The sequence below is a fragment of the Schistocerca serialis genome, chromosome 8 (genome assembly GCF_023864345.2).
Source record: "Schistocerca serialis cubense isolate TAMUIC-IGC-003099 chromosome 8, iqSchSeri2.2, whole genome shotgun sequence".
Classification (NCBI taxonomy): domain Eukaryota; kingdom Metazoa; phylum Arthropoda; class Insecta; order Orthoptera; family Acrididae; genus Schistocerca; species Schistocerca serialis.
The window spans coordinates 102,083,436-102,155,524 of record NC_064645.1 but is presented as its reverse complement, the minus strand read 5'-3'; the positions used below and the strand labels follow the sequence as shown (position 1 = coordinate 102,155,524).

General features: G+C 42.0%; 1 protein-coding gene across 1 annotated transcript; it reads left to right on the top strand.

Annotated features, from left to right (window-relative positions):
* Positions 1-24,479: 24,479 nt before the first annotated feature.
* LOC126416852 (uncharacterized) lies at positions 24,480-53,044 on the top strand. Its single transcript, XM_050084735.1, has 2 exons — positions 24,480-24,516; positions 52,542-53,044. Exons 1-2 carry the CDS (start codon positions 24,480-24,482, stop codon positions 53,042-53,044), a joined length of 540 nt encoding a protein of 179 aa, XP_049940692.1.
* Positions 53,045-72,089: the final 19,045 nt, after the last annotated feature.

The following is a 72,089-nucleotide window of genomic DNA, read 5'->3' as shown; positions in this document are numbered from 1 at the left end:
TTTGAAGTGAGTTAAACAGCGACAAAGATGTAGCAAAAACCTCTATTAGTTCTGGGAATCGGACCAAAAATGTCTACAGCGACCATGTGTCTCAATTTAACAGGTACAATGGGATGTAATGGAGGAATATGTGAAGTCGTATCTGACTTAGCTTTCTGGCAGATTTTACATGACGCAAAAACTCGTCGAATACGTTTCTCCATGTCGGTAAAATAACAGTTCTGTCTCAGTATAAGAAAACATTTTCTGGCTCCGTAATGTGCGTAACTTAAATGAGTATACCAATTAATTTGTTAACAAGTTTGTCAGGAATGCATAATAACCAACTGTTGCTGTCAGGATGAGAGCGGCGAAACAGAATGTCATTGCGTACAGTGTAATGGTTTCTAATGGTAACATTGTTCCTATCTTGCCAAAGGTGTTTAATTTCTTTCCATACGTTGTATTTACTCTGCTCTTGTGCTATGTCTTGTAATGACGACGAAATGAAATTTTCAAATGCAACTTGTTGAATGTACATGACGCTGAAATTTGCTTTGCAGAAGTTGGTTGCGATGTCTTGCTGATTGTTGCTGAGAGAACGGGATAGTGCGTCTGCTACAATATTTTGTGTACCGGGAATGTGAACAATTGTAAAATTAAATTCCTGTAAATAAAGTTTCCATCTGCTTAATCTGTCGTGTGTAAATTTAGCCGAAAGTAAAAACTGTATCGCTCTATGATCTGTGTAGACGGTAGTGTGTCTTCCATAAAGAAAATGCCGAAATCTCGTAAATGCCCAAACAACACTTAATGTTTCAAGTTCAGTAACAGAATAATTGCGTTCAGCAGGTGACAGAATGCGACTCGCAAAGGCTATATTTTTAATTGCTGTAGTGCCATCTTCTTCAATTTCTTAAAAAATGTGTACGCCTAATGCGGTGTTAGAACTGTCGGTGGCAATAGAAAAATTTCTAGTAAGATCTGGGTGTGATAAAAGTGGTGCATTCAACAAAGCTTCTTTCAGGTTCATAAATTCAGAATGTGCTTGCTTATCCCAGGACCAAATAGTGTTTTTACCTGTCAATTGACATAATCTAGGGGTGTCTAAAGCACAGTAATGAATAAATTTACGAAAAAAGTTAATTAAACCCAAAAAGCTACGTACTTGTTTCTTCGTCGTAGGAACAGTAATGTCACGTAAAGCTTGAAGTTTTTCGCGCCTGGATCAATGCCTTCTGTTGAAATTACATGTCCAAGAAATTTTATAGAAGTTTTACCAAAGTGCGATTTACTGAGATTAACTGTGAGTCCTTGTGCACGAAAAGTTCGTAACAGTTGTTCAAGAATTAGATTGTGTTCAGACCAGTTAGCTTCTGCAATAAGAATGTCGGCTACATACGTTGTGATTCTGTCTTTAAGTTCTGTCAGAAGTATTGTATTCAAACCGCGAATAAATGCTGCTGAAGAAATAGTTAATCCGAACGGTAATTTACAAAATTGATAACAGTCACCAAAACAGAGAAAATCCGTGTACTTTCTGCAGTCCGGATGGAGTTGAATTTGCCAAAATCCCGATTTCAAATCTAATGTGGAATAAATAGCAGTACCATGAAATTTCTGTAGAAGTTCTTCTAGTGTCTGTGGGCGATCTGTTTCATTAATAATAATGTCGTTGATGTGACGCGAATCAAGTACGAGGCGAAGTGAACCATCCTTTTTCTTAACAATATGGAGTGGATTTATGTACGGACTAACTGCCGGTTCAATAATTCTTTGGTCAAGCATAGCTTGCAATTCTTTCTTCACTTGTTCTCTATGAATATACGGAATGGGATAATGTTTGGCTTTAAATGTGTCGTGCTGTTTAACTTGAAATTCATACATAAAACCGGACATAGTCCCAGGAACGTTGTCAAAAACTGGAGTTTGCTGTAAAAGAATTTTGCGTAGTTGTGTGCGTTCTTCGTCTGTATTTGCACTGCTCTGTTCAACTTTATCAGAAATCATCTGTATAACGTCATAGTCGGCTTCGTTTGGAGTATTATGGTTGTGTACGTACGTATCTGTGAACAATGTGGAATGACAGTCTATGTTACGTGATGCGGAAATGACCTCTGTACGATTAATTGTTTGTTCTTCTGCAGATAAAGAGTGCTGAAATTCTAAAGCCAGTTGTACATTTTCATCGTTTAACATTAAATAGGAGTTTTGCAAATCAATAATTGCATCGTGTTGTACCAGAAAATTCGTACCTAAAATAACGTCTGTCGTCAATAAGGGAACAATCCAAAAATTTGAGTGAAATGTATGACATGCAATACAAAATGATAAATGTGTCTGTAATTTTATATCTACTCCTTTACCAGATACTGCTCCTTTTACTTTCGTTTTGCCTAATGGTAACGTAGGATAGCTATTCTCTTTGTTACATTCGTTGAAAGTTTCCTCATTTATAACTGACATCGGTGATCCAGAATCAATTACTGCTGAAAATTTGGATGATCCAATTTTTACTTCGATGACAGGGTGTGAAATGGTTTTTTGAATAACTGGTCTTTCCTGCAAAAGAGTGTCTCGGATGTCGTCAAAAGTAATAACATTTTCGTGAACATGATTCTCTGTGTCAAAAGTATTGCTTACGTTACTGGAAGATGCAACCTGTTCTTTATCTAGTCAAATTCTATCTGACGTGCTATTATTCTCAGGAGGATGCTGCGACATTTCAACTATTTGTACTGTTCTGTTATTTCTTCCTGACGTATTACGTTCGGGATGATACCTACTGTCTGGTTCATTCATGATAATATGATGTTGCGGATGATTTTGCTGTTGGTAAGACCGACTGTTATTAAACGTACGCTGAAAATTGTGCTCATTACTTTTACATCTGTCATGATAGTCATTTTTATACGGTGCATTGCGATAGGAATTGAAATAGTGTGTTTTCTGTACGTAGTTATTTCCTTGTTTCTGTGGATTACTATTTGTTGGAGCTGACCCTATACGTGTAGGTGGCGAGACATTAAAGCCTGGTTGACCTTTCAGGCTACATTGTTGGTTAGGTATGTTAACCGGCTGGTTTTGTTGCTGTTGCGGAGAAAAACCTCTATTGTTACCAAAATGTGGTTCCTGTTGCTGATAATTTTGACAATACTGACGATTAAAATTTTTTCTGTTGTTAAAGTTCTGGTGGTTGTCGTTCCTGAAGCGTCTATTACCTTTGCTATTGAAACTGCGTGGCTGATCGTAATTGCTGTGTGTTTGTTGACCTTGGTTATTATATGAAAAATTTCTGTTTATGAAGGAATAATCCGATTGCTGCACTTCCAAAAGCTGTAACAGATCTCCAAATGCCGAAATATTTTCTTTCTGCCGACCCGTTAAAAGTGACACTCTTAATGATCGTGGTAATTTAGAAATACATAATTGAATAAGTGCAGATTCACTATATGGTTCACTTAAGTACTGGTTTTGTTGGACCATGTGTTCAAAAAATTGCGTGACACTGGGAAAATTTGAGTTCTCACAATTCGGTAAACTAATTAGTTGATCCTTAATTCCGCGCTGTGTCGTCTTCGACCAATACGCTGACAGAAAAGCATTCTGAAATTCTTCTACAGAGTAGCATTGTCTTGCGATCGGTCTCATACGAGCTGCCGGTTCGCTTTCCAAAAAACTGCAAATAAATTCAAGTTTATGTGTTACGGGCCAAGTCAGTGGAAAAGCAAAGCTAAATTTTTGTATCCAATCCAAGGGGTGAATCTGTGTTCTGTCATTTTTAAATACTTTAAATTTTCTCACTGATAGAAAATGTTTGTAATCAAAATTATCGTCTCTGTACGTCGGAACAGGTTCAGGATTGTATGAGGATCTATTTGTCTGTGATTGTTTGGAATCTAAGTCACGTACTCTCTGTAAATTACCTAAATTATACTGGCTGTGTGAGTGTGACAAATGTTCGGAATGTGCCGTAAGCTGTGACGTGTTATTAACTGAAATATTTTTTATCTCTGTCACCTCTTGCTGTAAAGTCGACAATTTTCTACATAATGTATTATTAGACGAATCTATCTCACTGATCATCTGCTGTAAATTTTGGAATTCAGGTGTTTGATTAAACGAAATCGGTGAAGTATCGTCTGATTTGCTGTCATTATTACTTTCAATAACGTCAATACGACTGGCCAATTCATCATATTTTTCAGTCAGTATTTTTACCTGATCATCGTTTTTAGTGTCACAAGCATTAATTTGTTTTCGTATTTTACGTGTGGTTTCGCTCAATTTTTTAACGTCTGCTTTGATGACATCGGGATCCTGAATTAGTTCTAATTGTTCAAGTCTGTCTGTCACTGTCTGAAAGTCTACCGTGTGTGTGTCTGTTTTTGTTTTAAGATTGGCAATTTCATCACGCAATTCGGTGTTCAACTGTTTGATAGTATTAATTTCGTCTGATACTGTAGCAATATTGTTGTCTACGTATGTTTTTGCTTTCGTAAACAATTTACGTTTATCTTCCTGTCTCTGAGCAGTAATTGTTTCCATAACTTGTCATTTTACTTTATTTTGTTCCTGTATGAATTTACGGTAACGCGTTTCACTGTTTTGTAGGTGGTGATTAAAACGTTCGTCAATTTGACTGTTCTGTTGGTCGAATTTCGCGTCTACTTTTGCATCCAGTGTGCGCGAAAATTCTGCTGACATTGATTTAAACTCGTCGCATAACTGTGTTGCTTTTTCAGAGCATTGTTTACCGACTGCACTAATTTCGTCTCTAAGTGATTCTGTTGCAGCTGTTTGCATATCCCTTAATTCTTGAGCAACAGATCAAATTTCTTCACTACTTTTCCTAGCACAAGCCTTAATTTCCTCACGTAATTGTTCCTTAGTATCATGACACTGCGTGGCAACGGCTGTAATCTGTTCACTAAGCTGTCTGGAATTGTTGTCTAGTTTTTCATTAAGGTTGTCTTGCTTTTCATTAATTTCATTAATTTGTTGTTTGAGACTTTCACTAAGTTATTTGTGATTGTTGTCTTGTCTTTCATTCTGCTGTTTGGAATTATCAATAAGTTGTTGTTCAACATTTTCACCAAATTGTTGTTTGAGATTCTCGTTAAGTTGTATCATTAATGCTATGACTCGATCCATGCCAATATTAGCTACTCTATTCTCTGTGCTGTTTGATGGCATACCTGCAATTGTCACGTTTTCTGTAACCATTTGGTCATTCTGTAATTCTTCATAAGGTTTGCCAATCGAATGTGCACTATTGGTCGCTAAATCGGAATCAAATAAATCTGCCGTACTTTGAGTACACTGTTCATTTTCGTTAGAAAAATTTATCTGTTCACAATTCAAATTTTGCAAATCGGGCGTGTTAAACTGGGCAGCGTTCATTGTAACAGAACGTCCCACGTCATCAATTGTCGTTAAATTAACAGAGGACACAATTGAATTTGTTTGCTCATCACTAGGATCAAAATCGATATTAGTGGTCGGTACGCACTGATTGTCTGTAAATGGAGCATTGTCAACATTACACTGAGTGTCGCAAATATTATCGGTCAAATTATTAGAGTCGGTTATTTCGCTCATTACACATCGCGATGTACTGTTAACAGTTTTTCGCGGCATTTTTTACAAATCAAAATTATTCACAAATGAAACAAAGACAATGCAAAATGCAACGAACACGATTACAACAAAGAGCAACAAATTGCCGATGATCTGTGAAAGAAAGAGTGACAAATTAGTAAATGCGTTGCGCCAGATGCAAACTACATTTAAGTAAATAAGAGCAGATATATGACTACTTATCAGAAGATTCACAAAGAAATACGATCCTGGCCGGATGTCCCCACAGAAATATTAAAATAAAAAAATGAAAATATACCATATGTAACCTCCCAACAAAATTATTAATTAAATGAATTTTGTAACCTCTGAACAAAATTGGCTCCCATTTATAATCTGTGTGCATAAATGCATTCACATTTAATGGTCCCACAAAATTCTTTTCTCATTTAATGCTAAGTTCGAAACAGAAAAATTCCTAAACACCAAAAATAATAAAAAAAATTCAGTAACCTGGTAAATTTTATGACGACAACAACGCTGCGCCTCGGCCCTGTATTCTGAATAAAAAAACAAAAATTCTTACCTCAATAAAAACTGCAAATATATCTGCTCTTACACAAAAATTTTTCGGCACAGCTCCGTGCAATGCTGGCCTATGCTTTGTGATTCATGAAAGGAATAATTATTCATTGGAAAAAATCTTTAAATTGAAATGAATGCCTTTTTTTTAAAAAAAAAATTACTTTATATAATAAAAATTATTATTGGGGCATTTTTTTGGAAGAAATTAAATGACAATTAATATACATTACTAGATATGCGCAAGGCTGTTTTTTTACCTTCTACAACAATACTCATCCTCCAGAGTCCTGACCAGAGTCGCGAGCAGAGCAGACAGCTGACACGCGCCGACTACCGCCGACTCACGCAGACTACTCAAGACTACTGTCGACTCGCGCAGACTCGCGACAAGCAACAACTAACGACATACTGCTCTCTGGTCAGAGACTCTCCTAAGTACCTCACCTCTTACACCTTGTAACATTAACAAAAACGGCCTTGCTGTGCTGGTACTGCAAACGGTGAAAGCAAGGGGAAACTACAGCCATAATTATTCCCGAGGGCATGCAGCTTTACAGATGTGAAAATTACCGAACTATCAGTTTAATAAGTCACAGCTGCAAAATACTAACGCAAATTCTTTACAGACGAATGGAAAACTGGTAGAAGCCGACCTTGGGGAAGATCAGTTCGAATTCCGTAGAAATGTTGGAACACGTGAGGTAATGCTGACCTTACGACTTATCTTAGAAGAAAGATTAAGAAAAGGCAAACCTACGTTTCTAGCATTTGTAGACTTAGAGAAAGCTTTTGACAATGTTGATTGGAATGGCAAATGGCTCTGAGCACTATGGGACTCAACTGCTGTGGTCATCAGGCCCCCTACAACTTAGAACTACTTAAACCTAAGTAACCTAAGGACATCACACACATCCATGCCCGAGGCAGGATTCGAACCTGCGACCGTAGCAGCAGCGCGGCTCTGGACTGGAGCGCCTAGAACCGCACGGCCACCGCGGCCGGCCTTGATTGGAATGCTCTCTTTCAAATTCTGAAGGTGGCAGGGGGAAAATACAGGGTGCGAAAGGCTATTTACGATTTGTACAGAAACCAGATGGCAGTTATAGGAGTCAAGGCGCATGAAAAGGAAGCAGTGGTTGGGAAGGGAGTGGGACAGGGTTGTAGCCTCTCCCCGATGTTATTCAATCTGTATATTGAGCAAGCAGTAAAGGAAACAAAAGAAAAGTTTGGAGTAGGTATTAAAATCCATGCAGAAGAAATAAAAACTTTGAGGTTCGCCGATGACATTTTAATTCTGTCAGAGACAGCAAAGGACTTGGAAGAGCAGTTGAACAGAATGGACAGTGTCTTGAAACAAGGATATAAGATAAACATCAACAAAAGCAAAACGAGGATAACGAATTAAGTTGGGTGATGCTGATGGAATTAGGAAATGAGACACTTAAAGTAGTAAAGGAGTTTTGCTATTTGGGGAGCAAAATAATTGATGATGGTCGAAGTAGAGAGGATATAAAAAGTAGACTGGCAATGGCAAGGAAAGCGTTTCTGAAGAAGAGAAATTTGTTAACATCGAGTATAGATTTAAGTGTCAGGAAGTCGTCTCTGAAAGTGTTTGTATGGAGTGTAGCCATGTATGGAAGCGAAACATGGACTATAAATAGTTTGGACAAGAAGAGAATAGAAGCTTTCGAAATGTGGTGCTACAGAAGAATGCTGAAGATTAGATGGGTTGATCACATGACTAATGAGGAGGTATTGAGTAGAATTGAGGAGAAGAGGAATTTGTGGCACAACTTGACAAGAACAAGGGATCGGTTGGTAGGACATGTTCTGAGGCATCAAGGGATCACAAATTTAGCATTGGAGGGCAGCGTGGAGGGTAAAAATCGTAGAGGGAGACCAAGAGATGAATACACTAAGCAGATTCAGAAGGATGTAGGCTACAGTAGGTACTGGGAGATGAAGAAGCTTGCACAGGATAGAGTAGCATGGAGAGTTTCATCAAACCAGTCTCAGGACTGAAGACCGCAACAACAACCACAATGTAATGTCATTTAGTCTCGCCAAACGGAAATACTGTTTTCGGTACAGCCATGCTTTCTTATACATGACGCAGTTTTCTCAAACTGTACAGTTGAATGTGTGGAATGTTGTCCAACATGAACAAGACCGACGCTGTTTGATTAAATAGTGAGTATATATATCATGTCTATGAGTTGTCTTGTGCTTTATAGCCGGTGTACTGTTCGTTTTAGTTACAGGTTTCCGTTTTCGTCTCCAATGTTTATCGATTACTATTGTTGATACTTTGTAAAATGTTCCACATCAGGAACAAGGCCAAAGCTCTTTGATTAATTGAGAAGCGTGACATGTCCTAGTGTTCTAGTGTGCTTAATCAGTAGCACAATTTTCGATTCAGGCACCACACGATTTCATTTTGATCTCACAGTTCATCACGAACAAGACCAAAACTTTTTCATTAAATGGAGAACCTCTCATGCCTGCATAATTTAGTGTCCTCATCTGTGATACTATGTTCGTTTTAGGCACATTTTTACTTCATGATCACACAGTTTTATCAAACTGTACTCTTAACAGAGTACGGACTGTCGTTCATCAACAACAAGACTGATGCTGTTTGATTATGTAGGGAGAATGCCACGTCTGTATGTTGTCATATGATGAATCATTGGTGTAATGTTCCGTTTCAGGCGCATGTTTCACATTTAGTCACGAATTTTTTTCTGTTACTTGTGCTGATATTCTGTGAAATGGTGTTGATCGGGAACAGGCGCAAAGGCCTTTCACTTATTTTTGCAGGATTTTAAGCAAATACAACATCGCAAAATCCACGGAGAGCACAAGAATTTGCACGTAGCTATTTATTTACTGTAAATAGCTTCAAAACTAAATAACTTATGTAAATTCATTTTGTGAAATGTAATTGTTATTTCATACATAATATTTCAAAGATATAGCGGCAGTCAGCGTATAGCTGCTTGCGGTCGAATGTAAACTTAAATGCAAGCTCGGGACCTTAAATGAGGAGCGCCAGAACAAAACCCGATGTATCCACTTTTCCTGTATTCGCGTGTTTGAGCTGTAGGGGGGAGACACGGGAGTAATACATGCTGCCACAAACTAATTTTCAGCACAACGCGACATCAAGTGTTTTATGGTGTGGTTCCTCTTTTTATAGCTTGTGGAGCCATTTAGAGATCACTATTTGTTACTTTCTGTATTAACTGGAAATGCGGATTTATCGGTATTTGTTCCGGCGCTTCTCAGATGATCTGGCCACAGTCTCCAAGCTATATTTCCTTTGCACCAGTAAATAACAGACACTGGGCCCGCAAAACCGATGATATTGGTATAATCCTTTCATCATAAGAATAAACCTGACGTAAACAAACACAAACGCGATGATTGGTCAGAAGCCGTAGTACACGTATTCTGGTGTTGTTACGCTCTTGGAAGTGGGTCCTACTTATGTATTAGATATATTGTTACTAAGTTACGTTAAATTAAACTTCAAGATATTCAAATGTATTAAGAACAATCAACGATTTTTTAATCACGCCTTAGCTACTAGTTTTTATTTCAAAAATTGTGTACAGTCGCAGCCTCTGCAGCGTTGTGCTCTGACTGTCGCGGTGTTAATGTGCAGTACGAAAATGGCTGAGGCTGCTTTCCGTTCCGTAGTGAAACATGCGCGTGGAATACGGTTAAAAAGTGCCGAGAAATAGGCTGTTCTTAATGTTTTTCATAAATTTATGGAGATAATCGGCTTTGAAGTTTTCCTAGCGTTGTATAATCATGCTGCAGTTAATAAAGAAGTCCACGTTATACGCGCAGCGTGTTTGGTAGCGCTATGCCCCCGGTACCATATGCGGTTATTCACGAGTTGGTTCCAAACTCCCCAATACCATTCTTTTTCTCGTTGAATATGAAATACCTACATCTTGTAATTATAAAACTCATCATCATTTTTTCATGTCATCTTGTATCTAATTACATATTGGACGCGAAATTCCTCTTTCCATTTCAAATACAAATTGTTAATTATCAATGTTTTACGAAAAACTGTTCATAAAAATTCTTCAAATTAAGAAATCATAACAATTTAACTTTTTAAGGCAAAAATGAAAAACCAAATCCCCTATATTTGGACCATGTCCATCGTTTTACACCACAGAGGTAGATAAGTATTGTAGAAACACGAAAAACAATCATTTTCACAGTATCGAGCACATAATACAAATGCTGCATTTTTACGTTTGCTACTGTGCTATTACAATAAGAATCCAACAGAACTGATCTTATCCAATCTGCGCGATTTGGCCCGGGAAGTAACAAGACTGTTAAGCTGCCATACATACTGTAACTAAAGCACACAGCTTTTTCACACGTCACTGCCGAACGCTGGCGGGATATAGAACGGCTCGTCATAAAAGAGGATCAAAGTAGCAGGTGACACTTCCAGAACTGAATTGTATTTCTCGGGTTCGGCTAAGGAAGGAGCTAAAAGTTAACCAGGCGACTGACTAAGTAATACTTTCAGTATTTAACTATACGGTGAAATCCTTCAATACTGTCTTACCTTACACATGTCATGCAGAAAAATCACCCTGTTGTTAAGTCAGGAATTTTCCTCATTCTTTTTTTTAATTACAATAATACGCTAGCTAAAAACGATAACGTGTTGCGGTTTTTGTCTAGTCGTGTGTGAAACGTATTGTGGGAGATTTGCAGTGTATTATTTCATTATGTTTAAAAATTAAATGACATTTGAGGCTCTATTGCTATTCTGCTCGTCTCTTTTTACACGTGAACTGCAGCTGGCCACGTCACTGCAGCCATACTGTACCAGCTGACTGGCCAATGCTGTCCAAGTTAAATGCACCGGTAAAGCTGTTGACCCGATTATCGCCAAGTCGATGTGCGCGTAACGCATGGCACAAAACATAACCTTATTAATGTACTTGACAGTACTCGACACAGCTTAACTGCAGTCCCACGTGAAACGGAAATCCAAAGAGGTCCCAGCAAACGCGGAAGAATACACAGTGCAGTGTTTACATCAGGTTTATCTTTACGATGAACGTATTATTGCCCGCCTTTGCATTTCAGCAACTTCTTTCATAACTCGCTTATTTGATGTGTGGGTCATTAAATACAAAATCTGTAAAGAATTAATTTCATTATGTTGAGTGGAATACTCTCTTTCAAATTCTGAAGGTGGCAGGGGTAAAATACAGGGAGCGAATGGCTATTTACAATTTGTACAGAAACCAGATGGCAGTTATAAGAGTCAAGGGGCATGAAAGGGAAGCAGCGGGTGGGAAGGGAGTAAGACAGGGTTGTAGCCTGTCCCCGACGTTATTCAATCTGTATATTGAGCAAGCAGTAAAGGGAACAAAAGAAAAATTCGGATTAGGTATTAAAGTCCATGGGGAAGAAATAAAAACGTTGAGGTTCGCCGATGACATTGTATTTCTGTTAGAGACAGCAAAGGACTTGGAAGAGCAGTTGAACGGAATGGACAGTGTCTTGAAAGGAGGATATAAGATGAACTTCAACAAAAGCAAAACGAGAATAATGGAATGTAGTCAAATTAAATCGGGTGATGCTGCCGGAATTAGATTAGGAAATGAGACACTTAAAGTAGTAAAGGAGTTTTGCTATTTGGGGAGCAAAGTAACTGATGACGGTCGAAGTAGATAGGATATAAAATGTACACTGGCAGTGGCAAGGAAAGCGTTTCTGATGAAGAGAAATTTGTTAGCATCGTGTTTAGATTTAAATGTCAGGAAGTCGTTTCTGAAAGTATTTGTATGGAGTGTAGCCATGTATGGAAGTGAAACGTGGACGATAAATAGTTTAGACAAGAGGAGTATAGAAGCTTTCGAAATCTGGTGCTACAGAAGAATACTGAAGATTAGATGGGTAGATCACGTAACTAATGAGGAGGTATTGAATAGAATTGGAGAGAAGAGAAATTTGTGGCACAACTTGACTATAAGAAGGGATTGGATGGTAGGGCATATTGGATCAAATGTCTCTGAGCACTATGGGACTTAACTTCTGATGTCATCAGAAATTAGAACTACTTATACCTAACTAACCTAAGGACATCACACACATCCATGGCCGAGGCAGGATTCAAACCTGCGACCGTAGCGGTCGCGCGGTTCCAGACTGAAGCGCCTAGAACCGCTCGGCCACACAGGCCGACGTAGGGCATATTCTGAGGCATCAAGGGATCTCCAATTTCGTTTAGGAGGGCAGCGTGGAGGGTAAAAATCGTAGAGGGAGGCCAAGGGATGAGTACACTAAACAGATTCAGAAGGATGTAGGTTGCAGTACGTACTGGGAGATGAAGAAGCTTGCACAGGATAGAGTAGCATTGAGAGCGGCATCAAACCAGTCTCTGGACTGAAGACCATAACAACAACAATTCCACTATCAGCCATGAACAAGATTTTCTTATAAAGCGTTGTTGTATCAAAAGTTGCCAAAATGGCTGCTCTGGCAAGATGGACAATTAGCAAATCCGCTGTCTCTGTAGTATGGCATCCATCTTGTCTTCCGTAGTTGTAAATGATTTTTTCTGTAGTATTTATGTATTTCTGTATTGTTTTTATAAGTGTGTAATTATTTCGACTCGTGCAAATAATTTTAACTTCTGTAGTTTACTGAGAGATATCGACAAAAATCGAAAAGCCTGAAAGCATGAATGTAAATCAGGGAAAGCAAAACCAGACTCCAGTAGATGACGACAATGCAGTCGAGCCGTCTGAATAGGTGGCGGATTCTGATACAGAGATATCAGAATCTGAAGAAGCAAAAGTAAAAGCCTTGACTGAGGGAGTGGATGTACAATCGCAAATTTGCGAACCGGTCATGCCGCCAGCACACTCAACTTCGGCAGTAGACGATTTGGGTTAAAATGAACAAGTCACTGTCAAAAAACAGTGTGAAATCATTGAAAATTAGATCAGACGACAAAGCGACAGCAATGAAAATAGGTTCACCGAAAATCATAAAAATTTTGGCAACAAAGTTTAGTCATTGTCAAAGAACAATCGGACAGAATCGAAAATAAACTTGAACAACAGTCTGACGAAATTGATAATAAATTCAGAGAACAATCTGAAAATTTAAAACAGCAAAAGGGTGCAATCACGAATCATCAGTGCATAGGACTGGATACAAAGTTTGATGCCATAGTGGAAGAAATAAATACACGGATCACTACGAAAGTCAAAACGGATATTTCAAATTTGACTAAGACGTACCGCGAGATGCCCGGTATCGTGAATAAATTATCAGGTGAAGTCAGAAAAGTGAAACATAAGCAATCCGAATTTGAGACTGTCTCGAACCTCAATATCGTGGTAAAAAAGTTGTCTCTTGAAGAGGATCAGAAGGTGACACAAGATCTGACTGCTCATCTCATGGAGACAAAATATATAAGGAATTTCAGGAATGGGTTTCAAAAAGGATACCGAAATTACAAGTACGACCGAACAAGAAATGAGATAGGCGGTGCAAGCCATAAGTGCGGAAGTAGTGTCCGAGCCAGGAACTGCAGGTGAAACTGTTCGCACAGAACATGGCGAAATGCAGAAAATTTTAGCGGACGATTCACCCCAATGGCACGACAACGTTAACGCTCAAGTCAGCAACCTCAAACAGCAGGTCGAAAGAGTTGTTAACACGCCGCGTGACACAATGCAGACGAACATTGGTGACCACATATTCAAACACGTCTAAGACGTGAAGTATTCAACCCAGAGATTTACTACGCCGAGCTAGGAAGTCGTTATAGATAAGGGGGCGAAATTACATGTACTTGCTTTAAATTTTTTTAATAAGATGTGTTGTTGTGCTCTTCAGTCCTGAGACTGGTTTGATGCAGCTCTCCATGCTACTCCATCCTGTACGAGCTTCTTCATCTCCCAGTACTTACCATAACCTACATCCTTCTGAATCTGCTTAGTGTATTCATCTCTTGGTCTCCCTCTACAGTTTTTAACCTCCACGCTGCCCCCCAATGCTAAATTGGTGATCCCTTGATGCCTCAGAACATGTTCTACGAACAAGTCCCTTCTTCCTGTCAAGTTGTGCCACAAACTCCTCTTCTCCCCAATTCTATTCAATACCTCCTCCCCACTACCCATCTAATCTTCAGCATTCTTCTGTAGCACCACATTTCGAAAGCTTCTATTCTCTTCTTGTCTAAACTATTTATCGTCCACATTTCATTTCCATACCTGGCAACACTCCATACAAATACTTTCAGAAACGACTTCCTGAGACTTAAATCTATACTCGATGTTAACAAATTTCTCTTCTTCAGAAACGATTTCCTTGCCATTGCCAGTCTACATTTTATATCCTCTCTACTTCGACCATCATCAGTTATTTTGCTCCCCAAATAGCAAAACTCCTTTACTACTTTAAGTGTCGCATTTCCTAATCTAATTCCCTCAGCATCACCTGACTTAATTCGACTACATTCCATTATCCTCGTTTTGCTTTTGTTGATGTTCATCTTATATCCTCCTTTCAAGACACTGTCCATTCCGTTCAGCTGCTCTTTCGTGTCCCTTGCTGTCTCTGACAGAATTACAATGTCATCGGAGAACCTCAAAGTTTTATTTCTTCTCCATGGATTTTGATGCCTACTCCGAATTTTTCTTTTGTTTCCTTTAGTGCTTGCTCAATATAGATTGAAAAGAAATACAAGTCGCTGAGGAATGAAATAAATAGGAGGTGCAGGGAAGCTAAAACGAAATGGCTGCAGGAAAAATGTGAAGACATCGAAAAAGATATGATTGTCGGAAGGACAGACTCAGCATACTGGAAAGTCAAAACAACCTTTGGTGACATTAAAAGCAACGGTGGTAACATTAAGAGTGCAACGAGAATTCCACTGTTAAATGCAGAGGAGAGAGCAGATAGGTGGAAAGAATACATTGAAAGCCTCTATGAGGGTGAAGATTTGTCTGATGTGATAGAAGAAGAAACAGGAGTCGATTTAGAGGAGATAGGGGATCCAGTATTAGAATCGGATTTAAAAGAGCTTTGGAGGACTTACGATCAAATAAGGCAGAAGGGATAGATAACATTCCATCAGAATTTCTAAAATCATTGGGGGAAGTGGCAACAAAACGACTATTCACGTTGGTGTGTAGAATATATGAGTCCGGCGACATACCATCTGACTTTAGGAAAAGCATCATCCACACAATTCCGAAGACGGCAAGAGCTGACAAGTGCGAGAATTATCGCACAATCAGCTTAACAGCTCATGCATCGAAGCTGCTTACAAGAATAATATACCGAAGAATGCGCTAGGTTACGATCAGTTTGGCTTTAGGAAAAGTAAAGGGACGAGAGAGGCAATTCTGACGATATGGCTTATTATGGAAGCAATGCTGAAGAAAAATCAAGACACTTTCATAGGATTTGTCGACCTGGAAAAAGCTTTCGACCCCCAGGGGCTCAGCATTCATTTGCTGAGTACGGGCTTGGCGACCCCGGGGTCCTGAGCTGGGGACTGATCAGCGCCGCCAGTCTCCTGTCACCGTAAACCACAGACATGCTTCAGCGACCACCGCATGGCGCAGCGGTGGAATGTTGTGTGCTGAGGGGAATGGTAATCTTGGCTTGACCGCCTGGATTGCGAGGAAGGTAAACCTCTATAAAAACCCCTCAATCTTACGGTGTGCTGCGCGCCTATAAGATGCATGGCTGTTGGGGTGGAGCAGTCGCAAGCGGGCAACATCGGGGCACCTGCCGCACCCCAGTTGTATAAGGCTTACTCAGGCACGCGGGGCTCTGTCTGAGCGGACCTTTAGTTCCCTAGCTGCTCGTGAGACCACAATGGACCCTTCGACCTCTACGTTTCCCCATACCAGTGGATTGGGTGGGCCACTGGTAGGAAAACACAGCCAATCGAAAAAGCGACTTCGTGCTGCGAGTCCTCCAGCGCCTGGTGTTACTAGAGATTTATCAGACTGTCGTAACAGAGCACATGCTGATATCCAGAATGTGTTTTTGATTGTCAAACGGAAGGAAGGTAGCTTTGAGAGAGTTTCTCCCTTTTACATCCGCAAGGGTCTTGAGGGAATTGCAGGAACACTGAAATCTGTGAAGCGTCTGCGCAATGGGACTCTGTTAGTTGAAACTTCTAGTTCCCGTCAAGTCACTTCTCTTAGGAAAGCAACCTGTCTCGGAGAGTACGCTATCGAGACCAAGCTCCACTCCACTTTGAACTATGGTAAGGGTGTTATGACATGTAGGGACTTGGTGGATATCCCCAAAGACGAGTTGAAATCTGAGTGGGCTGACGAAGGTATTGTTGACGTGCAGCATATTATGAAACGAGTCGATGGGGACCTAGCCAATCCGACTCGTTTAATCTCACGTTCAATTGCCAGACACTCCCAGAGCATGTTAAGGCGGGTCTCTTACGTTTGCCAGTATGGCCATATTTCCCCAACCCAATGCGCTGTTTTAAATGTCAGCTCTTTGAGCATAATACGTTGGGGTGCAATGGGATAGCCACTTGTGGTAAATGTGGTCAGCCTGCCCATGAAGGAGCCGATTGTTCATCGCCTGTGAAGTGCGTGAATTGCTCTGGGAGTCACTCTGTCTAGAGCCGGGTCTGTCCCATCTATCTCGAGGAACGGAAGATACAGGAGATCAAAACATCTAAGCGCATTCCCTATGGTGAGGCCAAGAAGCTCTTTAAGGCCATGCAGCCTCCTGTGTTTACAACATCTTTCGCTTCCACTCTGCAGAAACCGGTACAGTTGGCCACTGTTGCTACACAGAACGAGGTTGCTAGTGTCAGCACTAATACCTGCGTTTGACAGTGCACTTGTGCTGCTGCGGTTGTTTTGCAACCTGCAGCTCTCACCACAACGTCGGACAAGGCCGTGGTTGCTGACATTGGGGTACTTCCTGCACCTCCCCATATGGCGCCTTCTGCCCAGGCGAGTAAAGCTCCAGCTGTTGACAAGGTTCTGCATTCTAAGCCCCCCAAGACAAAGACGCCGAAGGTGAAGGTTTTGCCTCCTGAGGAGACTAGTCAGGGTCAGTCCGATGACGATGCCATCGTACTATCTGACATCTCCCTTGGGTCGCCATCGGAGCTGATGGACATTGATGTTGACCGGGGACGATCTTCTCACTCCAGGAATAAATCTCCGGCCAGTACAGGCTCTCCTCCAAAGCACAGAGGCAGGGTGAAAGTTCAGCCACCCTGATCACTGGCTTCCATATTACAGTGGAACCTGAATGGGTTCCAATGCATGTAGCCGAATTACAACTCCTTGTACGAGAGCACCCCTTGTGCTTATGTCTGCAAGAGACACATTTTCGGGCCACTGATGCTCCTTCTTTACGGGGCTATACTGTGTATTGAAAAGATGATCTGATGGAGGAAAGGGCAAAGGGTGGTGTTGCGGTTTTTGTCCGTGACATGCACCACTCATCTGAGCTCCCTCTCGTTACGGACTTGCAAGCAGTTGCAGTTGACCTTCTTATGTGGGGAAGGTTCACAATCTGTTCCGTTTACTTACCGCCTCAGGATGCAATAGACTCTGAGGCTCTCACAGACCTTATTAGCCAACTCCCCCGCCCATTTCTCCTTCTGGGGGACTTCAATGCTCATAATGTCAGTAGGAAAAGGGAGAGAAGGAAACATAGTAGGTGAATATGGGTTGGGGGGAAGAAATGAAAGAGGAAGCCGCCTTGTAGAATTTTGCACAGAACATAACTTAATCATAGCTAACACGTGGTGCAAGAATCATAAAAGAAAGCTGTATACCTGGAAGAATCCTGGAGATACTAAAAGGTATCAGATAGATTATATAACGGTAAGACAGAGATTTAGGAACTATGTTTTAAATTGTAAGACATTTCCAGGGGCAGATGTGGATTCTGACCACAATCTATTAGTTATGAACTGCAGATTGAAACTGCAAAAAGGTGGGAATCTAAGGAGATGGGACCTGGATAAACTGAAAGAACCAGAGGTTGTAGAGAGTTTCAGGGAGAGCATAAGGGAACAATTGACAAGAATGGGCGAAAGAAATACAGTAGAAGAAGAATGGGTAGCTCTGAGAGATGAAGTAGTGAAGGCAGCAGACGATCAAGTAGGTAAAAAGGCGAAGGCTAATAGAAATCCTTGGGTAACAGAAGAAATATTGAATTTAATTGATGAAAGGAGAAAATATAAAAATGCAGTAAATGAAGCAGGCAAAAAGGAATACAAACGTCTCAAAAATGAGATCGACAGGAAGTGCAAAATGGCTAAGCAGGGATGGCTAGAGGACAAATGTAAGGATGTAGAGGCTTGTCTCACTAGGGGTAAGATAGATACTGCCCACAGGAAAATTAAAGAGTCCTTTGGAGAGAAGAGAGCCACTTGTATGAATATCAAGAGCTCAGATGTCAACCCAGTTCTAAGCAAAGAAGGGAAGGCAGAAAGGTGGAAGGAGTATATAGAAGGTCTATACAAGGGCGATGTGCTTCAGGACAATGTTATGGAAATGGAAGGGGATGTAGATGAAGACGAAATGGGAGATAAGATACTGCGTGAAGAGTTTGACAGAGCACTGAAAGACCTGAGTCGAAACAAGGACCCGGGAGTAGACAACATTCCATTAGAACTACTGATGGCCTTGGGAGAGCCAGTCATGACAAAACTCTACCATCTGGTGAGCAAGATGTATGAGACAGGCGAAATACCCTCAGACTTCAAGAAGAATATAATAATTCCAATCCCAAAGAAAGCATGTGTTGACAGATGTGAAAATTACCGAACTATCAGTTTAATAAGTCACAGCTGCAAAATACTAACGCGAATTCTTTACAGACGAATGGAGAAACTGGTAGAAGCGGACCTCGGGGAAGATCAGTTTGGATTCCGTAGAAATGTTGGAACACGTGAGGCAATACTAACCTTACGACTTATCTTAGAAGAAAGATTAAGAAAAGGCAAACCTACGTTTCTAGCATTTGTAGACTTGGAGAAAGCTTTTGACAAGGTTAACTGGAATACTCTCTTTCAAATTGTGAAGGTGGCAGGTATAAAATACAGGGAGCGAAAGGCTATTTACAATTTGTACAGAAATCAGATGGCAGTTATAAGAGTCGAGGGGCATGAAAGGGAAGCAGTGGTTGGGAAAGGAGTGAGACAAGTTGTAGCCTCTCCCCGATGTTATTCAATCTGTATATTGAGCAAGCAGTAAAGGAAACAAAAGAAAAATTCGGAGTAGGTATTAAAATTCATGGAGAAGAAGTAAAAACTTTGAGGATCGCCGATGACATTGTAATTCTGTCAGAGACAGCAAAGGACTTGGAAGAGCAGTTGAACGGAATGGACAGTGTCTTCAAAGGAGGATATAAGATGAACATCAACAAAAGCAAAACGAGGTTAATGGAATGTAGTCAAATTAAATCGGGTGATGCTGAGGGAATTAGATTAGGAAATGAGACACTTAAAGTAGTAAAGGAGTTTTGCTATTTAGGGAGTAAAATAACTGATGATGGTCGAAGTAGAGAGGATATAAAATGTAGACTGGCAATGGCAAGGAAATCGTTTCTGAAGAAGAGAAATTTGTTAACATCGAGTATAGATTTAAGTGTCAGGAAGTCGTTTCTGAAAGTATTTGTATGGAGTGTAGCCATGTATGGAAGTGAAACATTGATGATAACTAGTTTGGACAAGAAGAGAATAGAAGCTTTCGAAATGTGGTGCTAAGGAAGAATGCTGAAGATAAGGTGGGTAGATCACATAACTAATGAGGAGGTATTGAATAGGATTGGGAAGAAGAGAAGTTTGTGGCACAACTTGACTAGAAGAAGGGATCAGTTGGTAGGACATGTTCTGAGGCATCAAGGGATCACCAATTTAGTATTGGAGGGCAGCGTGGAGGGTAAAAATCGTAGAGGGAGACCGAGAGATGAATACACTAAACAGATTCAGAAGAATGTAGGTTGCAGTAGGTACTGGGAGATGAAGAAGCTTGCACAGGATAGAGTAGAATGGAGAGCTGCATCAAACCAGTCTCAGGACTGAAGACCACAACAACAACAACAATGTCTTACGGGACTCTACGATTACTTACCCCAGGGGTCGCGTTCTGGAAAGCCTCATGACGTTCGAAGAACTGTGCATCCTCAACTCTGGTGCTCCCACTCATTTCTGTACTGCTTCTGGGTCGTCGTCAGCAATTGACCTTTCCTTTTGCTCTCCAGCACTCGCGGATTCTGCTCTGTGGGAGGTTGCTACTGACCTCCATTCTAGTGCCCACATCCCCCTTTGGATTCGCCTCCTGGATGAGGCTGTGGCATTACCAGTGCCGCCCAGGTGGCACCTCTGCAGAGCTGACTGGACACTTTTCAGCCATTTAGGTGTTTTGGAACACCGTGCCAGCGTCCACGAATGGGTCGACCATGTTACAGCCGTGATCTTTCATGCTGCTGAATTGTCGATCCCACGGCCCTCAGGTCATCCCAAGAGGCGTCCTGTCCCTTGGTGGACCACTGAGTCATCCGAGCCCGCCGTGCAGCTCTGCGCCGCTTCAAGTGCCGTCCCTCAGCTGACAATCTTGCGGCCTTTCGAGTGGCAAGAGCCAAGGTGCGGCGAGTGATTAAAGAGAGCAAACGATGGTCATGGCAATCGTTCTTGAACTCCATCTCCCGCTAAACTGGTTCTACGAAACTATGGGAAGCCATCAGGAGGATTTCCGGGAAACGCAGCCAACTACCTGTCACGGCATTGCTGCATCAGTGATGTCTCCTCATGGCACCGAGAGACATTGCCCAGACAATGGCATGCATTTTGCGGAATCTACTGCTACTATTAACTGTGATCCAGATTTTTGACGCTACCGCACTGCCATCGAGAGGGGTCACTTGGACTTCCGGTCTCCAGATTCTGAACCCTACAACTGCCCCTTCATAATGTGGGAACTGGATTCGGCGCTGTCTGTGGCTCATGATACTGCGCCCGGTCATGATCAAATCCGGTACAGCATGCTGCAGCACTTGTTTCTGCCATCCAAGGAAGTTCTCCTGAATTGTTTTAACATGGTATGGTTACCCGGCACGTTCCCTGACTCGTGGAGGTAGGCGATTTTGATTCCCCTCCTCAAACCGGAGAAGGACCGAATGCATCCCAGTAGATGTCAGAGTATTGCTTTGACGTGCTGTGTAGGGAAGACATTGGAACGCATGGTCAACCGTCGCCTGGTTTGGCTGCTCGAGACCAGGCAGCTCCTTAGCCGCTCTCAGTGTGGCTTTCGGAGATGTCGTTCAACTATAGACAACTTGACCCTGCTTGAGGCGGCCATCCAGCAGGCCTTCCTACGTAACCATCATTGTCTAGGTGTATTCCTTGACATTAATGAGGCGTATGACACTACTTGGCGCTGACTTATCTTCAATCAACTCCATCAGTGGGGCTTTCGTGGCCATCTCCCCATCTTCATTCGGTTCTTTCTTTCCCACCGCCTCTTTCGATATCGGGTTGGTAATTAAGGGTCGCCCTCTTTGCCATCGCCATTAACAGTACCACGTCCACTATCCGGAGTCCTGCCCAGTTCCCCTTGTTTCTGGACTATTTTGCTGTTTTCTGTTCTTCCTCCGGTCTTGTCACTGCTAGTCGGCTACTGCAGCTTACGATAAAGCGATTAGAGGCATGGACTGCGAAGACGGGTTTTACCTTTTCCGCAGACAAATGTGTGTGTGTTCATTTTAATCGTTCTCGACGTCCTTTTACCTCCCCTGAACTGCGTCTGAGGGACACCATTCTTCCTTTTAGAGACACTGTGAGGTTCCTGAGCCTCACTTTTGATTCCAAGTTGTCGTGGTTGCCGCACCTTAAAGACTTCAAGGTGCGGGCCCTGAAGGCACTGAATATTTTGAAGTGTCTGAGCCATCGGTCCTGGGGAGCAGATCGGGCGCGTCTGCTGCAGTTTTATAGGGCTTTTGTCCGGTCGCGTCTTGACTATTTATGCACTGTGTATGGGTCAGCGAGGCCTTCGTATCTGAAGATTCTTGACGCAGTACACCATGAGGGTATCAGGCTGGCCACTGGTGCATTCTGTACCAGTCCCATCCCCAGCCTGTGTGCTGAGGCAGGGGAACCGCCGCTCGCCATCCGGTGGAAACTCCTCATGGTGCGACGGGTGCGTCGATTCCTTGCCTGTCCTACCTCCCCTGCGTACCCTACCGTTGCCCGACTGCCTATGGAACGTCTCTTTTCCAGTCGTTCCAGAGCAGCGAGACCATTTGGGATTCGTGCCAAGCATTTGCTTGAGTCACTTGGTGTGGAGCGTGTTGCACCCCAACTCCAGGGTTTTACCCGCCTGCGTCCCTGGTTGCTCCAGAGGCCCAGCGTCCTTTTAGACTTATCAGAGTACCGGAGGAGCTGCACTCCTGCGTTTATTTTTACCTCCTTATTTTACGATATTTTAGACCAGCATGCCGACCATGTACCAGTATTTACTGATGGCTCTAAACAGGGGGACTCTGTTGGTTGTGCTGCTGTTTTCCCTGATCGAGTCGTCAAGTTACGGCTTCCTGCGGCATTTACCATCTTTGATGCCGAATTGTTTGCGATCTTGCGGGCATTGTAGCAAAAATACGGCTTTCAGCACTATGGGAATTAACTTCTGTGGTCATCAGTCCCCTAGAACATAGAACTACTTAAACCTAACTAACCTAAGGACATCACACACATCCATGCCCCAGGCAGGAGTCGAACCTGCGACCGTAGCAGTGACGCGGTTCCGGACTGAGCGCCTTAACGGCGAGACCACCGCGGCCGGCAGCATTGGAGCAGATGAGATGTGTTCCCAGTCTTAAGTTACTCATCTGTCCTGACTCCCTGAGTGCCCTTCAGACCATTCAACACTTGTACCCAGCGGATACGGTCGTCCAGAACATCCATGATGCCCTACTCCACCTGCAACGGCAGGGGAAGGAGGTTTCCTTCTGCTGGGTGCCGGGGCACGTGGGTATTAGTGGAAACAAACTGGCGGATGTGGCTGCCAAAGGTGCATGTTCCCTCCCTCACGTTGTTGAATGTGCCGCCCCCCTACATGCTGTTACCTCCCTTTTGCGTTTTCGTGTTATGCGTCAATGGGAAGAGGAGTGGCTGGCAGTTGGTGAAAATAAGCTGCGTTTCGTCAAGGCCAGTCACGATTACCTACTTGTTTCACTTCGATTTCTGTTCTCTTTTCCTTGTGTTTCCTTTCCTTTTTTAGTGCGTTTCTTTTCCTCTTGGTTTGCCTCTGTATGTGAGGATTTGGAACTGCGTCAGGCCTGTGTCTTTTAGCCGTTCTCCTTGTTCGCTGTCCGTCTTCGTCCCTTCACCGCATGTGTTCCTGTTTCTATGCGTTTGGGAGCTGATGACCACGCTGTTTAGCGCCCGAAAACCTCAAACCACACACGACACACACACAACATATGGGAATGAACGTCTTCGACAACAACCATTTAAACAGATGAACAGCCTGTCATTTTCAAGGCACATCTGCAGAGAAAGACAGATGTTGGAAGAAATTAAACCCTCTGTATGCGGACCTACGCCAGCCAAGAACCGTAATACGGCAGAAAGACAACACACACACCCTTCCAACTGTGACCCTACACAGCCAATGACGACCATAGTCGGCAGTTACCTCCAGTGGTCATTAACAACTTACGGGTGACCAAGTAGCGTCAGCCCTGTCCCTCTGTTGCTTCACGATAGAGGGAAAAGGGTTTCAACCAGAATTACGGCAACAAAATCAAATCAAATGATCCCATGGCACTGACGGCCGTAAGTCCCCCCTTGGGGAAGGCTGACCGCCGATTTGTGAATTAATTGGGCGACTTGCGTATCGATCATTATGAAATAATAATGAGGATAACACAACGTGCAGTACCCAAGCGGAGAAAATCTCTCCGGCCGGGAATCGAACTTGCGCCTGCTGAATGGCAATATGACGTACTGACCACTTTTTTTAACTCCTTATTTGGCCTCGCGAGACAGTATCGACTCCGTTTCAGATCTCCCTACCACAGAAAAGAATCTGAGGAAGTATCAGAAATTGAACCCAGCTCCTTCCGCACTGAAGGCAGCAACGCTCACCAATTTCTTTTCTGCCCACTTTTATTTATTAATTTATTTATTTATTGGAACGTGAAAAGGTAATATAAATTTTATTTACAGACAAATAATACACCAAATCAGCATAACTGCAGAACGTACAGAGTGGGAAGCTGACAGTTGCTTTGAAGCAGACGGAAGGCAGGGATGAGGGGATATGAGTACGTCTGGGTCACCCCCGGGTCGATGTCAGGGTGAGTGGGTAGGGGTCGACTACACGAGACTTGGCCAAGGCGTCCCCAACACCACCACCCAACCGCAAGACAAGAAGAGACAGTCAAGGAAGGAGATACTTCATTGTAACCACGAAATTTCATCGTGTAACAACCAGTGGTAGGTAGGGGAGACGGGAATGAAAAAAGACAGTGCGGTGTGAGCCGCTGCGCTTGAAATAATGTTGGGGAAGTGTTAGTAGCGCACGTCGACAGCATCGAGCCACGGCGACAGCGTCGAGCCAACCGTTTGCCAGACACATTCCAGCTGTGCAACCGCACTGAAGTGATTGGCGAAATAGGTGCGGCACTGTGGACGTCGTTCAATCATCGCATGCTCATTCTATAGGAAGGTTCAAAGAGTGAGCCACGATCTGTCCCCGACTCCATGAAGATAAGCAACTGTCCCTCCTTTGACCCAGTCTATCAGATGAGTCTTGGCTGCAGGCGAACACACATCCTCCATGCGAATGAAAGCGTACAGTTCGACAACGACGGAGGGGCGCGGAAGAAACAGGCGATCATTTGCCGCCCCAGTGTGCAGACCTCACGAACACTGCCGCAGGTCAGGCGATGAGCATCATCGTCAGCGGAGTGATGTGTGCGGCATAAAGGACTGCCCATTAAACCAATAGCATGTAAACACTAGTTAGTGGGGAAAGGTCTACTTCGGATTTCCATTGCATATTACTTTGTTATTATAACAAGGGATAGTGAGTTTTTGTTTTTGAATATTTCATGAAATATGTGGAGATAAGATTTGTTTGCAAGCTCCACTTGTTCGTTGACAATAAGGTGTGGTGAGTTGGAGTTGTGGATGTAAGTTTCTAGCTCGTTGAGCAGATTCATTTCCTTTCCTTTTGTTGACAGTCTGTAGTATTTTTAGGTTGTCTGTAATTGCTGTGGCTGAGTGACCATGGTCTTTTAAATGCATAGCTAAGGTGGATTTATCAGAGTTATTTAGCCGGAAGGCATCCATATACTCACGATATCTCTTAGTGAAACTCCTTCCAGTTTGGCGTATGTAGAATTGGGGGCAATTGTCACATAAAAGTCTGTAAATACCTGATACCTTTTGTGGTGGCATTCGCTATTTGTCTTACTGTTGTGGATGGTGTGCAGTTATAGCTTGTTTTTAGTGCTGAAAAAAATTTGAATACGAGTTTTCTGAAAGAGATTGGCAATTTGGTATGAAATTTTACCTATAAAGGGTATGTAGGCAAGATTTACAGAAAACCCACCACTAGTGATGTTGTCACTAACAACTCTTCATGTCATCCAGTACAACACAAAATGGCACTCTTCAGATCCACACTTAATCGTATACATAAAATCCCACTTAGCTCCCATGATCAACAAAAAGACATTAACATTAGAATTGGATACGACCCAGATGTAATTGATAAACTTAACAAAAAATCAAAAGGAAACAATGCACACCTCCTAAATCAGATTCACAATAAGGACAAAACACATTTGCCCTCATACCCTTTATAGGTAAAATTTAATACAAAATTGCCAACCTCTTATGGAAAACGAGTATTCAAATTTCTTTCAGCACTAACAACAAGATACAACAGCACATTATCCACAAAAGTAAGACAAATAACGAATGCCATCAAAAATCAGGTATTCACAGACTTTTATGTGACAATTGCCCCCAATTCTACATAGGCCGAACCGGAAGGAGTTTCACTATAAGATACTGTGTGCATATGGATGCCTTGCGGCTCAGTAACTTTGATAAATCCACCTTCACAACGCATCTCACCACATCTTATTATCAACGAGCAAGTGGAGCTTGCAAACTAATCTTATTTCCACATATTTCATGAAATATTCAAATACAAAAGCTCATTATACCCTGATATAATAACAAAGGAAATATGCTATGGAAATCCAATGTAGCAATCATACAACAGTTCAAGTGTCATTATTGTAATCTGTAAAAGTCATATTGTAAAACCAAACTTTAACTAACATTTTCGTAATTTGTAATAGCTTTCAAAATTTCATATGCATAACATCATTGTACTTCCTAGATCTAAGTTCTCTGACAACAGTGTGCTCAAAACAGTTCTAACTTTCATTTTTTAATTTTTAATAGCTTTAAGTAATTTCATATATAGATGTATCATCGTATATATAACATTGAAGAAGTATCGTAGATCTCAGTTCTCTGATAAAAATTTGGATCAAAAAATTTCATAATGTGGATCAAAAAAACCTCGCAGATTATAAGAGCTTTTTAAGTTTCTATATGTACAACACCCTTGCACTTCCTATGGCTCAGTTCTTTGATCATAACCTACACGTTTCTGTATGAGCAACATCTTTACACTTCCTACGTCTAAGTTCTTTGACCATAGCCTATACGTTCGTACGTAAACACAGTGTATTTCACGAGTGCATGTCGTAATATTGAAATATGTAGCTAAACTTTATAAAACTGAAATGTGGACGTGAAAATGATAACAAGTGTGCAACTAAGTGGAAACACTGTCATTACAGCGTAATTATAGTAATGATTCGTCATCTTTATCTAAGTAGAGATGTGTTTTTGACAAACGCTGCCTTGCCACCTACAATTGCTCTACTTGTATCTATTTAGTCACCAGAAAATAATATTTTGTATTGATAGAGTGATCTCCAGCAGTATAAACGTGTACATGAATGTATAAACACCTGAGGATGGGCAAAAGCCCGAAACCGGTTGTGTGACGAATAAATAATCTTTCGTTGTGATCGGTAGCGGAAATTTTTCTACAGCCTACAACACATTTAAAAATACTTTCGTATATTTTTCTGGAACAATTCGAAATAAGCGGCCTATAGCAAAAACGTGTTGCAGTACAAAATTACACAACATTAAACTTCCTGTAAAAAAGATCTTATTCATTGTTTTCTTTATGACGTACAATTTGTGTGAAGAGAGCGAGAAAATAACGAAAATCTCGCGCGACGTGCATGCGCTGAGATATAGGTAGGTTTTGTAATTTAAGGTAGTTTTCCGACTTGATAGCCCACATGAAGTTTTCTGTTTCAAATAATAGTTCCTGTCATCCCTCAATAATGATCATTCGTCCTGGAACATCCTTATGTTGTGTTCAGTTTTTCAATTATTCATTTAACATGGACAGATTAATGTCATCAGGATCCTTCTTGCATGAAACCAGGGTTTTACATGAATTTACAAAACTTATGAAAATCACAGTTACTCTAAAAACTCATAATATTTTTAATATTTGATCTCTACTTCTACTCTCTACATGTATTAGGCATTTTGCCCATTACGCCTTCTTGGTTGAAATTGTTGATTTTTCTCTGTACTCCTAAATACTTTCTTTCCACTGAGTAATAATGTCATCAAGAATGTACGCAGCTACTCTTGTTAGCAATCTGATCTCTAGGGCTAGTAGTCTGGTGGGAACGAGTGTTTCGGCAGTGTTGTCCAGGTACGAGCTTCAAGGATTAGGGAGCAGTAGTTATTGTGAGCAGTTGTGGGTCAACAGTGAGTTCGATAATTTGTACTGTAACGCAGTCCTGTACATTAAACGCTGATCTGAACGATTTTTCAATAGCGTTGTCACCTCAAGATGCAATTTTTCGCGACTACTGTCACTTATCTTCGTGAATTATGTTTTGTTTATGGTTCAATGACGGTTATCGCTAAAGTCAAGTAGTGGTCTAGTTCCTTGGTTGGGACAAAGTGATCAGTTGCAGCTTATACTTTTCTACACTTCTCTAGATCACATAAGCTTTTACATAGAGCATCTATTTTTTACGTTTTAGATTAACGTATTGGCATGTCTTAGTTATCATTTCTCTATGACTGATTGACTCTGTTTGCTTTATTTTCAATGGAAGGTGGTCGTTTGTAAGTCCCATTTGCACTGCCTCCGAAATTCATGAACTGTTTTAGCTCTCCCGTAGTCAAACTACATCTACATCTACATCCATACTTAGCAAGTCACCCAACGGTGTGTGGCGGAGGGTACCTTGAGTACCTCTGTCGGTTCTCCCTTCTATTCGAGTCTCGTATTGTTCGTGGCAAGAAAGATTGTCGGTATGCCTCTGTGTGGGCTCTAATCTCTCTGATTTTTTCCTCGTGGTCTCTTCGCGAGATGTATGTAGGAGGGAGCAATATACCGCTTGACTCCTCGGTGAAGATATGTTCTCGAAACTTCATCAAAAGCCCGTACCGAGCTACTGAGCGTCTCTTTTGCAGAATCTGGAGTTTATCTATCATCTCCGTAACGCTTTCGCGGTTACTAAATGATCCTGTAACGAGGCGCGCTGCTCTCCGTTGGATCTTCTATATCTCTTCTATCAACCCTATCTGGTACGGATCCCACACCGGTGAGAAGTATTCTAGCAGTGGGCGAACAAGTGTATTGTAACCTACTTACTTTGTTTTCGGACTGCATTTCCTTAGGATTGTTCCAATGAATCTGTCTGGCATCTGCTTTACCGACGATTAATTTTATATAGTCATTCCATTTTAAATCACTCCTAATGCCTACTCCTAGATAATTATTGAATTAACTGCTTCCAGTTGCTGACCTGCTATATTGCAGCTGAATGATAAAGGATATTTCTTTCTGTGTATTCGCAGCACATTACACTTGTCTACATTGAGATTCAGTTGACATTCCCTGCCCCATGCGTCAATTCGTTGCAGATCCTCCTGTATTTCAGTACAATTTTCCATTGTTACAACCTCTCGATATACTACAGCATCATTCGCAAAAAGCCTCAGTGAACTTCCGATGTTATCCACAACGTCATTTACATATATTGCGAGTAGCAACGGTCCTACGACACTCCCCTGCGGCACACCTGAAACCACTCTTACTTCGATAGACTTCTCTCCATTGAGAATGACATGCTGTGTTCTGTTATCTAGGAACTCTTCAATCCAAACACACAATTTCTCTGATGGTCCATATGCTCTTACTTTGGTCATTAAACGGCTGTGGGGAACTGTATCAAACGCCTTGCAGAAGTCAAGAAACACGGCATCTACCTGGGAACCCGTGTCTATGGCCCTCTGAGACTCGTGGACGATCGTCTTTTTCGAAACCCATGCTGATTCCTGCAGAGTAGATCTCTAGTTTCCAGAAAAGTCGTTATACTCGAATATAATACGTGTTCCAAAATTCTAAAGCTGATCGACGTTAGAGATATACATCTATAATTCAGCACATCTGTTCGACGTCCCTTCTTGAAAACGGGGATGACCTGTGTCCTTTCCCAATCCTTTGGAACGCTACGCTCTTGTAGAGACCTACGGTACACCGCTGCAAGAAGGGGGGCAAGTTCCATCACGTACTCTGTTTAAAGCGAATTGGTATCCCTTCAGGTCCAGCGGCCTTTCCTCTTTTGAGAGATTTTAATTGTTTTTCTATCCGTCATCTATTTCGATGTCTACCATTTTTTCATCTGTGCAACAATCTAGAGTAGGGACTACAGTGCAGTCTTCCTCTGTGAAACAGCTTTGGAAAAAGACATTTTAGTATTTCGGACTTAAGACTGTCATCCTCTGTTTCAGTACGATTTTGGTCACAGAGTATCTGGACATTTTGTTTTGATCCACCTACCGCTTTGACATAAGACCAAAATTTCTTACAATTTTCTGCCAAGTCAGTACATAGAACTTTACTTCCGAATTCGTTCAACACCTCTCGCATAGCCATCCTCACACTACATTTGGCCTGGTGTAAGTTTGGTTTGTCTGTAAGACTTTGGCTATGTTTATGTTTGCTGTGAAGTTCCCTTTGCTTCCGTAGCAGTTTTATAATTCGGTTGTTGTACCACGGTGGCTCTTTTCCATCTCTTACGATCTTGCTTGGTACGTACTCATCTAATGCATATTGTACGATGGTTTTGAAATTTTTCCACTGATCCTCAACACTATCTGTGCTTGAGATGAAACTTTTGTGTTGAGCCGTCAAGTACACTGAAATCTGCTTTTTGTCACTTTTGCTAAACAGAAAAGTGCGGGTTTTCCCGTCTGGTTTCCGGTCTTTGGGTAGCATATTTATTGTGTAATCTAGTTTGGTAGTAAATCCATGGAGCTTGTCTTTCAAGTCCAGGAATGGAATCGAGGTCGTCTCCCAAATTATCTCTTTCACCTCCGATGCAAGTTCAGGTACACTGATATACTTAAAGTCTCTGTATGTTGTCAGTTACAATTTATTTCTTGGGTATTTCAGGGAGTGAGCCATGAATATGATGTTGTGAGCTCATTACAGGTACGAGTTTCTTTGCATGTGGATTTCGTGGCAAATATATGTATGAGAGTGTGACTACAGGCTGCATTATTGGTAGGTGCCAGCCGCAATGTAGTTACATTTGAAGGAAAAACAACACACATGAATTTTAAAATAAATATGCAGAATATTTGTGTGTTACTGATATTAGTGTAAGCTCTTAAGTCGAAACGAATTTTTAAAGGTCAGTTTTGAAAAAGGCTATCACACCCACTTTCAGAGGTCTGTAGAGTACGCAGATTAGGCAAATATTGTTGAGGAATTCGATAATTACGAACGTACTGATATTCGACGCGTTTTTCATTGCTGTTGGATGACAGAAGCACAGGCAGTAATAAGTCAAAGCGTTTGGATGCTACTGCTCCACCTCCTCATATGTTACTTCTGTTTTTTTTTAGGACAGTAGAGTCTGCACTGACGGAACTGGAGAGTATGCTTGGTTTGAGCCAGGTGGCCACGTTCGTTAGAAGAAAGACATGGATGTCAGTATTCTGTAATATAAGGCGAAGTTCGTCGAAATGAGTTGAAAGTGATGGATAGCTATGTTCTACAGTAACAATACAGACACGATGATGGAAACCGTGGCTGTGTGAGTAGACAAGTTCATAACGTCTAGAGTACAGGCTTTAAAGTTCATTTGCACGATTTTGTCCAGCCTTTATCCGCACCATTATCCTGCCACCTCATGTTCACAAGCTAAGTAGCCCATGTTCGGATATCACATTATTCAAAATTTTTATCTTTCAGCAGGGAAATCCACGCATATTGTCAGCCTTATCTTTAAGAGTTCCTTAATCACAATTGACTGTTTCACAAATTATCGTATATGATAAGAACTTCACGATTGTGGGATCATAACGTACTACATCCTATTCCATTACTTCCGATAACAGAATGTGCTTCATGTTTATTTGTTTTCACTTCAAGCTTTTACAATTTAATATGTCTATGTTAACAGTAAATGTTTTAATTTTTCCAGCTAAACAGTCAACACAACAATAAATCATCCATATTGTCTTCGACTAGAAGAATTACAAGCTACGTACCGTACCATTTTACCAAAATGGGAGAAAAACGAAAATGTCGCTACTGTCAGCAGATAATTTCCATGGCTTCTGGCTCATTATGAAACCTGAAAGACATTTAAAGTCGAGGCATGCAATAGTACCTCTGGAACGATGTGGATCAGGAAGTCGATTAAGGTCGCATGCAGAAAACCTAGAAATCATTTATCGTGAACCGTCCTCATTGATGCTTGCTTCCATCTTTGGTGAAATTACCCTCTCAGAAAGGTAAATTGAGTCTCAAATTGTATGCAGCACATCAGTGTCGACAGGTTCTGGACTTAGTCCTGAGTTATTTCTTTTTGTGGTGTGTTCACCCCAACTGTTTTTGATTTGCGACATTCAATAAAAAAGTAAAGCTTTTGATTCTATAAAGCCGTTCACATTATATAAAAGTATGACATTAGATATACAGGTTTCAAAAATGATTTACACGGACTACCATCCTTTCTCTACAGGTGAAGACACAGAATTTACATGTATGCTTTCCCCGAATATTAATTTACTAAGTCGGAAAACGTTGTCGAATTCTCTAATTCCTAGTCTGTATCATGAGCTGTTCGATAAAATTAAAGATGATTGGCCACCGCAAAGGCAATATGCCTTACGTCAGATGTGTAGACGAGTGTAGTAACATATGTTTCTATGTTCTCACTGCACATATCATAGATGAGGAGAGTGAACTAAAGTCATATATTTTACAGTGCTCTCAATTTGAAGACAGAGCCACTGCAGAAAACATATCAAACTGGGTAAAGTATGTTATTGTCAAATGCAGCATCGATTTTAAACAGACAAAGCGTTAAATATTAAATTAACTGCCATGCTTCTCAAACTTCCATGTATCCGACACATTCCTTAAAACTCATTGTGCAGCACGCAGTTCAGAAGTCCATACTAGACGATGTCAAAAGAATTATGTTTTTTAAGGAGAGCCCCTTTCCTTTAATCAAATTTGCTGAAATGCGAGAAAATTTTAAAAATGTCCGACTGAAACTAAAACAAGATGTCTCAACCAGATGGAACTCTAGTTAGGGAATGTTGCAAAGATTTTCTATGAATAAAACTCCCATAATTTCTCGCCTCACTGTTTTAGGTGGAAATTCGATAACCTTAAACTGAAAGGACTGGGAGATAATGCAACAGGTCTTACAGATCTGGAAAGTTATCGGTGGGGCTACCAAAGAGGTGTCCTCAGAGAAAACAATCTTACATTCAAAAACGAAAATCTTGCAAAGATTAATGGAACAGCAACTGAAATCTTTTAAAGACAAAATTAATATCCTCAAGAAATAGACTTATTGATTTATAATTTCCTTAAACGGTTGTCAGAGTGGTATGGAATTATGTCCAGGAACAATTTATTGGTTAAGCAACGTTACTGGATCCCAGATACAAAATTCAAGAATTTTCAGCAGACAAAATATTTCAGGATTGCCATATGAAAACTATTGCAGAAATGAAAGCGTTGGTTATTAAAAAAAATGAAAACAGGCCATTTCTCAATCAGTTACCACCGTAATGCTGGAGACTTCTTCAACCTGGAAGGAGTCTGATGAAACTATTGGTCAGCTTCAAGCAAGTCAGAAACCGGAAAGTGCACCAATTGTCGACTCTGACAAATATTTAGTGGAGGGATATTTGCCTAGAAACAGCGAACCCTTGAACTGGTGGGAAACAAGAAAATTGCTGTGGTCAACACTGTATCAATTTGTTCTAAAAGCGTCGCTGTGAACGAATATTCTCAAAAGCAGGACAAATATGCACTTTCTCAGTGCATATTTGTCCTGCTTTTGAGAATAGTTGTTCACAGCGTACTTTTCTCAAGTAACAGACTCACATTGACTAAAATGATCAGATTTTATTTATAAATAACAATGATGATTAATTTTTCCTTTTTGGGTTGATATATGATAAGGCTGACTGTAAATGATGAATGCAAATACTCTTTAATTATAGTTATATTATAATTCTTATACTGTATTTTTGCCAATACGAGTATCGAAATACAAGAATGAGTCTTCAATCTCAAAAATTTTCCACTTGTTAAAAAATATTTAGGATTTCGTTGTAGTATTTGTAATTTTTACAGCTAACGATGTTTAAAACTTTTGTATCACAAAATTACTAGGAATGTAACACAAAATTAGTACTCCTCTTTATCTGTTCTTTCAAAATAGGAACAAATCAGATAAAAATACAGGTTTAGTGACTTGAGTTAAAAAGGCAATGTGCCTTCCTTTTACTTATTTCATGAGTGAGTGGTGAGTCATGTAAAAGAACTAGTTCACTTCGCTGAGTGATCAGTTCTGAACCGATATCGGAAAAGAATAGTTTTACCCGTCTCTAGTTCTCTGGAACTTTGGGAGAGAGCGCGCCTCTTTCTGGCTGGAGCATTGTATTGCTATTACGTTCAACAGTGCCCGAATGCTCCTGGTCACCCACTAGATAGCGAGGTCAGGAGTCGTCGTTCTGGTTTCGCGTGGAAACGTCATATGCAGTTGAGTGGCACCAAAATGATCCGAACAGCTAGCTGATGTCATGAAATTTGAGTTTAAAAGCTTTCCGTCGAGCTGTAGGGCAACAGTGAGTATTTATTCGGTTTCTTCGTGGGGGGGGGGGGGGGGGGGGTACGCGTAATTATGCACGAAATCAGAGGACAAATCAACATCGTCATTCTTAATGAGCAGCACGAATTGGCGGAGTATGCTATTGTTTCAGTACTTATGAAGGCTACCATGGACAGTTATAGTGTGAAAGATTAATTTTGAAAAGCGATACAGCAATGGCAATCTTCAGTGTGATGATGGCACGAAAATTTAGCTAAAAGAAGGCACATCTTTATTTATTTAATTGACTCCTACTAGTTTCCGTTTTATGCCATTTTGAAGTGATTTACTGCAATAGGAAAATGAGCCACGTGTATTGAAATGGCAGCGTCTTTAAATTTTCGTGTGCTGTTCGTTTTGGTTCAGTCTTCTGGTGTCTGGTTAGTTTGACATTGTGACAGTTCAGTAGGGCACCTTATTACTCTGTCAAGACAATGAAATATTTTGATGATGGTTTACAGATTAATTTGCCAACCAGTAGAGAGTGTTTCCGAATGAGTATTTGACTAGTGACTCATTTTTACTGGAAGATCATACACCTCCAGTTCAAAAATTTAAATGATTTTACAGAGTAGTGGAATACGAGTAGCTGAGAGACTGCAGTATATGGCAAGTATTCAGGTTTGGTACACTAGGAGAGTATTTCAATTTATATTTGGAAATTGATGTGCTACTGCTCGACGATATGTTCGAAAATTTTTAAGGTCCATGCCTTAAAACATACAAACTGCATCATCCTCATAACATTACTTCACCTGGCTTGGTGTGGGATGGACCGGTGAAAGCAGGGAGCAGAATTGGAGTCTATTGCGGATATTGATTAATTGCAGTTTAATGAAAGCAGTATTAGAGGGACGTATTGCTCATTATTGAAGCACGTATGTCATTGCAAACGATCGTTTTACGGCTAGTTATGAACGCGTAGTTGACGAATCTTCCACTTCATCTGTTGATGCGTGTGGTTGTTACCGCTGGGCAACGTTAGAGTGTCTTCCAGTGACCGATTTTATGTAGTTTCTCCAGAAACTGTTAAAGCTTTCGATGCGGAAAACATATCAGACGATTCTGACAAAGGATAAATTTCACACGTGGATCTCGTATATCCTGAGGATCTTCACGATTTTCAATCAGAATGGCTCTTATTTTTCGAAAAATGGCACCTCCATACAATAGTAGCAACAGCAAAAAAATTAATTTCAACTTTATATGATGTCATTCACTGCAGAAATCTGAAAGGAAGTTTGTAACATAAATCGGTACTAAAAAAAGATTCATTGAATCATGTAGACAAGCTTCCTGGATGAAGCCATACATTGAATTAATGCACAGAAATGTACCAGTGCTATCAATGATGCCAAGAACAAACCGTCGAAACTAATGAATATGAGTGTGTTTGGTACACCCAAGCAAACCGTAATAAGAGAGATGTAAGGCAGCTTCATTGATTACAAAATCTAAATTTCAAAAGAGTGTTACTTTTACCGAAAATTTTGATGCTGTTGAATTTAACAGGCTTAATGTATTGTCTGATAAACGTAAGTCATTAGAATGGCTATTTTGGATATTTCATAGATCCCTCTTAGAGACATTCACTATAGAATGTACTAAAGAAGTTGTCAGAAAAGCACATAAAACTGTGTTTTATGGATAAGGATAGGTTCATTTATCGTACTAAAACTCCAAATATTGACTAGGATACCAGGGACGATGTACATAAATGCTTTGATGCTTTCCATGTAAATAAAAGACACAACATTCCAAAAGTGAATAAAAAGGACGTTGGATCAATGAAACCGAGCTGAATGGTGAACATATTTGTTGGTCTACAAGCTAAAACGTATGCACTCTAGACCGAGTCAGGATACATAATGCATAGAGCAAAGGGTCTGAAACAGTCTTATGTTAAGGAGTTAAGCATGGACGAGTTCTGACAGTTGTGCAGTATATGAAAGTATCATGCAGTTTCAACTGCAGAGTAGCAAAGTTCAGGTTTTTCAGCATACGATGATTAACATTATGTAGTATCATACAAGGTGAACATCTCAGCTTGGGTTTACTACCATCTGAAAATGATGATAATGATGATTTTAATGGCTTAGGAGGTTAGTACTAATTGATACGTGATGATGACGGATTTCGTTTGTTATGTGGGAAAATCGTAATAAGGTGACTTTTAGCTAGTTTTAGTGTGCATCTGAAAAACATAAAATGCAAAAACATGAACTTATACCATTGTATGTGTACGAAAAATTGTAAGAAATATTAAATAAGTGAAAGATGTCACAGGGGTGAATAACTTAGCTTGGTGCACTACCATCTGAAAATATAAATAAGTTAAAATGTGATTCGTAACTGAATTTAGTGTAAATGTGAAAATGTAACAACGTTGTATAATTTAAACTCTGTCTATCCTTCATCAGAGCTAAAGTGTATGTAATAGGCTATGCTGTATTGTGCATACAGATGTCCTTAGTACAATACCAACCAGAATTATTACTACAACTGCAAGTAGCCTCAGATGTAACTAAACTTGGTAAATTCTACATACTTATTCTTGCCACTGGACCTGTATTGTTCACTGCCTTAAACAGTGTGCAGTCAACAAAGTGTGCATCTAACATTTCGCTGCAATGCAATCTTTTCTGTGATAAAGTTTGTATCTAGAGAATTTTTATTCAGCTTTTTACTGCAATTACCTCTCTAATATATTACACAGTTGATGGCTTATTCGAGCGACTGCTACAGAAAAAGAGTTGTGCAATTTGACATAAATATTTTTAGTGAAGTGTGATACAGAGAGAAAGAGAGAGAGAGAGAGAGAGAGAGAAGCAGGGAGAGAGAGATGAAATTTACTAATGAGGTGATACATCATTTAGCATATAAACAGAAAGAAATGAAATGTACTAATGAGGCAGATATGAGCTGAGTAATCGAATACTTTTGAATGCAATGCCATTTTACGCAGTTCAGATGAAGTTAACATATTTTTTCGGAATACTTCAGTATTGTGCATAACTTTAATAAATAATTGGATTTCTTTTACAGTTGGCAGGCTACATACTGATTGGACCTTTTAGTTTTAATAGCTACTCGGTAAAATACCGCATTGTGATTAACTGTCTCACTTTAATGAATGCCAATTAAAATTTTTTATAAATGTTACTGACTTAGCAAGTATGTTGAAATACTGAACCACCTACTCTTAATTCAGTCCCGCAAAGTTATGTATGACTATATGTAGAATTTAACGTCGCTTGATTGGAGGTCTTGCATGTGATGGTTTGCATTCGATGCAGATGAGTTCGATCCTCTTTCAACAATGCTTTTGTCATACATGTACATTCTGGATTCCTCTGCTGAACAAGAGTAAAAGGCCATGTTAAATACCCAAGTTTACCTCATATAGAACAGTTCACTAGTTGTAAGTAAGGGAACTGGAAGATCTGGCAGATATTACAAAAAAGATGTCTTTAAGTGATGCATCTTCTTGGGATGAGTACTAACACTGTTTCCCCTGTCAATACTTGCATTCAAAGTGTCACATTTTTCACGTGTTTCTGAGTGAGGAAAGCCAAGAAAAGAGAGATTAAACTTTGTGTTAATTATATGAATAAAAAAAACTTAGAATTTACTAGTACTTTAATATTATTTTTACTTTTATTTTTCATGCAAAAAATTTTTCCTTTAAATATTTTAGGTGTAGCATATGCATTTTCAGAACGTTAAACTCTGTATTCAGAAGCTCTTCCTTGCTCGAGCTTCTTGACTAATGAGTAGAACTTGCTGGATGCGTCTTCATCTGTTCAGATGTCTACTGCACACTGTGATCATGCACTTAGTTCATACCGTTTCTCTGGTGATCGACTTTATATACTGATGGAATAATAGACATCTGCATATGCTCAGGTAGACTCTAAGTAGACCCCTATTTATCCCATCTCGGTTACAGAATTCTTTCTTGCATACTATGAACTCTAAGTTATCCATGCAGACCCATGAAATTACACTTTGTCATTAATATTTTCATCATCAAAATCGTCATAATCTAAATTTAAAAATGTAACTCCTCCATATCATACACGCCTAGTATTTAAATGCTGAAGCTGTGTGTTTCACATCCATTTCTGGTACTTAGTCGTCACCCTCACTATGAGAATTGTCATTTTAGATGGCAATTTTTTTTCTTTTTCCTCTGTATCAGGCTTCAATGATGATGTCTCTTATAACAAAGAGTGCATGAGTAAAATTTATAAATGATTAAATATTACTGTATATGCGATTTATAATTGTATGGAGGTATGTTAAGTTTTTATCTTCATGAAACCGGTTAGTATGGTAGAGCAAATGAAATCTAATAACGAACTAGATCTACTTAATATTGGGTGTCATGACAAATTGTTAGTTCACTTATGTATACATCCTGAGTATCCAGTTCATCAAATTTTTAAATTCCCTAAAAACATTTTTTCTATTTCTTTTGGGAGCATCGCACGCATTTTCTATTACATGAGAAATCCATACCTGCGTATTTTGCTGGAGAAAATTTTCCAGTAGTTCATACACAGCCTTCTGCATGCAGAATTTTCATTTTTCTGTCATTTCTTTTATGAATTTTCGTCATTTATTGCCCATTTCTTTCATTTCAGTGGAGAAGTTTCAGCAGAACTTGCAAACTGTGCCAGAAAAATTAAAGATAAATAGATGTAGGTTTTCCAGTTTAAGAAGTCTGGCTTCGTGAACACACATTACCACACTTACTTTGCAAGATGCTTGTGCCTAATAAATAATTAAAAAAAACTGAGGGTGTCGGCTCTGCTTATATTCCAGAACATTCGTTTACAGTGAAACTCAGAACACAGTTTTCAACATAAATTACGTGGAACACAGCACCACCTGTGTTGATCTGAAACTTTTGATGTAAACATACTTTCTCGAACCTGTAATAAATGTTCTAGGATTATGCAAGTAATCCTTCGCCTTTGAAAAATCTCTGTAGTGAGAGAACCATTCCCGTGGAAACAGCAGTCGTCCTGAGAGCATGGAATAGTAATTATGAAACCCTAATGAAAATGTACTTCTATATTTAATTTGCTCAGGGAAAGACGCATAAATAAATGAAGGAATTCTGTTTTACTGAGTGATTACTGAAAAAGAAACAAATACTTTTACATGGAACAGCATAGTTAATAACACAAAAATCACTTGATGCCCATAGCCACGATCAGCCAAAGAATTCACTGGCAGCGTAGTTTTGGAACTACAAGAATCCTTTGATGAATGAAAAACTTGTTTGCTCGACTCGATTACGACTTAGGTACAACGAATAAATAGAGCGGAAACTGCCACACCATAAACCTAAGTGCCGGCCGGGGTGGCCGAGCGGTTCTAGGTGCTACAGTCTGGAACCGCGTGACCGCTGCGGTCGCAGGTTCGAATCCTGCCTCGGGCGTGGATGTGTGTGATGTCCTTAGGTTAGGTTTAAGTAGTTCTAAGTTCTAGGGGACTGATGACCTTAGAAGTTAAGTCCCATAGTGCTCACAGCCATAAACCTAAGCGTTGGTCCCACTCTGATGTTCATATTGTTTCAGCTTCAGCGACAAGTAGTATATCTGGCCACTCCCTCTCGGTCCGAAAACTAGTTTGACGCAGCTCTTCGGCTACTTTATACTGTACAAGCCTCTTCATGCGAAATAACTACTGCAACTTGCAACCCTCTGAATCTGCTTACCGTATTCATTTCTTCAACTCACTTTACAATTTTTACCCATCAGACGTTCCTCCAATATTAAACTAGTGATCCTTTAATGTCTCAGAACGTGTCCTGTCAATTAATACCTTCATCTGGTCATGTTGTGCCACAAATTTCTTTTCATCCCAGTTCTATTCTGTATCTCCTTATCAGATATATGATCTGTCGTCCAATTCTCAGCATTCTTCTGTAGAACTATTTATCGTCCATGTTTCACTTCAAGAAACGGCTACCATCCGTACAAATACAAATGTTCAAATGTGTGTGATTTCCTAAGGGACCAAACTGCTTAGGTCATCGGCCCCTAGACTTACATACTACTTAAATTAACTTATGCTAAGAACAACACACACACCTATTCCCGAGGGAGGACCCGAACCTCCCGCGGGAGGGGCCTCGCAGTCCGTGACAGGACGCCTCAAACCACGCGGCCACCCCGCGCTGCGTACAAATACATTCAGAAAAAAAATTATTGACACTATATTCAATGTCACCAAATTTCTTTTTTTCAGGAACACTTCACTCGTCCTTGCCAGTGTACCTTTTATATACTCTCTACTTCGGCCACCATCATCCTCAACTACTAACATTGGCAAAGCTGATAATTAACATCCTGGTACTATAAAGATACAGAACATGAAGGGCAGGAAAACAAAGAACACTTGTTCAACTCGAAGAGGAATACCGGTTGCAGTGCAAGCAGCTCGAATGTTAAATAAAATCCTTCACACTCACATAACACAAGGTAGTTTCCAGAGGTGCGATGAGTGGTATTGGGTGATTCTAATTAAAGTGTAGCTAATCTAAGAGGTAAACTGTGGTCTGTAGTTACCACAATGAAGCAAAACTTGGTAGATATTCTAATGCGTTAATGCAGAACCAGTTTACGCTGGAAAAAAATTAGTCCACTTCGGCCACCAGGTGCTAATTTGGCACAGTGAATGCAAGAAAGACGTACAGAAATGTTTCCTTCTATAACGTATTAGGGACGGGACGTAGGGGTAAATGGCCCAACAAGTGAGAAAGACATGATCTTGATTTCATTATTAAACGTCACTTACACAACTTGTTCAATATTAGCACCGGAGACGTCACCCAGAGGCTGCAGTCGCTATTCTGAAGGCACTGGAGCGGATGAATCGTGTTCGGGGCAATCGATTTCTCCTCTGTTCCGATTCTCTTAGTGCCTTACAATCATCGCAGAATCTGTACCCAACTGAGGAGATGGTCCAGCTGATATATGGCCAACTGTACTTGCTCCAACGGCGGGGTAAGGATGTATCCTTCTGCTGGGTGGCTGGTCATGTAGGAATATGGGGCAATGAACAGGCCGATCGGGCTGCCTAAGAGGCCTGCAGAGAGCAGGATGTGGTCCAGGGTCCTATTCCCTTGCAGTCTGTCATCTCTGCACTCCACAAGAAGTGCATGGAGTTGTGGGAGGAAGAATGGCTGGCGGTGACAGCCAATAAACTGTGGTTGGTGAAGTCAACAACTCGGCCGTGGCGTACCTCTAGCCGGTTTCTCAGGCGGGAAGAAGTGACCCTCACCTGTCTTAGGATTGGGCACTGTCCTCTCACACATAGTTTTCTATTACGGCGGGAGGATCCCCCGATTTGTGATGCTTGTGGCGTGCACATCTCTGTCCGGCACATTTTAACAGACTGCATTTTACTGAGCGGGCGCTGAAGACCTTGCCGTCGTGCGCCCATACAACCCTCTCCATCTCTATCACATCGTAAAACGACGTGATCAACAATGGTTTGCAGTATTTCCGGTGGAATCTGAGTAACGTGTTCCTTTATACTGACCTTCAGATCACGTAGAGACTGAACGTGGCCCTGGTAAATGCGTTCTTTGAGATATCCGCAGAGCTAAAAGTCACATGGATTCAGATCAGGCGATCTTGCAAGCCATGCATGTGAAAAACCTCTGGAGAAAACACGTCCGTGAAAGGTTGCATTAATCAGATATTTCCCTGGTAGATCTCTATGAGGTGTTGCCCTATCTTGCATGAAAACAGTGGTTTTCACGCAGTTGTGCTTTTCCAAAGCATGAATCACATGCTGTACAAGGAGGTCTCGATAACGTGCAGACGCCATGGTGCATCTAACACACCTTCTGTGTGTATTCACTTCAAAGAAGAACGGACCGAGATCAAAGATTCTTGTAAACCTGCAGCACACAGCAACGTTCGGCGAAAGCAATGTATCTTCGCGCACAAGACTCAGTTTGACAGTATCTCAAATTCGGCAGTTCTGTATGATCTACATTCTGTAGTGTGAAATGTGCGTCACTCCACGGAATACTGCCCGGACACATGACATCAACTTCGAACGGTGCCAGAAACCGAAGAGCAAATTCTGAACTATGTTGCGGGTCATGAAGATCCAGTTGCTACACTACTGGCCATTAAAATTGCTACACCGAAAAGAAATCCAGATGATAAACGGGCATTCATTAGACAAATATATTATACTAGAACTGACATGTGATTACATATCCACGCAATCCTAAGAAATCAGTACCCAGAACAACCACCTCTGACCGTAATAACAGCCTTGATACGCCTGGGCATTGAGTCAAACAGAGCTTTGATGGCGTGTACAGGTACAGCTGCCTATGCAGCTTCAACACCACAGTTAATCAAGAGTAGTGACTGCCGTATTGTGAGGAGCCAGTTGCTCGGCTACCATTGACCAGACGTTTCCAATTGGTGAGAGATCTGGAGAATGTGCTGGCCAGGGCAGCAATCGAACATTTTCTGTATCCAGAAAGGCCCGTACAGGAGCTGCAACATGCGGTCGTGCATTATCCTGCTGAAATGTAGGGTTTCGCAGGGATCGAATGAAGGGTAGAGACACGGGTCGTAACACATCTGAAATGTAACGTCCACTGTTCAAAGTACCGTCAATGCGAACAAGAGGTGACCGAGACGTGTAACGAATGGCACCCCATACCATCACGCGGGGTGATACGCCAGTATGGCGATGACGAATACATGCTTCCAATGTGCTTTCACCGCGATGTCGCCAAACACTGATGCGACCATCATGATGCTGTAAACAGAACCTCGATTCATCCGAAAAGATTACGTTTTGGCTTTCGTGCACACAGGTTCGTCGTTGGGTACACCATCGCAGGCGCTCCTGTCTATGATGCAGCGTCAGGGGTAACCGCAGCCATGGTCTCCGAGCTGATAGTCCGTCCTGCTGCAAACGTCATCGATCTGTTCGTGCAGATGGTCGTTGTCTTGGAAATGTCCCCATCTGTTGACTCAGGGATCGAGGCGTGGCTGCACAATCCGTTACAGTCATGCGGATAAGATGCCTGTTATCTCGACTGCTAGTGATACGAGGCCGTTGGGATCCAGCACGGCGTTCCGTATTACCCTCTTGAACCCACCGATTCCATATTCTGTTAACACTCATTGGATCTCGACCAACGCGAGCAGCAATGTCGCGATACGATAAACCGTAAACGCGATAGGCTACAATCCGATCTTTATCAAAGTCTGAAACGTGATGGTACGTATTTCTCCTCCTTACACGAGGCATCACAACAACGTTTCACCAGGCAACGCTGGTCAACTGCTGTTTTTGTATGAGAAATCGGTTGGAAACTTTCCTCATGTCAGCACGCTGTAGGTGTCACCACCGTCGCCAGTGCTATGTGAAAGCTCTGAAAAGCTAATGATTTGCATATCACAGCATCTTCTTCCTGTCGGTTAAATTTCGCGTCTGTAGCACGTCATCTTCGTGGTGTAGCGATTTTAATGGCCAGTAGTGTACGTCGTCTTTTTGGCAAGGAACATCACCTGGATCTTCTGCGGGTTCCAGTGTAAAATTGACCGCAAAACATTCCGCATTGTTGACCACCGAATGGACAGTTCTTGTTACCCTGCACGAGCACTAGTGCCACCAGGGGTTTGTACTGCATGGTCAATTAAAACATGAGCAACCTCGTCAATAACTTCCACTGGGATAGAACGGCTTCCTCTTCCAGGTGCCACACCAAACTCACGCCTGTTTTCGAATTTCGTTACCGTCTTCTTCAAACCATTTAATGACTTCGGGACTCTCATCAGATGTTGGAATCAGCGATACTCTCTCAGTGCAAGGTCGCGCGTAGTGGCCGCATGGTTTGAGGCGCCATGCCACGGATTGCGCGGCCCCCTCCCGCCGGAGGTTCGAGGCCTCCCCCGGGCATGGATGTGCGTGTTGTTCTTAGCATAAGTTAGTTTAAGTAGCGTGTAAGTCTAGGGAGCGATGACCTCAGCAGTTTGGTCCCTTAGGAGTTCACACACACACGCACACACACATACACACGTTTATTGCAGCACTATGATTGCTGCCGTTCACATGAAACAGTCTCACTAATGGTGCACCGTCTTTCTTCTCTATAGCCGCACTCTTCACTCCCGGTATGACCTGCCAGCTAATAGCGTGGATGTCATACTGTCATAAAAAGTGTAGAGTGCCAGATTTATAGCCGGTGGCCGCAAATCGAACTAATTTCTTTTCAGTGTAAATCGTTTTCGCATTAACGCATTAGAATATCCACCAAGTTTTACTGCCGTACGATAATTACAGCCCATGCGGGATCTCCATTAGTAACTGCGCTTTATTTATAACCATACTGTGTATGGATTACCATTACGTTATGAAGTAACCTGCACAATTTAATGTGCATTGACGAGTGCTGTGCGACAGTTGCTGTACATCAGTGCAGAAATCCGCAGAAAGTCATTTTAATGAGAACTGCGTTCGCATGGCGAGGATTTGTAAAAATAACTTCTGGCTTTTGTAGAACGTCTCGTCATTCAGCAAACACTCAACATCGAGAAATAAACTTTTAAAAGTAGTCGTGAAATACGTTGTCCAGAAATGTGATGCACCTATCGGCCTGTGTTATGAGGGAACTTCGATGCGTTTTAAACATCCAGACAGTCGTGTCGCTTTGCCAGTCACTGACGATGTGAGCGATGGTTATGGACCTGCTACAGCCGTCGGCACACGGACCGTGCATCCGAACGTTGAGCGTGCCGAGTTTCTGACGTCATAGCGTGGAATAGTACGTTCGGGAGTCTTTCCGAACGTGCAGAGCAGTATCTGGCATGTCAGATATTCTGAGCGTGCGGCTGAGCGTTGACCAATGAGATGGCACAACGCCACCTACGTCACACGCACGCCGTCTCCCTTCAGTATAGAGTTGTGAGGCACCATATTGGCTTTCATTTCAAGCCTATACGTATATATGCCGTTTCTGAGCACCAGCAAATTGAGAATCACTGGAGAACCCGTTCTTAACTGTGTGATTCGTTCCAATAAAATAATGAGAGACATCATATTCGTGGCAAAAGAATTATTGTAACTTACATATTGTAAGAGTAGGCTATTTGCATGGGGTAACATAATCTGATTAAATACAAAGGTTCAGTTATTGGTTTAGCATAATGACTAGCGTCGCTATCATGTATGCTGTTCTTTATTGGGACAGTGGTTCGCGCCTTGACACTCCCAAATTTTTTCCTAACATTCGCGTTTCTATTAGGTTCTGATACTTTATTATTAGTTTAATATAAGTATATACTATAATATTTGATGTTATGTAAATATAAGTTCACCTCTTTTTGAGGGGTGACTTTGTTCAATTAACTTAATCTACAGGACAGCTTGCGCTACTTGTATAAAGATATTTTTCTCCTTTTTCTTTTACGCTTCGTAATTCACATGTTGCAAAGATTCTGCTACTGGGTAGGAACAGTGATCAAGTAAGACTGACTTTGGGGTTTTACTAAAATGTGGGAATGATGAAATAATGTTTACCTTACGCAGAGAAGTATTCCAAAATTGTACCGCACTGTTTGTAATGCAACTTTTATAAGGCTGTGTCCTTACTGATTGGACATGATACTTCCCTTTTCGTGGACGATGGAGGAATTGTGGGGTTTAATAGAGCTAACGTGGGAATTTTATGCGCGCCCGTTGAGTAATCAGTGTGATTTACGAACTAGAAACATCCCTCAACTGCCGCTGGAGTGTGTTGCGATCGCGTATACCACGTTGGGGCCCACGTACCGTGTGTACAAGTCGCATCGTTCCTGAGCGCTCATCGTTAACGTTCGACAGCACGGGCCGTGTGCCGACGGCTTACGAGTAGGTCGTAGGGCGAGGCAAACAAATTCCGGCACAAAGCAGCGAGAGGCGGTCTGGGACAGCGCGCCCCATACACTGCAAGGAGTGGAACAGCACCACTCTCCAACTTCTTTACACCAGCATTTCGTCAATGATTAGTTTCTGAAAGAACTGACGTCTAATCTAATAAACCCGAACCTCGTGCTTCCGAACTGAATATGAATCTCTTAACTGGGTGATTCTTAAACAGTACGACACTTCCTCCATCAGTAAAACGGAAATGGTTACTTGGAGGAACTTTCAGAAATATTACACACTGCTCTGCAGAAGGACGAGACAGAGAACTATCAAAACATGTTAGCAACTCAGTGGAAATGAATGAGTGCATGTAGCCAAATTTCTCCCAGTCATCCACAGAATGCTGGAAGTCACATGGCGTGATGCCAGACTGACTATAATTCAAAATGGGCTAGACCGTGCAACACGGAAAAAGACAGAGTGTCAATGAGCAAGCAGTTACGGTGCACTGTGATGGTGTTCTTTACGACAGGGTCCAGAAACAACATCTGGATGACTTTACGGGGGAAGGGTCATCGGGAAACTGGAAAAAAAACGAAGTGACGGATGTATCCCACGAGACTGATATTGCTCACATCATTGTTTCACGTGCGTGGGGAACGTTCTGAATCAAAGGCAGCACTCCCCAAAGGGGAGGAGGTGATAGATCACGGCCAAATGCAGCAGCAGACGGCCGATACATTATCATCAGGCAAGAAAAAACCAACTCCAACAGCGGCTGCAATTGCAACCATATACACTCCTGGAAATTGAAATAAGAACACCGTGAATTCATTGTCCCAGGAAGGGGAAACTTTATTGACACATTCCTGGGGTCAGATACATCACATGATCACACTGACAGAACCACAGGCACATAGACACAGGCAACAGAGTATGCACAATGTCGGCACTAGTACAGTGTATATCCACCTTTCGCAGCAATGCAGGCTGCTATTCTCCCATGGAGACGATCGTAGAGATGCTGGATGTAGTCCTGTGGAACGGCTTGCCATGCCATTTCCACCTGGCGCCTCAGTTGGACCAGCGTTCGTGCTGGACGTGCAGACCGCGTGAGACGACGCTTCATCCAGTCCCAAACATGCTCAATGGGGGACAGATCCGGAGATCTTGCTGGCCAGGGTTGTTGACTTACACCTTCTAGAGCACGTTGGGTGGCACGGGATACATGCGGACGTGCATTGTCCTGTTGGAACAGCAAGTTCCCTTGCCGGTCTAGGAATGGTAGAACGATGGGTTCGATGACGGTTTGGATGTACCGTGCACTATTCAGTGTCCCCTCGACGATCACCAGTGGTGTACGGCCAGTGTAGGAGATCGCTCCCCACAACATGATGCCGGGTGTTGGCCCTGTGTGCCTCGGTCGTATGCAGTCCTGATTGTGGCGCTCACCTGCACGGCGCACAAACACGCATACGACCATCATTGGCACCAAGGCAGAAGCGACTCTCATCGCTGAAGACGACACGTCTCCATTCGTCCCTCCATTCACGCCTGTCGCGACACCACTGGAGGCGGGCTGCACGATGTTGGGGCGTGAGCGGAAGACGGCCTAACGGTGTGCGGGACCGTAGCCCAGCTTCATGGAGACGGTTGCGAATGGTCCTCGCCGATACCCCAGGAGCAACAGTGTCCCTAATTTGCTGGGAAGTGGCGGTGCGGTCCCCTACGGCACTGCGTAGGATCCTACGGTCTTGGCGTGCATCCGTGCGTCGCTGCGGTCCGGTCCCAGGTCGACGGGCACGTGCACCTTCCGCCGACCACTGGCGACAACATCGATGTACTGTGGAGACCTCACGCCCCTCGTGTTGAGCAATTCGGCGGTACGTCCACCCGGCCTCCCGCATGCCCACTATACGCCCTCGCTCAAAGTCCGTCAACTGCACATACGGTTCACGTCCACGCTGTCGCGGCATGCTACCAGTGTTAAAGACTGCGATGAAGCTCCATATGCCACGGCAAACTGGCTGACACTGACGGCGGCGGTGCACAAATGCTGCGCAGCTAGCGCCATTCGACGGCCAACACCGCGGTTCCTGGTGTGTCCGCTGTGCCGTGCGTGTGATCATTGCTTGTACAGCCCTCTCGCAGTGTCCGGAGCAAGTATGGTGGGTCTGACACACCGGTGTCAATGTGTTCTTTTTTCCATTTCCAGGAGTGTACAACAGGATTGGAAAGCACACAATCTCACGCTCCGCAGAGCAAGGAAAATGCGTGTGGGTGGTTTCTTTCCCGAGGACAGTGCGTTGTGTTCCGTTGTCACCCACATATTGGCTCAATAATTTGCGGTGGTACCAAGAGCGTAAGGACTGGACCAACGAACAGTGGGGGGTCACGTGCTCTACTCGGAAAAGAGGAGATTCATTCCGAGTGGTGATTCTGGAAGTACCCTCATATGGCGAGAGGTGGAAACACGTAATGCAACCACGATCATTGTTCAACATGATTATTTTGGTTGGGACGTGATGTTGCACGGTTGTAATGACCTCAAAATCTTTGAATGGGTACGCTCACTGGTCAACATTATTGTGACACTGTACCTCCTTCCTCACATGAGCCTTTTCAGAGATGTATTAGGCCCTTACTTCAATTCTATGGATCACAACTGATCAGTCGTTTTATGCACAAATTGGCCTCTAAGGAATCGTCAGCCAAGGCAGACGTCCCACGAATCTACAGCCTGCGTAATTATCCCCATAATCATACACTAACTTTGTATAGTTGGGGTTGGGTTGGGTTGTTTGGGGAAGGAGACCAGACAGCGAGGTCATTGGTCTCATCGGATTAGGGAAGGATGGGGAAGGAGGTCGGCCGTGCCCATTCAAAGGAACCATCCCGGCATTTGCCTGGAGTGATTTAGGGAAAGCGCGGTAAACCTAAATCAGGATGGCCGGACGGGGGATTGAACCGTCGTCCTCCCGAATGCGAGTCCAGTGTAACTCAGTATAGTGTTCCAGCCCTACTGTACTATATGTGCCTACACAGAGATTGGTAAGAGCGAACTTTAATGTCCCAGTACCGCTGTAAAATCACCGCGTCTTCAGAATAACTCCATTGCGTGGAATAGACGAATTGTTATTTACGAAACTCTACCACTTATTTTTCATCCAGAAATAACTCTAATCAGTCCCACGTTAAAGTTCAATAATAAATCCTCACTATGGTTCCACAAAATAAATCACTAAAAACCTAAATACTGCATCATCTACAACAACATTTAAAATGCACGCCACTATATTTTCCCACAACTTATACAGACAAGCGCCATTTCATATCAGTAACGAGCCTCAATAGTGATTCAGAGCAGCCAACAAAACCAACCCATATTACGTGGCATGCAATACATCAGTAGCTAAGGACCTATATACGCTGAAGCGCCAAAGAAACAGGTATGGGCATGCGTATTCAAATACAGAGATGTGTAAACAGGCAGAATACGGCGCTGCGATCGGCAACGCCTATATAGAACAGCAAGTGTCTGGCGCAGTTGTTGGATCAGTTACTGCTGTTACAATGCAAGTTATTAAGATTAAGTGAGTTTGAACGTGGTGTTATAGTCGGCGCACGAGCGATGGGATATAGCATCTCCGAGTGAAGTGGGGATTTTCCCTAACCACCATTTCACGACTGTACCGTGAATATCAGGAATCTTACCGGATCTCCGACATCGCCGCGGTCGGAAAAAGATCCTGCACGGAAGGGACCAACGACGGCTGAAGAGAATTGTTCAACGTCATAGAAGTGCAACCCTTGAGCAAGTTGCTGCAGATTTTAATGCTGGGCTATGAACAACTGCCAGCGTGCGAACCGTTCAACGAAACATGAACGATACGTGCTTTCGGCGCCGAAGGCCCACTTGTGTACCCGTGACGACTCACGACACAAAGCTTTACGCCTCTCCTCGGCCCATCCATACCGACACTGGACTGTTGATGACTGGAAGCATGTTGCCTGGTCGGACGAGTCTGGTTTCAAATTATATCGAGCGGATGGACGTGTACTGGTATGGAGACAACCTCATGAATTCATGGACCCTACATGTCAGCAGAGGACTGTTCCAGCTGGTGGTTGCTCTGTAATGGTGTGGAGCGTGTGGAGTGATGTTGGACCACTGATATGTCTAGATGCGACTCTGGCAGATGACACGTACGTAAGCATCCTATCTGATCACCTACATCCTTTCATGTCCACTGTGTATTCCGAAGGACTTGGGCAATTCCACCAGGACAAGGCGACAACCCGAACGTCCGGAATTGTAAGAGAGTGGCTCCAAGAACACCATTCTGAGTTTAAACACTTACACTGGCCACCAAACTCCCCAGACATGAACACTGTTGAGCATATCTGGGATGCCTTGTAACGTGCTGGTCAGAAGAGATCTCCACGCAGTCGTACTGCTACGGTTTTATGGACAGCCCTGCAGGATTCATGCTATCAATTGCCTCCAGCAACACTTCAGACGTTAGTCGAGTCCAAGCCACGTTGTGATGCGGCTCTCCTGGGTGCTCACGGGGGCCCTGCATGATATTACGCAGGTGTACGAGACATGCCAGCACCCAGGAACTTGAAGGGACTTCAGTCTGTGTTGGTCAGAATCACATATTATGTTCGGTTTGTACCAAATGCAGCGCGGATTGCAGCGCATTTGCAACGCCTTAGGCGTAAGAACGTTTCTTTTGTTTGATCTTCGGAATGTGAAGCTGCTAACCACAAGCTCAAATCTGCTTTGTTGAGTGATCGCCATTTGATTCCTATCGATCCCTCCAAACCTGTTGTTTTGTCTGTCGATGCATCTTCTCACGGCATTGGAGCGGTTCTCTCGCACCGCATTAATTCTGTCGATCGCCCAATCGCTTTTACGTCTAAGTTGCTCAATTCCCCCAGCAAAACTGTTCTCAAATCGAGAAAGAAGCTTTAGCTATTGTATATGGAGTGACGAAGTTTCATGATTTTTTGTACGGTCGCGAGTTCTATTTGGTCACCGACCATAAGTCTTTGACGTCGTTGTTTCACCCGTCAAAGCCAGTTCCAGCCCGAACTGCACAAAAGTGGCAACGTTGGTCTTTGAGATTGTCTAACGACAATTACGAAATTTTGTTTCAGCCTATGGCCAAGAATGGTCATGCCGATGCTTTGCCTCGTCTACCTATCGGCCCTAACGAAATTCTTCCGAATTGTCATGCATGTTCATTGATTCGCAAGATAAGGATTTCGCTGATGGTTTTCCTGTGGATTTTCGTCGCACTGCTTCCGCGACAGCCTCCGATGCGCCTCTGCGGGTTGTTTTAAAGTATGTTCCTACTCAATGGCCTCCGTCTGTGACACACATTAGTGATCCGCTTGTTCGACGTTACTTTGCACAAAGTCACACCTTTTCTGTACACCACGGTGTTATTTTGTTACGAACTGACAATGATCAGTCTCGTGTGGTTGTACCGCGTTCGTTGCAGCCCGCTGGTTGATAGTTATTGACGTATACAGCAACTTTCCTTTTGTTGTCCCTATGTCTTCTACTACATCTGCCAGCACTATTCGGACTTTGACGTCTATTTTTTGCATTGATGGCCTTGCTGAAATTATTGTCTCCGACAATGGCCACCAATTTGTGTCCTCCGGATCTGAAACGTTCTGTGCTGCTTATGGCATTCGCTCTCTGAGCTCAGCCCCGTTCCACCCCCAGTAGAACAGTGAGGCTGAATGCTTTGTGCATATGTTTAAGTCACAGATGAACATGTTGCTCGCCACGCACTCTCGCGAGCGTGCGCTATGGACTTTCCTTGCTTCCTATAGCCCCCAGCCGCACGGCGCCCCTTCCCCAGTGGAATTGCTACATGGCCGCGCCCATCGGCCGTCGCTCCTGCGGCTATTGCACCCGCCGCTGTGGGCTCCCACTACTTCACCTCGTTCTTTCTTGGCGCCGCATGATTTGGTGTTCTATCGCGTTCTCTCTGGCAGGCAGCGCTGGGAGCACGGGTGCATTCTTCGTCAGCTTGGCCGCGCCTTGTTTGCCATTTCTGGTCCCTCTGGCACTGTTAAGCGACACCGGAACCAGATCCATTTGTGCCGCCCTCGGTTTTCTGCTGCTGGTTTTTTTCTGGCAGAATTAGAAGCTTCGCGGCTTCCGCCGCCTTCGCCGCCTCAGCCCACGACTACACCGACGGCGTCTCCGCCGATCGCGCCTCCGCCGCGGGCGCTCCTGCCGCCTCCACCGCCACCGGTCCGATTTCCTGCTCCGTGCGGGCGCCTCTCGCCACCACCTCGTCGGCCCCACCTCCGGCCGCCACAGTCGCCGCCGCCGCTGCGTTCGTCCGCGCTGCCGGAACCGATGGACACTGAGGTTGCCGTCACGCCGCCGCCCCCACCGCCGCCATCGCCGTCGCCCATGGAGCATACCCAGTGGCGGTACACATCCCTGTCAGGTTTTCAACGGGGCGCTTTCTTCACCCCCTCGCGACCAATTCGAGAATGCAGGAGGGCAGCATGCCCTGGCAGTTCCGCTGCCCGCCCACGCGGCTGCGCCGCCCCTGGGTCACTCCACCAGCTGTCAGAAGCCTCACTCCACGACGGTGCGCCGTTTCAGGGGGGAGGTGTGTGGTATCGATAGCTATGATGCCACAACATAAGTGCAAGCTAGTAACTTGGCACTAAGAGAGCGGACGATCTACACCAGGCGACAGCGCCCTCTAGCTGACGCTGTGCAGCTCTACGAGCGCCGCTCCACTTTCCCCCAGTTCATCAAGAGCAGAGGGCCGAGAAACTTCGCTTTAGCTTAGTTTGCTATGAGACTGTGTACCAGTTACTATGGGTCTATAATGTCGCACCTACGTGCTCATCACCTTAAGTAATGTAATATGTTTGCATATGTTTATACACTAGTAAAAGTGCTTTAACTGTATTTGCAGTACTGACTTTCTTTACCTCACTTGCTCCTACTCGCTTCCTTCCTTTTGGCTTATGTTACAGATTTCAGGAGCACACCTACGAGCCGCGTTCCTGGCGGGATACCAAAAACCCGAGAGTAAAACTTTTAAGTTCAAGCCATCCGGGGTGGCCGAGCAGTTCTAGGTGCTACAGTCTAGAACCGCGCGACCGCTGCGGTCGCAGGTTCGAATCCTGTCTCGGGCATGGATGTGTGTGATGTCCTTAGGTTAGCTAGGTTTAAGTAGTTCTAAGTTCTAGGGGACAGATGACCTCAGCTGTTAAGTCCCATAGTGCTCAGAGCGATTTTTTGTTGTGGATTGGCAGGAGAGCCAACCCACGAATTTTAGAGGAAGCCGAAAGGCACGCGTTTAGCTCACGCAGGCTGGCGTGAGGTCTGGAACAGGACAAGGAAATTAGAACTTAGAAAAACGAACGCAGATGGTGGAATACTTAACTTTAATCCATTGATGTTGAACGTAGCTCTTGTCTGTACATTATTTACAATATCAATAGTAACTGAACATGGCGCCTTGCTAGGTCGTAGCAAATGACGTAGCTGAAGGCTATGCTAACTATCGTCTCGGCAAATGAGAGCGTATTTTGTCAGTGAACCATCGCTAGCAAAGTCGGCTGTACCACTGGGGCGAGTGCTAGGAAGTCTCTCTAGACCTGCCGTGTGGCGGCGCTCGGTCTGCAATCTCTGATAGTGGCGACACGCGAGTCCGACGTATACTAACGGACCGCGGCCGATTTAAAGGCTACCACCTTGCAAGTGTGGTGTCTGGCGGTGACACCACATTTTTTTAAAGTTCAAAACAGTTGACGTTGCTCAACCACGCAGAAGTGTCGCCAGCTACCATCTCAGAAGCGTGAACATTTCAGCACCATTATTGGATTACGCAATACAACCACCTCACCACTCTTAAAAGAGACTGCGAGCAGTTCAGCAGAAAATTGTTAGAACACTTCAGACACATCATCCTTCATTACTTCTATAACGTTAAACAAGATACACTTGGTAGGATGCAATAAAGATTGGGAAGAGTTTGGCTAAGCAGTCAAGAGCTTGTAACAGATTTGATAAGCAAATATAGTGGACCTGAAGACTGCTAACGATTCTGGAACAGCATAACCAATGTGGTCATTACGCATCTTGTAGGGCAGAGGCTCCCGGCGGCGACATAAATACTTCATCCCCGTTAATTTTTGGCACTCGAGCAGTAGGATCAATGGCGTTCATGTCATTTATATTTGGTTCTATGGTTATGGTACAGTAACATCATGTTTTGATCTTACTTTTGCTGCCCTGCCAGACGATCAGTGAATAGAAGCCAAGACTGATGGAGCATAAAATTGTCACACAGCAGTCAGCGTGAGGATCCACCAACACTACTCCAGTCCAGGGCGGAAGCTGCTCTAAACTGCATCGTTGCATGGGTCTGATGGGCTTCCTATAGGCAGGCCGGGCTCAGCATTCAGCACGACTACACGGCATCTGACATCGCTGTCAGCCTGTGGGAACAATGCAGCAGTGGACTGGGAGGGATCGAGAACTCTCCAAAGCGGCGTCCGAATCAAAACAAACAATTCTTGGTCACCGACATCTCTAAATGCAGAGCTGCCGATCGGGCGTGTTTTCCTCACCAGTGAATGCCGAAACCGCTACATTGGAGAGTCATAGGCTTCAAAGCGAAGTTGGTGCCGCGTCCTTTGCATTAGTGAATCCGTTATTGGATTTAGTGGATTCATCTACGAATTACGTAGCCGCCAGTCGGCTCAGAATAAGCAGCAACAACTTGTGTTTTCAGCAATAAATATGATAATTTTGAAAATTGTTTTGTTGTATCTAACGTCGCTGCACAGGTCCACGACCCCAGCAGAGGGTGGTCACTACAAAATAGTTTATAGACGTGCTCCATCCCAGTGCTAGTAAGAGTTGGAGGTCCTCCAACGATCTGGCGCACCAACATCAGCAAGAGTCATAGAGGGTGAGTCGAAGAAAAGAATTTCCTGTTTGCCTGAAGAGAGAAATTGTATTCTTTGCAATGTCCAGGCTAGCACTTAAAGACTTTGATGCGACCTTATATAGACCGAGAGAAATGTCGGATTTATCGCAGTTTAAGGGTAACTGTCAGCAAGAGTATCTTTTCTACTACTTTGCAAAATCTGTAATTTAGCGGGACATAATGCATCGTATGACAGATTTGTACCAGCAACATGTACTGCTTGTAGAAAGTACGGCCGCATGGCAGACGATTGTTCAGAGTGTCGTTGCTTAATGACTAGGCATTGGAATTAAACGTAATTGTTTTATTTTTGCAACTGTGACTGTTTAGTTATTGTCGGGAGTAATACTAGTCGATTAGTGTTAAAAAATTAAAGGTAAACTGCACCAAAAAAAAAGAGGTAGAAACATAGGCAGTTAGTACTAACGAGGTGACAGACACTCCTACGGAGCGAATTACTAACTAGTTTGAGGATTATGAAGACCGAAAACACTTAACGAATACCTAACACAACATGGGGAATCATTATTGGCAGAAGAACAGCCTCAGTCGGGTTTGTGGGGGAATAAACAGTAGTAAGTCCTCCTTTGTCATTCACTGGTTCTTCAGCTGCGAATCTAATAACTCTCTTCTCAAATGATACAACAGAGTGTGTTATTATGTTTACAGAAGATAGCCACAGCCGCATTATGTACATAGTCAAATGAGATATGCTTTGTGGATGGCCGAGTTACATATCATGGGTGAGGTAAACACCAACATCAGGTATCACGAAGTTAAGCATCCATATTCAGTGAGGTAGCAGAAGGCTTGCGTTACAGGTATAGAAAATTCACTAGTACACGATTGTTTTAGGGACAAACTCAATAGTTTAACACAAAATTCGAATGAAACAGTAGAACCATTTTTGATAGAATATACAAGGTTAGTGCACGGACTAATGATCTCATCCACAAGCCACATGAAAACGGAGTCTTGCTTAAAGAAATGGAAAAGAGAGTGTCGGACATTTTTCTCACAGGTATCCACCAAATTTTTCACAATGGTTACGATTGGAAAACCCCGAGGATTTAGCCACTGCGGTTAACATCACTACGCATTTACAGGAGGTGGACATTGCAATTAGGATCCTCACTGAATGGAAAACATTCAGCTCTGATAAAAGAATGTTACTGTTGTGGTAAGCAGCGGCATTTAAAGGCGTAGTGTCACCAACTACAATACCATACAGTAAGCCCCAGAATTGCGAATCTGGAAAAAAGATGGCAAGTACAATGAAAAAAAGAAACAATTAAACATGAACGGGAATGTTCCTTCCATCGGCAAGCATTGCCAGTAAACCATTCTATTTGAAAAATATTTGTGGAGCTGCATTGTTGCTTGATGGGTTATATAAATAAGAAGACTAATAGATACTGGGGCACTTGCATTGATTGTTAGTCTCGATTTTGCGGACAAGAGGAGTCTAGAAACTCCTACGTACAGATTGAATGCAATAGGAGAAAAGAAAATCGATTCAGTGAGGACAACACATGATTTCAGGAGTAAATGGAAGTGTTGCTAACGGTGAAGTAAGGTTTTTCTGTAATACTCAGATTAGACTACCTGGTAAAGCATCATCCTAAAATCGATCTTTGGCAACAAACAGTAGACCTCAACCGGAAATGGTTCCCGATGGGGGCAGAAGTTGCAAATGTTTCTGTGCTACAATGTACACCCATTGCTAAGGTTGTACCAACTAAACTGTGTACAAGTATATTAAAAGATGTTTTGCATGTAAGAGCAGGTAAACTACGTGGACAAAAGTATCCAGACACCCATAAAAACATACGTGTTTCATTTTAAGTGCGTTTTACTGCCACCTACTGCCAGGTACTCCATATCAGCGAACTTATTAGTCATTAGACATCATGAGAGAGCAGAATGGGACGCTCTGAGGAACTCAAGGACTTCGAACATGGTAAGATGATCGGCTGTCACTTGTGTTATACATCTGTACGCGAGATTTCCACACTCCTAAACATCCATAGGTCCACTGATTCCGACGTGATAGTGAAGGGACAAGTACAGCACAAAAGCTTATAGGCCAACCTCGTTGACTGATTGACAGAGACCGCTGACAGTTGATAACAGTCATAATATGTAATAGGCGGACATCTACCCAGACCATCACACAGAGATTCCAAACTGCATCAGGATCCATTGCAACTACTATGACAGTTAGGCGGGAGGTACGAAAACTTGGATTTCATGGTTGAGTGGCTGCTGATAAACCACATATCACGCCGGTAAGTGCCAAACGACGCCTAGCTCGGTTACAAGGAGCGTAAACATTGGACTATGAACAGTGGAAAAACATTGTGTGGAGTGACGAATCACGGTACACAGTGTGGCGATCGGATTGCAGATTGACGGTATGGCGAATGCCTGGTGAACGTCATGTGCCAGCGTGTGTAGCGCCAACAGTAAATTCGGAGGCGGTGGTGTTATGGTGTGGTCATGCTTTTCATGGAGGGGCTTCCACCCCTTGCTTTGCGTGTCAGTATCACAGCACAGGCCTACATTAATGTTTTAAGCACCTTCTTGCTTCACCCTGTCGAAGAGCAATTCTGTGATGTCGATTGCATCTTTCGACACGATCCTGTGGCGGAGTAGTTACACGACAATAGCATCCCAGTAATCGACTGGGCTGTACAAAGTCCTGACCTGAATCCTATAGAATACCTTTGGGATGTTTTGAAACGCCGACAGCGTACGCCTGTGAGAGTGGAAGCTGTCATCAAGCCTAAGTGTGGGCCAACACCATACTGAATTTCAGCAGTACCGATGGAGAGCGCCACGAACCTATAAGTCTTTTTCAGCCGCGTGTCCGGATACTTTTGATTATATACTGTATAGGTAAACTAGTATGGGTTACAACAGAAATCGATGTTTCACAACAAATCTTGCGTTTAATAGAAGCACTCTATGTCCAGACAATAGGCCAAAAACAGCTTTTACGTCATCTGGTAACTACCAGTATCACAGACTGCCTTTTATGTTGAAAAACGCACCTGCAACGTTTCTGCTTTTGTTAGAGGGAGTTCGTTAAGATTTAAAACCGAAAAAAGTCATGATTTATTTGGATGGCAGCGCCGTTTTTTTTTCAAAATATCTAGATGAACACACAGAGCACCTAAGTGAAGTATTTGATAGACTGAAAACAGCTCGTCTCACATTTCGATAACTGTCATTTTGCCCAGGCACAAGTAACTTACCTGTAGTATATTAGTAGTCGAGCGGATGGATTCTTGTCTCACTTCAGTTGTACACCATTTGTAAGTTCACAAACAGTTACACAATTACATTAATTTCTTAGTTTGACAAATTATTACCGAAAATTCGTCCAAGGCTTTGCAGAAGCTGCACAGCCACTGACTAGATTATTGGAAAAAAAGGTTACGTTCCTATGGAGCTCAGAATATCAAACAGCATTTCAAAATTTGGAAGAGATACTGACTCAGATCGTGTATTATTTTTCCCGATTTTACTGAAGAATTTATATTATCCTGTGATGCAAACAATACAGAATGATGTGACATTCTAAGTCAAACTGTAGATGGACAAGAACGTCAGGTAGCTTATGCATCTTTCAAGTTGAATAAGGATGAGCGAAATTATTCTGCTACAGAAAAGGAAATGTGAAACATTAATTTATGGTATTTCGTATTCCTGTTGATTCTTGTGTGGCCATCAGTTTAAAGTAATTTCACATCAAACATCCTTGAAGTGGTTGTTAGGAGTAAGAGACCCTTCAAGTCGAATAACAAGATGGTACTGAAACTTAGTGAGTTTAAATGTGAAGTAGTGCACAAGCTTGGTTTCAGGCATACGAATGCGGATATGCTCAGTAGGAAAATTGCAGCATTGTAAGTTTTAGGACTGAATCTTCTAGGTCCAAAATAGGCATAAATAGTGGGTACAGAATGTCAAATATACAGTAAACAACCAAAAATTCTTATCTAAAACGGTATACTCTGTAAGTGGTCCACACATTGTTGTTCCTGCAGAACTTCGAACTCAGGTGCAAGAACAAACAAATCAACATGTGATATCAGGATATCAAGGTAGGAGAGCTGTTGACAGATGTGTGACAGACAGATTTTGGTGGAGAGCACAAAGTGTTCTTGTGGAGCAAAATATAAAAATTGCGTTCCTTGTGCTCAATGAACAGATTTGGTTCACCAGAAAATACTTCAGAGTTACTAAAATTGGAATAACCTTTTCCAGATGATCGGAATTGACATATTCGGACTATTTAAAAGAAGTTTAGTAGCTTGTAAGTACGTACTGATGATGATGAATCATTTCTCAAGATACCTTGTAATGATAGCAACACCAGATCAGAAAGCGAGCAATGTCACTCAATCTGTGGTTAACAGTTGGTTACATAAGTTTGGTGAACAAGGAACTGTAGTCACAGATATAAGAACAAAGTTAATGTCTGAACTGATGAAATAGATAAGTCGTCTATTGAGAGTAAAGAAACTCTAGACTAGTCTGTTCCAGTCACAAACAAGTGACTGTGCGGAATGGGTAGGCCATAGCATAGTGAAGGTGTTGAGTCACTATGTGAAGAGTTTATATTTAGACTGGGATGTCTGTTGAGGCTATGTGGTGAGTGCATGTAAATCAAAAATAGGCAAAGGAATGGATCTTTCACATATGGAGTGGTGTATGGGTGAAAGATATCATCATATTTTAATTTAGTGCAGCCAAAGGTAGGAATGCAGGGGGGATATGTGATGCAATTCGCAAAAACATTTAAAGGAATTTGGTAACGAGTGAAACATACAAATTCAAATGAACTGGAACGTTAAGAGCGGACTGGGCAAGTTATGAGTAAATCACTTCAATACAGAGTAGGACAATGGGTTCTACTAGTAAAACTTTATATCCCAAATGGTATAATCAAGAAATTCTTGACAAGTTTCAAGGACCGTACAAGGTAGTGGAGATGACTTCACCGATCAATGTCAAGTTGCAGTTTTTGGCGAAACGCTCGGTTGTACATGTTAGTCGAATTGAACGATTTAAGGGTATAGTTGATGCATTACCACAGATTCCTGCAGAAAAAAGGAATTATATGTGGAACGAGAGTAACACAAAGCATACCTTATGAACTTAGGTCTAGTGATACGTGATAAAATAACACTGTATTGTGTTTAATTTTGTGCCAGTTTACCTAGATTAATATTATATTTTTTAGTTTGCTATAGTAGTTTTCTGTGAGAAACGCTTCTCCCTAAGGAGGAAGGGGATACTTGGCAATTCCTCTCTCATACGTGGAGTAGAAGGTGACTTCGAAATATACTATGGTGGGTATAATAGCATTGCCTGTATTTGAAGCGGAGGTGGTTGCAAATGAGCAGTTTTGTTGAGCTTACAGCAGGCTGTAAAAGAACTTTCAACAGGGATAAGATGCGTTGTACTGCTAGTGAAAATGAATTTAGTATTCTTCTTTTATGTTTCCACAGTTAAGATTTATTCAGATCGAGCAGTTTCCTGTTTCAACTTTAAATTCTCGTTACCAGCCCCATCCATATCCAGTACATCTACATGACTACTCTGCAATTCACATTTAAGTGCTTGGCAGAGGGTTCATCGAAACACAATCATACTATCTCTCTACCATTCCACTCCCGAACAGCGCGCGGGAAAAACGAACACCTAAACCTTTCTGTTCGAGCTCTGATTTCTCTTATTTTATTTTGATGATCATTCCTACCTATGTAGGTTGGGCTCAACAAAATATTTTCGCATTCGGAAGAGAAAGTTGGTGACTGAAATTTCGTAGATAGATCTCGCCGCGACGAAAAACGTCTTTGCTGTAATGACTTCCATCCCAATTCGCGTATCATATCTGCCACACTCTCTCCCCTATTACGTGATAATACAAAACGAACTGCCCTTTTTTGCACCCTTTCGATGTCCTCCGTCAGTCCCACCCGGTAAGGATCCCACACCGTGCAGCAGTATTCTAACAGAGGACGAACGAGTGTAGTGTAAGCTGTCTCTTTAGTGGACTTGTTACATCTTCTAAGTGTCCTGCCAATGAAACGCAACCTTTGGCTCGCCTTCCCCACAATATTACCTATGTGGTCTTTCCAACTGAAGTTGTTCGTAATTTTAACACCCAGGTACTTAGTTGAATTGACAGCCTTGAGAATTGTACTATTTATCGAGTAATCGAATTCCAACGGATTTCTTTTGGAACTCATGTGGATCACCTCACACTTTTCGTTATTTAGCGTCAACTGCCACCTGCCACACCACACAGCAATCTTTTCTAAATCGCTTTCCAACTGATACTGGTCTTCGGATGACCTTACTAGACGGTAAATTACAGCATCATCTGCGAACAACCTAAGAGAACTGCTCAGATTGTCACCCAGGTCATTTATATAGATCAGGAACAGCAGAGGTCCCAGGACGCTGCCCTGGGGAACACCTGATACCACTTCAGTTTTACTCGATGATTTGCCGTCTATTACTACGAACTGCGACCTTCCTGACAGGAAATCACGAATCCAGTCGCACAACTGAGACGACACCCCATAGGCCCGCAGCTTGATTAGAAGTCGCTTGTGAGGAACGGTGTCAAAAGCTTTCCGAAAATCTAGAAATACGGAATCAACTTGAGATCCCCTGTCGATAGCGGCCATTACTTTGTGCGAATAAAGAGCTAGCTGCGTTGCACAAGAACGATGTTTTCTGAAACCATGCTGATAACGTATCAATAGATCGTTCCCTTCGAGGTTATTCATAATGTTTGAATACAGTATATGCTCCAAAACCCTACTGCAAACCGACGTCAATGATATAGGTCTGTAGTTAGATGGATTATTCCTACTATCCTTCTTAAACACTGGTGCGACCTGCGCAATTTTCCAATCTGTAGGTACAGATCTATCGGTGAGCGAGCGGTGGAATATGATTGCTAAGTAGGGAGCTATTGTATCAGCGTAATCTGAAAGGAACCTAATCGGTGAACAATCTGGACCTGAAGACTTGCCTGTATCAAGCGATTTGTGTTGCTTCGCAACCCCTAAGGTATCTACTTCTAAGAAACTCATGCTAGCAGCTGTTCATGTTTCAAATTCTGGAATGTTCCATTCGTCTTCCCTGGTGAAGGAATTTCGGAAAACTGCGTTCAATAACTCCGCTTTAGTGGCACAGTCGTCGGTAACAGTACCATCGGCACTGCGCAGCGAAGGTATTGACTGCGTCTTGCCGCTTGTGTACTTTACATACGACCAGAATTTCTTCGGATTTTCTACCAAATTTCGAGACAATGTTTCGTTGTGGAACCTATTGAAACGTCCCCTTTGAACAATTATACAGGACTGTGCTTAACCTGACACACAATATTTTGTTAGCGCAACGCAATCTGACTTTCAAAATTCCCTACAAAATAATGGCCCTGACTAACATTAAACTATACCTTTCACAAATCACTAAATCACTTGCCTCACAATAATCTTCGTTTCTCCCACTACTGCAATACAGCAAGCGCCACTACTGCCAGCTAAATAAAAGATTCAAACTACTAAAGGCACTAACTACTGATAGGGATAGTTAGCAAATGAAAGATATTAATAGAGAGCAAACAATGTATTTACCTTAATATCATCACATGCCATAATATATATATCAGTTCATGAAAAATTACAAAACTCCGCCATCTCTCTCCCCACATCCACCACTGCTGGCGGCTCACCTCCAACTGCGCAACGCTACGCGCTGTTCACAGCCAGCTGCCTAACACTACAATGGCGAGTATTACAACAATGCAAAGCAGCCACAGACTGCACACAGCACAGCCAGTGATTTTCATATTGAGCGCTACGTAACGGTGCCAATAAGAAAACATAAACAGCCTACTTACATAGAGAAAACATAAACAGCCTACTTACATAGAGAAAACATAAACAGCCTACTTACATAGCCCCCATGCTCCCCACAAAAATTTTTACAAATGGTGTTGGGCACTGGCCAATACAGATTTGACAAAAATTTTTCACAATTACAGTAACAAAGATATAAAATGCGCACACTTATTGATACAACGTTGGTCAAAAGCTCAAATTTTCTCACAGTCCCTAAAGACAGTCCTAATCGTACATAACAGGAGAATAGCAGTGTTTGTCTCAAAGTCTGAGCAGTAAAAGAAAATGCACACGGAAGTAGTGGATTTCCATGCAGTCTTGAAGAAGTAGTGTTGTCCTTCCAATGGAAAGACAGTGCTGACTCTCGACATGCTGACAGGTAATGGGCCACAACAGAGCAAACCCACAGCAGAGTCATTCGAAGTTTGGAAGAATATTGGTAGGTAGGTCATCACAGAGCAGACCCACTGGAGTCCTGGTAGAGATTGTGGTATTGGTGGGCCACCAGAGGTGCAGACCCACTGCAGTCCTTGTAGAAATAATGGCGTTGGTGGGTCATCAAAGATGTAGACCTACTGTTGTCCTTGTAGAGATAATGGTATTGGTGGGCCACCAGAGGTGCAGACCCACTGCAGTCCTTGTAGAGATATTGGTATTGATGGATCATCAAAGATGTAGACCCACTGTAGTCCTTGAAGAGATATTGGTATTGATGGATCATCAAAGATGTAGACCCACTGTAGTCCTTGAAGAGATGGCCAGCAGCCATCTGTTGCGATTGTGCAGGTGCACAATCACCACTGAAGAGTCTTGCGGACAATATAGCAAGTCCATAAACCACCACTTGTGCACTCACAAAGTTTTTGAAATTGTTCTTAGAACCAGCAATGCTGTTATCCAGTCCCTTGCTGAATTATTAACACACGTGCAAACACTAACAGTCCCTACTTCTCACATATTGTCCATATACTATGACCAACAGAAACGTGTGCAGTGAAATGTAACTAACAAGTTAATAATATCATGAACTGGTGACAAGTACAATTTTATAACATAAGAATACAATAACAAAGGTACAAAATACATCATTAAAGAACATAACAATATAGATAACATTTGTAGTAAAACAGGCGTTACAAAAGAATAGAAATAGACATATACGTCAGTGTTACAGGAATTATGACATGAGTACATACATAGAAGATCAGAATAATTATTGAAACATCAACTTCACACATGAGCATTTAAACAGAATGGAATTAATAATGTCTAACATCTTTACAAAGTAAATAACATATTATTAATGCCAATTATATTCGATGATAACAGTATTCCTCATCATAGTGAATGTAGCTTAATATTAAAAGAAGAAAAAATTCTATGAAACTACACAGAGACAGGAAGAAAACAAATACACAAGGTACACACACACATAGTGGGATAACACCAATAGGAAAGGACAGGGTTCGTTTTCAGTGTAACATGTGGTACTGCAGTCCAACCCAAAACTTCATATATCTTTCGTCTTATTTCATCCTTTGTTTCCACCAAAAAAATCCTATCCAAGCATGCTTTCTGTATTTATTTCACATATTTCTTACCTCATTATTTATTTCCAAGAAAATCCTACCTATACCTGCTTTCTGTACGGTTTTCGTATAGATTCTCAATGCATTTCTTCCAATTCATCGCAACTCATTCTCTTCTATAGACTACCCCCTCTTAAGCTAACTTAAATCTACTGAGCTCAGATGCTAAACTAAGGGACGAGGCAATGCAGCAGCACATAAAACAATTAACACAAACAGCAATGAGAAAAAAAATGGAAATTTGCAAAGCAAGCTACAGTAAATCTAAATTAACAAGCAATGCAACATTACAACTAATATGAGCCAATGCGCAGTAAACAAAAAATTAAATCTGGCTTAGCAGAGTAACACAAATTAAAATTCAGTAACACGATGCCTGGCAAACAGCAGTAACTTATACCTAAACGTGACATAGCTCAAGCAGAAAAAATATTACACTAAACAACAATGCAGATAAGGGAAATGTATCATCTTAATGTCTATGTAATTAAAGTGGTGCACCACAAGAAGTTATTCTACCAAAAAGTTACCAATTACTTGAAAAGAAAATTATGAATGCAGTTACTAGTTCCTTCTTATTGTTCTTTCCTTTCCAAGTGCTCCTTTTTTTAAAGAATGTGGATCATAAAATAATTATTTAATAGATCTGTTGACAGAAAGTGTTCACATTAGCAAATGCATTTCATTTTATAAAAGCAATGCTGCAACACAGCTGGAAACCAGATATCAAGTGAAATAAGCAACTACGAAAAGCAAAGTATAAAAATATCATTCAGTAGTCATGTGACATTTCATAAGTTAGTAGCTCTCAACTCTCGTAGAAAGACGCTTGTCGTAATCAAGTGTGCAGATGTACGAATATTTCCCATCAATTCATAAGCATTTCAGCAATTAGCACAAAGTGCGAGTAATCATATGTTTTCAAGTAACGAGGGTGTCGCATTAGCGATGAAAGGCACACCCTAATGGCTTGTTCTCCAGGTGTTTGACACGTCCCACGTCCCCTTTTTTTTTTCTACCTGTGCCGCTGAAAAGGGCTCGCAATAATGGCTTTTTCTCCAGGCGTCTGACACAGCTGGGTGCCCGCGACGCATTACGTGCAGGTGGTCACTTAACTTTCGTACGGAAATATTTACGACAGCAGCTTCTGCTACCGTTGAAGTCTCATTTAAAATATTTCACAGGTCAAGAATTAGCGTTGCAAATCTGTAGAAACAAAATCCTATAAATATAAGTGTCCAAAAAAAATATTCGTCAGCATTGTGATACAGTCACACATTTCATAACTCTTAAAGTACGTTTCTTGGTTTCCAACATCCTTTTTCACAAGTCAGCGTCCCTAACCACTATTCATTACTCCTTACCTTATTCGTCGACACTTCTTCAATATTGCATCATAACAGATAAGTATCATAATCAAATAACTCGTATAGCATCAGCCTATTAATCATAAACATACCTCAGCAGCATAATACACATCGTCGTCGTAAAAATAACATCATAACACCTCAGTCAAATCTCAAAATCGTCGTAACTTCCTCCAATAATTTCTAAGCCTAAAAAAATTCTCTGCTCATGTCAAAAGTGTCATCTGCCTCAAATGTACTTTAAAAATCATGAATCCATACCAAATACATCATTCAAAGCTCTCATAGTATCACAATGGTTCCGGAAAAATAGGAGCATTTCACAAAGTACAGACAAAATACAATTTCGTAAGTGTGAAGTTATCCAACTGTGTAATTGCGTAAACATCTGTCACTGATGTAATAAAAAAAATTTATCTCTCAGTTACATGATCAGATAGCTGTGTAATTTGTGTGTTAGAGAAATTTGGTACCGATGTGTAAAGTTGTATAAGCAAATACCATATTAGCTAGGGTTCCTTGTGGTTGCCACACACATGGTACACAAAGTAGGCGTGTACCCCCCTGAGGATTAATGTAATTATACCCTCAGGTGTTACAGATTACACCAATGGAATGAAATATATCACGGAAAACTTTCTTTGTAATTCAAAAATCTTTAAAAATAAATGTTTTAAGTATAAAATTGATCACTGAAATGCGTGTCCTGTAGCGCTAAATGTGCATCTTGTTGTAAGATAATCTCTGTGGAAGTGTCGTAGTTATTTTCCTCCAAAAGCTAAGTTCTGCAGAAGCCAATGTACTTACCTCATGATAAACAAAAGTGAAAAGCTTTGCGTATAGATATCGTAGTTATTATGCTTATTGGCGTGATGAAGAAAGTACTGTACAGTAACGTAATGTTGTGCCACGAAAAAGGGTGTCTCATTGTTGCTATACCACAAAAGTTACTACTAAAACATGTTTTTCTTCCTAGAAGAATTCAGAAAACTGTGCAGATATAAAACAGATACACTGCAAAAGCAACATTGTAAATTGTCACTCATTAGTAGCGTCGTGATAAAATCGTGTAACTGTCACATAAACTAACCTCTGTGTCATCTGGTATCTCTCAGAAAGTACTTTAAATCCGGAATGTATTTTCAAGTAAACCAAAATATTGCATTAAAATCTCATGAGCAGTACCAGTACATGTTCTATGTATGTAAGCCTGATAGTCGTTACGTAATCGTGCAACTAGCAAGCAAGAACGTACAAATACAACACTGTGTCGTCTGTTACTATAACAATGCATTCGTAATTTCTGTTTAAATAAGTTCTCATGGTTCTTGGCTGGATATTTAACTTCAAACATTGTTGCATGGTAACAGTTTCTAAAGCATACTAGTAACGTCAAGTGAAACGTTTTATGGCAAAGACAAAGTTAAAAGGCAGATTATCTGTCAATAAATGGTTTTACATGAGAAATGTGGTGTAAACCTTTACTCTTCCTAGTGCACAGAGTTTCAACTGAAAAGCAATTGTCATGTTTCTTTTTTACGTCGGTAAGGAATACTAAATCTTTTCTCAAGGTTAGCGTCTTATGTTATTTTTCTCGGAGCCAGCGGGCGCACGCGGCTGCCTGCTGTGCGAGTCATTGTCTGTTCCTTTGTTGGCGCGCGTCGTTATTGGGATTTGGAGACCTAACTTCTACGAATTTACCGTGACGAGAGGGCCCTGCTCTGTTTGAATCCCGCCAGTTCTGATGCAACTCAGGTCTGTCGTTACGATCATATCGTCTGTCGTCATGTCGGTAGATTCCATAGTTTCTTTCTTGTCGGTCACATGGTGGAGAATTTCTCCCTGAATCGTAACTGCGCGCTGGTCCGTTGCGTCTAAAGTTATTCTGTCTCCCTTGATAGTATTTATTTTGGTTCCCATATTGTCTGTTTCTCTTATTGTCTCTGTGATAATCATTACCACGGAGAGGTGATCTTTCCCTGTAGTTATTACTACTCTGCCAGTGGTTGTCATACGGGTGGTGTCTGTTTTGGTCACGATTTACGTTGTAAGAATAGGCTTGTCGTGTATAGTTATTGCTTCTGTCGTCACGAAATTGTGACGGATGTGACCTGTAATGATTGTTTTCCTGTTTTCGCATCCCGCGACTGTCTGTGTCAATTTCTAATTCTTGTAACAGTCCCTGAAAAGCTTCAATGTCGTCTTTGCAACGTCCTGCTAAAATAATATGTCGTAAATGTTCAGGCAGTTTGATTAAGCAAATGCGGATGAGTTCTGAGGGGCTGTATGGGTTTGAAAGATACTGATTCTTATGCAACATGTCTTCAAAATATTTCACAAGACTGGAGAATTCAGATTGTTCGAAATGTTTCATCATTATGATGCCATGTTTTACGCGGTCTTGTGTGGCTTGAGACCAATATGCTGAGAGGAAGGCATGGTAAAATTCTCCCTCACTGTGGCAATCGTGAATGACCGATCGCATTCTTACAGCTGGTTCATTCTCTAAGTAGCCACACATAAATTCTAATCTGTGTTCTAACGACCAGTTGGGAGGAAAACAATGCGAGAATTGATGGAGCCATGCTTGTGGATGAATGTCGTTGCCAGAATTCTTAAATGTTTTGAATTTACGTGTAGTAATGAACAGCTTATAGTCAAAATCATCATGTCGGCAAGTCGCATGTCGGTCATTGTTACGTCGTTTCGGCGGTTCCATCTCAAAATTCGGCGTACCTTGCCAACTTCTTTCACAATTTCCGAAGTGCCCTGTGTTGTTATTTTGTGTCTGTTCCGTATTTGTATGTCCCTCTTCCCGTATTGGGGCGCGAGTATCCTCTGAAATACGTAATTCTTGTATTAACTGTGTCAGCTGATCTTGTACTTCCCGGATTTCTCTTTGGTGTTGCGTATTAATCTGATTCTGATTTTGTTTGAATTTCCGAATTTGTTCGCACTCTTCAGTGTCAGTGAAGGCTACAGGTCTTGTGTCATTCAGATCATCATCTACCTTTGTAGATAAGTTAGTGACCTGATCCGAAAGTTCGGCTACTTTCTCCGATAGTGAACACATTTCCTCATTGTGTTTTTCTGAACCAAGTTTCAGAATGTCCATTTGTGTTGAAATCGAATCTACTGTGTCCTTTAAGTTTTCCTGAGTTATTGCAAGTTGCGTAACCGAATCGGTAGATGCAACTGAGTCAATTTTAGCTTGCAAGGTGTTGTGATTTTCATGAAAAATAGTTTGCAGTTCTTTTATGGCTGCTTCATGATTCTGTAATGCATTTTCATGCCGCGAAAAAATAGGTTGGAAATGCTCACAAATTTGTGATTTTACGTCATTACAGACTTTTTGACATTTCGATTCAATGTTATGTAACTCACTAGTTAAATCTTCACGTGTTTGTTCAAGTGTGGTGTCTAACTTTTGAAGATTTTGTTCCATTGTGTCTAACTTTTTGAGATTTTGTTCCACTGTGTCTAACTGTTGCTGTGTTTGTCTCTGGTGTTGTTCCATTGTGTCTAACTTTTCAAGCTTTTGCTGTGTTTGTCTCTGATTTTGTTCAAGTGTTGTGTCTAACTTTTGTAGCTTTTGTCCCATTTATTGCATTAACTGTAATAACAATGCACTGGTGTCTGAAACATGTTCCTCAGTGCTTTTCGGCAGTGAATTTGCACCGGCAACATTCACATTTTGACAAGCGGAAAACGTGTCTTGACTCATTTGAGAAAACGGTGAGGACGCAAAACCTGAATCTACAGTGTTTGCAAAATTGTGTCCTATCATTTCGGATTCCTGAGGCGAGCTGTTGCCGACCGATCGATCGATAATGCTTCCCTCTTCACTAATTGTTTCACTGTCCACGCCATTGTTTGCCGCCCGCTCCATTTCCCTATGCACAATTATCAAATTACTACTTTGAACATCAGTTAATTCATTACTCGGTGGCGCTAACACACTGCTTTCATTTTCACTGTCATTTCTCAGTTTACTTTGGAGCCTAGTATTACGTTTTTCACACGCCATAATTGTCACAGTATTTCACACGACAACACAGAAAAACACAATTTGAAGATCAAAAATAAGAGAACACATTAACGTAGCACTGAAAATAATATTTAGTTAATTGCAAGCGCAGCTGCGAAAAACTTGCTGCAAATCTACATGCATGCCACAACTGTTTTACTGTACAACAATGAAAAACTACAACTACAAAGGAAATTCTCTCTATAATTACGTGCTAGCAATAAACAAAATCTACACTAATTACACAAACTACAAGAAAAAATCAGAAGATTCCAGTGAGGTATCCTCGGCTAAGGGTCGACATATGAAACTCCCCTTTAAACAATATATACACGACTGTCCTTAACCTGACACACAATATTTTGTTAGCGCAACGCAATCTGACTTTCAAAATTCCCTACAAAATAATGGCCCTGACTAACATTAAACTATACCTTTCACAAATCACTAAATCACTTGCCTCACAATAATCTTCGTTTCTCCCACTACTGCAATACAGCAAGCGCCACTACTGCCAGCTAAATAAAAGATTCAAACTACTAAAGGCACTAACTACTGATAGGGATAGTTAGCAAATGAAAGATATTAATAGAGAGCAAACAATGTATTTACCTTAATATCATCACATGCCATAATATATATATCAGTTCATGAAAAATTACAAAACTCCGCCATCTCTCTCCCCACATCCACCACTGCTGGCGGCTCACCTCCAACTGCGCAACGCTACGCGCTGTTCACAGCCAGCTGCCTAACACTACAATGGCGAGTATTACAACAATGCAAAGCAGCCACAGACTGCACACAGCACAGCCAGTGATTTTCATATTGAGCGCTACGTAACGGTGCCAATAAGAAAACATAAACAGCCTACTTACATAGAGAAAACATAAACAGCCTACTTACATAGAGAAAACATAAACAGCCTACTTACATAGAGAAAACATAAACAGCCTACTTACACTATTAAAGGCATCTCGCATTGAAGTCCGTGCCAAATTTCGCGCGTCTGTAAATTTTAGCAAATCTTCGGGATTTCGCGTTCTTCTGAACTTCGCATGCTTTTTCCGTTGCCTCTGCAACAGCGTTCGGACCGGTTTTGTGTACCATGGGGGATCAGTTCCATCTCTTATCAATTTATGAGGTATGAATCTCTCAATTGCTGTTGCTACTATATCTTTGAATTTGAGCCACATCTCGTCTACATTTGCATAGTCAGTTCGGAAGGAATGGAGATTGTCCCTTAGGAAGGCTTCTAGTGACACTTTATCCGCTTTTTTAAATAAAATTATTTTACGTTTGTTTCTGGTGGATTTGGAAGAAACGGTATTGATCCTAGCTACAACGACCTTGTGATCACTAATGCCTGTATCAGTCATGATGCTCTCTATCAGCTCTGGATTGTTTGTGGCTAAGAGGTTAAGTGTGTTTTCGCAACCATTTACAATTCGGCTGGGTTCGTGGACTAACTGCTCGAAATAATTTTCGGAGAAAGCATTTAGGACAATCTCGGAAGATGTTTTCTGCCTACCACCGGTTTTGAACAAGTATTTTTGCCAACATATCGAGGGAAGGTTGAAGTCCCCACCAACTATAACCGTATGAGTGGGGTTAAACGGAAAATTGTCGACAAATAGACAAAAGTGCAATATAACGAAATGTTACTTTTGTCAGAAGAAAGAGATACGCATGTTGTCGTGTCAATATTAGATCGTAGAAATGGTGTCAAGTGGTTAGTCACCATTTATCCAGCTCAGGTGGCTCGAAATGACAAATGATCATCTGAAATTCAGTTTTTTGTATGAATATAG

Coding starts and splice junctions, on each gene's coding strand:
- LOC126416852 (XM_050084735.1), top strand. CDS start 24,480: ATGAGTACGTCTGGGTCACCCCCGGGTCGATGTCAGG. Junction 24,517..52,541: donor ACCCCCGGGTCGATGTCAGG/GTGAGTGGGTAG, acceptor TTTTTCTGGCAG/AATTAGAAGCTTCGCGGCTT.